Here is a 72089-nt window from a genome sequence, read left to right as displayed (position 1 = left end):
AAGAAGAGGACCTATAATAAGTAATATTATTGTATATGGGTATAGAACATATATAAGAGGAGGTCCTATGATAAGTAATATTATTGTATAGAGGTATAGAACATATATAAGAGGAGCTCCTATGATAAGTAATATTATTGTATAGGGGTATATAACATATATAAGAAGAGGTCCTATGATAAGTAATATTATTGTATAGAGGTATAGAACATATATAAGAGGAGGACCTATGATAAGTAATATTATTGTATAGAGGTATAGAACATATATAAATAAGAAGAGGTCCTATGATAAGTAATATTATTGTATAGGGGTATAGAACATATATAAGAGGAGGACTTATGATAAGTAATATTATTGTATACGGGTATAGAACATATATAAGAGGAGGACCTATGATGAGTAATATTATTGTATAGGGGTATAGAACATATATAAGAGGAGGTCCTATGATAAGTAATATTATTGTATAGGGGTATAGAACATATATAAGAGGAGGACCTATGATAAGTAATATTATTGTATAGAGGTATAGAACATATAAAAATAAGAAGAGGTCCTATGATAAGTAATATTATTGTATAGGGGTATAGAACATATATAAGAGGAGGTCCTATGATAAGTAATATTATTGTATAGGGGTATAGAACATATATAAGAGGAGGTCCTATGATAAGTAATATTATTGTATAGGGGTATAGAACATATATAAGAGGAGGTCCTATGATAAGTAATATTATTGTATAGGGGTATAGAACATATATAAGAGGAGGTCCTATGATAAGTAATATTATTGTATAGAGGTATAGAACATATATAAGAGCAGGTCCTATGATAAGTAATATGATTGTATAGGAGTATAGAACATATATAAGAGCAGGTCCTATGATAAGTAATATGATTGTATAGGAGTATAGAACATATATAAGAGGAGGTCCTATGATAAGTAATATTATTGTATAGAGGTATAGAACATATATAAGAGGAGGTCCTATGATAAGTAATATTATTATATAGGGGTATAGAACATATATAAGAAGAGGACCTATGATAAGTAATATTATTATATAGGGGTATAGAACATATATAAGAAGAGGACATATGATAAGTAATATTATTGTATAGGGGTATAGAACATATATAAGAGGAGGTCCTATGATAAGTAATATTATTGTATAGGGGTATAGAACATATATAAGAGGAGGTCCTATGATAAGTAATATTATTATATAGGGGTATAGAACATATATAAGAAGAGGTCCTATGATAAGTAATATTATTGTATAGAGGTATATAACATATATGAGGAGGTCCTATGATAAGTAATATTATTGTATAGGGGTATAGAACATATATAAGAAGAGGACATATGATAAGTAATATTATTGTATAGAGGTATAGAACATATATAAGAGGAGGTCCTATGATAAGTAATATTATTGTATAGGGGTATAGAACATATATAAATAAGAAGAGGTTCTATGATAAGTAATATTATTGTATAGAGGTATAGAACATATATAGGAGGTGGTCCTATGATAAGTAATATTATTGTATAGGGGTATAGAACATATATAAGAAGAGGACCTATGATAAGTAATATTATTGTATAGAGGTATAGAACATATATAAGAGGAGGTCCTATGATAAGTAATATTATTGTATAGGGGTATAGAACATATATAAATAAGAAGAGGTCCTATGATAAGTAATATTATTGTATAGGGGTATAGAACATATATAAGAGGAGGTCCTATGATAAGTAATATTATTGTATAGAGGTATATAACATATATGAGGAGGTCCTATGATAAGTAATATTATTGTATAGGGGTATAGAACATATATAAGAAGAGGACCTATGATAAGTAATATTATTGTATAGAGGTATAGAACATATATAAGAGGAGGTCCTATGATAAGTAATATTATTGTATAGGGGTATAGAACATATATAAATAAGAAGAGGTCCTATGATAAGTAATATTATTGTATAGGGGTATAGAACATATATAAGAGGAGGTCCTATGATAAGTAATATTATTGTATAGAGGTATATAACATATATGAGGAGGTCCTATGATAAGTAATATTATTATATAGGGGTATAGAACATATATAAGAAGAGGACCTATGATAAGTAATATTATTATATAGGGGTATAGAACATATATAAGAAGAGGACATATGATAAGTAATATTATTGTATAGGGGTATAGAACATATATAAGAGGAGGTCCTATGATAAGTAATATTATTGTATAGGGGTATAGAACATATATAAGAGGAGGTCCTATGATAAGTAATATTATTATATAGGGGTATAGAACATATATAAGAAGAGGTCCTATGATAAGTAATATTATTGTATAGAGGTATATAACATATATGAGGAGGTCCTATGATAAGTAATATTATTGTATAGGGGTATAGAACATATATAAGAAGAGGACATATGATAAGTAATATTATTGTATAGGGGTATAGAACATATATAAATAAGAAGAGGTCCTATGATAAGTAATATTATTGTATAGGGGTATAGAACATATATAAGAGGAGGTCCTATGATAAGTAATATTATTGTATAGAGGTATATAACATATATGAGGAGGTCCTATGATAAGTAATATTATTATATAGGGGTATAGAACATATATAAGAAGAGGACCTATGATAAGTAATATTATTATATAGGGGTATAGAACATATATAAGAAGAGGACATATGATAAGTAATATTATTGTATAGGGGTATAGAACATATATAAGAGGAGGTCCTATGATAAGTAATATTATTGTATAGGGGTATAGAACATATATAAGAGGAGGTCCTATGATAAGTAATATTATTATATAGGGGTATAGAACATATATAAGAAGAGGTCCTATGATAAGTAATATTATTGTATAGAGGTATATAACATATATGAGGAGGTCCTATGATAAGTAATATTATTGTATAGGGGTATAGAACATATATAAGAAGAGGACATATGATAAGTAATATTATTGTATAGAGGTATAGAACATATATAAGAGGAGGTCCTATGATAAGTAATATTATTGTATAGGGGTATAGAACATATATAAATAAGAAGAGGTTCTATGATAAGTAATATTATTGTATAGAGGTATAGAACATATATAGGAGGAGGTCCTATGATAAGTAATATTATTGTATAGGGGTATAGAACATATATAAGAAGAGGACCTATGATAAGTAATATTATTGTATAGAGGTATAGAACATATATAAGAGGAGGTCCTATGATAAGTAATATTATTGTATAGGGGTATAGAACATATATAAATAAGAAGAGGTCCTATGATAAGTAATATTATTGTATAGGGGTATAGAACATATATAAGAGGAGGTCCTATGATAAGTAATATTATTGTATAGAGGTATAGTACATATATAAGAGGAGGTCCTATGATAAGTAATATTATTATATAGGGGTATAGAACATATATAAGAAGAGGACCTATGATAAGTAATATTATTATATAGGGGTATAGAACATATATAAGAAGAGGACATATGATAAGTAATATTATTGTATAGGGGTATAGAACATATATAAGAGGAGGGCCTATGATAAGTAATATTATTGTATAGGGGTATAGAACATATATAAGAGCAGGTCCTATGATAAGTAATATTATTGTATAGAGGTATAGAACATATATAAGAGCAGGTCCTATGATAAGTAATATGATTGTATAGGAGTATAGAACATATATAAGAGGAGGTCCTATGATAAGTAATATTATTGTATAGGGGTATAGAACATATATAAATAAGAGGAGGTCCTATGATAAGTAATATTATTGTATAGAGGTATAGAACATATATAAGAGGAGGTCCTATGATAAGTAATATTATTGTATAGGGGTATAGAACATATATAAGAGGAGGTCCTATGATAAGTAATATTATTGTATAGAGGTATAGAACATATATAAGAGGAGGTCCTATGATAAGTAATATTATTGTATAGGGGTATAGAACATATATAAGAGGAGGTCCTATGATAAGTAATATTATTGTATATGGGTATATAACATATATAAATAAGAAGAGGTCCTATGATAAGTAATATTATTATATAGGGGTATAGAACATATATAAGAGGAGGTCCTATGATAAGTAATATTATTGTATAGAGGTATAGAACATATATAAGAGGAGGTCCTATGATAAGTAATATTATTGTATAGGGGTATAGAACATATATAAGAGGAGGTCCTATGATAAGTAATATTATTGTATAGAGGTATAGAACATATATAAGAGGAGGTCCTATGATAAGTAATATTATTGTATAGGGGTATAGAACATATATAAGAGGAGGTCCTATGATAAGTAATATTATTACATAGCGGTATAGAACATATATAAGAGGAGGTCCTATGATAAGTAATATTATTATATAGGGGTATAGAACATATATAAGAAGAGGACATATGATAAGTAATATTATTGTATAGAGGTATAGAACATATATAAGAGGAGGTCCTATGATAAGTAATATTATTGTATAGGGGTATAGAACATATATAAGAAGAGGACCTATGATAAGTAATATTATTGTATAGAGGTATAGAACATATATAAGAGGTCCTATGATAAGTAATATTATTGTATAGGGTTATAGAACATATATAAATAAGAAGAGGTCCTATGATAAGTAATATTATTGTATAGGGGTATAGAACATATATAAGAGGAGGTCCTATGATAAGTAATATTATTGTATAGAGGTATAGAACATATATAAGAGGAGGTCCTATGATAAGTAATATTATTATATAGGGGTATAGAACATATATAAGAAGAGGACCTATGATAAGTAATATTATTATATAGGGGTATAGAACATATATAAGAAGAGGACATATGATAAGTAATATTATTGTATAGAGGTATAGAACATATATAAGAGGAGGTCCTATGATAAGTAATATTATTGTATAGGGGTATAGAACATATATAAATAAGAAGAGGTTCTATGATAAGTAATATTATTGTATAGAGGTATAGAACATATATAGGAGGAGGTCCTATGATAAATAATATTATTGTATAGGGGTATAGAACATATATAAGAAGAGGACCTATGATAAGTAATATTATTGTATAGAGGTATAGAACATATATAGGAGGAGGTCCTATGATAAATAATATTATTGTATAGGGGTATAGAACATATATAAGAAGAGTTCCTATGATAAGTAATATTATTGTATAGGGGTATAGAACATATATAAGAGGAGGTCCTATGATAAGTAATATTATTGTATAGAGGTATATAACATATATAAGAGGAGGTCCTATGATAAGTAATATTATTATATAGGGGTATAGAACATATATAAGAAGAGGACCTATGATAAGTAATATTATTATATAGGGGTATAGAACATATATAAGAAGAGGACATATGATAAGTAATATTATTGTATAGAGGTATAGAACATATATAAGAGGAGGTCCTATGATAAGTAATATTATTGTATAGGGGTATAGAACATATATAAATAAGAAGAGGTTCTATGATAAGTAATATTATTGTATAGAGGTATAGAACATATATAGGAGGAGGTCCTATGATAAATAATATTATTGTATAGGGGTATAGAACATATATAAGAAGAGGACCTATGATAAGTAATATTATTGTATAGAGGTATAGAACATATATAAGAGGAGGTCCTATGATAAGTAATATTATTGTATAGAGGTATAGAACATATATAAGAGGAGGACCTATGATAAGTAATATTATTGTATAGGGGTATAGAACATATATAAGAGGAGGTCCTATGATAAGTAATATTATTGTATAGAGGTATAGAACATATATAAGAGGAGGTCCTATGATAAGTAATATTATTGTATAGGGGTATAGAACATATATAAGAAGAGGACCTATGATAAGTAATATTATTGTATAGAGGTATAGAACATATATAAGAGGAGGTCCTATGATAAGTAATATTATTGTATAGGGGTATAGAACATATATAAGAGGAGGTCCTATGATAAGTAATATTATTGTATAGGGGTATAGAACATATATAAGAAAAGGACCTATGATAAGTAATATTATTGTATAGAGGTATAGAACATATATAAGAGGAGGTCCTATGATAAGTAATATTATTGTATAGGGGTATAGAACATATATAAATAAGAAGAGGTTCTATGATAAGTAATATTATTGTATAGAGGTATAGAACATATATAAGAGGAGGACCTATGATAAGTAATATTATTGTATAGGGGTATAGAACATATATAAGAGGAGGTCCTATGATAAGTAATATTATTGTATAGGGGTATAGAACATATATAAGAGGAGGTCCTATGATAAGTAATATTATTGTATAGGGGTATATAACATATATAAGAGGAGGTCCTATGATAAGTAATATTATTGTATAGAGGTATAGAACATATATAAGAGGAGCTCCTATGATAAGTAATATTATTGTATAGAGGTATAGAACATATATAAGACGAGGTCCTATGATAAGTAATATTATTGTATACAGGTATAGAACATATATAAGAGGAGGTCCTATGATAAGTAATATTATTATATAGGGGTATATAACATATATAAGAGGAGGTCCTATGATAAGTAATATTATTATATAGGGGTATAGAACATATATAAGAAGAGGACCTATGAGAAGTAATATTATTGTATAGAGGTATAGAACATATATAAGAGGAGGACCTATGATAAGTTATATTATTATATAGGGGTATAGAACATATATAAGAGGAGGTCCTATGATAAGTAATATGATTGTATAGGGGTATAGAACATATATAAGAAGAGGACCTATGATAAGTAATATTATTGTATAGAGGTATAGAACATATATAAGAGGAGGTCCTATGATAAGTAATATTATTGTATAGGGGTATAGAACATATATAAGAGGAGGTCCTATGATAAGTAATATTATTGTATAGGGGTATAGAACATATATAAGAAGAGGACATATGATAAGTAATATTATTGTATAGAGGTATAGAACATATATAAGAGGAGGTCCTATGATAAGTAATATTATTGTATAGGGGTATAGAACATATATAAATAAGAAGAGGTTCTATGATAAGTAATATTATTGTATAGAGGTATAGAACATATATAGGAGGAGGTCCTATGATAAATAATATTATTGTATAGGGGTATAGAACATATATAAGAAGAGGACCTATGATAAGTAATATTATTGTATAGAGGTATAGAACATATATAAGAGGAGGTCCTATGATAAGTAATATTATTGTATAGAGGTATAGAACATATATAAGAGGAGGACCTATGATAAGTAATATTATTGTATAGGGGTATAGAACATATATAAGAGGAGGTCCTATGATAAGTAATATTATTGTATAGAGGTATAGAACATATATAAGAGGAGGTCCTATGATAAGTAATATTATTGTATAGGGGTATAGAACATATATAAGAAGAGGACCTATGATAAGTAATATTATTGTATAGAGGTATAGAACATATATAAGAGGAGGTCCTATGATAAGTAATATTATTGTATAGGGGTATAGAACATATATAAGAGGAGGTCCTATGATAAGTAATATTATTGTATAGGGGTATAGAACATATATAAGAAAAGGACCTATGATAAGTAATATTCTTGTATAGAGGTATAGAACATATATAAGAGGAGGTCCTATGATAAGTAATATTATTGTATAGGGGTATAGAACATATATAAATAAGAAGAGGTTCTATGATAAGTAATATTATTGTGTAGAGGTATAGAACATATATAAGAGGAGGACCTATGATAAGTAATATTATTGTATAGGGGTATAGAATATATATAAGAGGAGGTCCTATGATAAGTAATATTATTGTATAGGGGTATAGAACATATATAAGAGGAGGTCCTATGATAAGTAATATTATTGTATAGGGGTATATAACATATATAAGAGGAGGTCCTATGATAAGTAATATTATTGTATAGAGGTATAGAACATATATAAGAGGAGCTCCTATGATAAGTAATATTATTGTATAGAGGTATAGAACATATATAAGACGAGGTCCTATGATAAGTAATATTATTGTATACAGGTATAGAACATATATAAGAGGAGGTCCTATGATAAGTAATATTATTATATAGGGGTATATAACATATATAAGAGGAGGTCCTATGATAAGTAATATTATTATATAGGGGTATAGAACATATATAAGAAGAGGACCTATGAGAAGTAATATTATTGTATAGAGGTATAGAACATATATAAGAGGAGGACCTATGATAAGTAATATTATTATATAGGGGTATAGAACATATATAAGAGGAGGTCCTATGATAAGTAATATGATTGTATAGGGGTATAGAACATATATAAGAAGAGGACCTATGATAAGTAATATTATTGTATAGAGGTATAGAACATATATAAGAGGAGGTCCTATGATAAGTAATATTATTGTATAGGGGTATAGAACATATATAAATAAGAAGAGGTTCTATGATAAGTAATATTATTGTATAGAGGTATAGAACATATATAAGAGGAGGACCTATGATAAGTAATATTATTGTATAGGGGTATAGAACATATATAAGAGGAGGTCCTATGATAAGTAATATTATTGTATAGAGGTATAGAACATATATAAGAGGAGGTCCTATGATAAGTAATATTATTGTATAGGGGTATATAACATATATAAGAGGAGGTCCTATGATAAGTAATATTATTGTATAGAGGTATAGAACATATATAAGAGGAGGTCCTATGATAAGTAATATTATTGTATACAGGTATAGAACATATATAAGAGGAGGTCCTATGAGAAGTAATATTATTGTATAGAGGTATAGAACATATATAAGAGGAGGACCTATGATAAGTAATATTATTATATAGGGGTATAGAACATATATAAGAGTAGGTCCTATGATAAGTAATATTATTGTATAGAGGTATAGAACATATATAAGAGGAGGTCCTATGATAAGTAATATTATTGTATAGGGGTATATAACATATATAAGAGGAGGACCTATGATGAGTAATATTATTGTATAGGGGTATAGAACATATATAAGAGGAGGTCCTATGATAAGTAATATTATTGTGTAGGGGTATAGAACATATATAAGAAGAGGAACTATGATAAGTAATATTATTGTATAGAGGTATAGAACATATATAAGAGGAGGTCCTATGATAAGTAATATTATTGTATAGGGGTATAGAACATATATAAGAGGAGGTCCTATGATAAGTAATATTATTGTATAGAGGTATAGAACATATATAAGAGGAGGTCCTATGATAAGTAATATTATTATATAGGGGTATAGAACATATATAAGAAGAGGACCTATGATAAGTAATATTATTATATAGCGGTATAGAACATATATAAGAAGAGGACATATGATAAGTAATATTATTGTATAGAGGTATAGAACATATATAAGAGGAGGTCCTATGATAAGTAATATTATTGTATAGGGGTATAGAACATATATAAGAGGAGGTCCTATGATAAGTAATATTATTGTATAGGGGTATAGAACATATATAAGAGGAGGTCCTATGATAAGTAATATTATTGTATAGAGGTATAGAACATATATAAGAGGAGGTCCTATGATAAGTAATATTATTGTATAGGGGTATAGAACATATATAAGAGGAGGTCCTATGATAAGTAATATTATTGTATAGGGGTATAGAACATATATAAGAGGAGGTCCTATGATAAGTAATATTATTGTATAGGGGTATAGAACATATATAAGAGGAGGTCCTATGATAAGTAATATTATTGTATAGAGGTATAGAACATATATAAGAGGAGGTCCTATGATAAGTAATATTATTGTATAGAGGTATAGAACATATATAAGAGGAGGTCCTATGATAAGTAATATTATTGTATAGGGGTATAGAACATATATAAGAAGAGGACCTATAATAAGTAATATTATTGTATATGGGTATAGAACATATATAAGAGGAGGTCCTATGATAAGTAATATGATTGTATAGGGGTATAGAACATATATAAGAGGAGGTCCTATGATAAGTAATATTATTGTATAGGGGTATAGAACATATATAAGAAGAGGACCTATGATAAGTAATATTATTGTATAGAGGTATAGAACATATATAAGAGGAGGTCCTATGATAAGTAATATTATTGTATAGGGGTATATAACATATATAAATAAGAATAGGTCCTATGATAAGTAATATTATTGTATAGAGGTATAGAACATATATAAGAGGAGGTCCTATGATAAGTAATATGATTGTATAGAGGTATAGAACATATATAAGAGGAGGTCCTATGATAAGTAATATTATTGTATAGGGGTATAGAACATATATAAGAGGAGGTCCTATGATAAGTAATATTATTGTATAGGGGTATAGAACATATATAAAAAGAGGACATATGATAAGTAATATTATTATATAGAGGTATAGAACATATATAAGAGGAGGTCCTATGATGAGTAATATTATTGTATAGAGGTATATAACATATATAAATAAGAAGAGGTCCTATGATAAGTAATATTATTTTATAGGGGTATAGAACATATATAAGAAGAGGTCCTATGATAGGTAATATTATTGTATAGGGGTATAGAACATATATAAGAAGAGGTCCTATGATGAGTAATATTATTGTATAGAGGTATATAACATATATAAATAAGAAGAGGTCCTATGATAAGTAATATTATATAGAGGTATAGAACATACATAAGAGGAGGTCCTATGATAAGTAATATTATTGTATAGGGGTATATAACATATATAAGAGGAGGTCCTATGATAAGTAATATTATTGTATAGACGTATAGAACATATATAAGAAGAGGTCCTATGATAAGTAATATTATTGTATAGGGGTATAGAACATATATAAGAAGAGGACCTATGATAAGTAATATTATTGTATAGAGGTATAGAACATATATAAGAGGAGGTCCTATGATAATTAATATTATTGTATAGGGTATAGAACATATATAAGAGGAGGTCCTATGATAAGTAATATTATTGTATAGGGGTATAGAACATATATAAGAGGAGGACCTATGATAAGTAATATTATTATATAGGGGTATAGAACATATATAAGAGGAGGTCCTATGATAAGTAATATTATTGTATAGGGGTATAGAACATATATAAGAAGAGGACCTATGATAAGTAATATTATTGTATAGAGGTATAGAACATATATAAGAGGAGGTCCAATGATAAGTAATATTATTGTATAGAGGTATAGAACATATATAAGAGGAGGTCCTATGATAAGTAATATTATTGTATAGAGGTATAGAACATATATAAGAGGAGGTCCTATGATAAGTAATATTATTGTATAGGGGTATAGAACATATATAAGAGGAGGTCCTATGATAAGTAATATTATTGTATAGGGGTATATAACATATATAAGAAGAGGACCTATGATAAGTAATATTATTGTATAGAGGTATAGAACATATATAAGATGAGGTCCTATGATAAGTAATATTATTGTATACGGGTATAGAACATATATAAGAGGAGGTCCTATGATAAGTAATATTATTGTATAGGGGTATAGAACATATATAAGAGGAGGTCCTATGATAAGTAATATTATTGTATAGGGGTATAGAACATATATAAGAGGAGGTCCTATGATAAGTAATATTATTGTATAGGGGTATAGAACATATATAAGAGGAGGTCCTATGATAAGTAATATTATTGTATAGGGGTATAGAACATATATAAGAGGAGGTCCTATGATAAGTAATATTATTGTATAGGGGTATAGAACATATATAAATAAGAAGAGGTCCTATGATAAGTAATATTATTGTATAGGGGTATAGAACATATATAAGAGGAGGTCCTATGATAAGTAATATGATTGTATAGAGGTATAGAACATATATAACAGGAGGTCCTATGATAAGTAATATTATTGTATAGGGGTATAGAACATATATAAGAGGAGGTCCTATGATAAGTAATATTATTGTATAGGGGTATAGAACATATATAAATAAGAAGAGGTCCTATGATAAGTAATATTATTGCATAGGGGTATAGAACATATATAAGAGGAGGTCCTATGATAAGTAATATTATTGTATAGGGGTATATAACATATATAAGAGGAGGTCCTATGATAAGTAATATTATTGTATAGAGGTATAGAACATATATAAGAGGAGCTCCTATGATAAGTAATATTATTGTATAGAGGTATAGAACATATATAAGACGAGGTCCTATGATAAGTAATATTATTGTATACAGGTATAGAACATATATAAGAGGAGGTCCTATGATAAGTAATATTATTATATAGGGGTATATAACATATATAAGAGGAGGTCCTATGATAAGTAATATTATTATATAGGGGTATAGAACATATATAAGAAGAGGACCTATGAGAAGTAATATTATTGTATAGAGGTATAGAACATATATAAGAGGAGTACCTATGATAAGTAATATTATTATATAGGGGTATAGAACATATATAAGAGGAGGTCCTATGATAAGTAATATTATTGTATAGGGGTATAGAACATATATAAATAAGAAGAGGTTCTATGATAAGTAATATTATTGTATAGAGGTATAGAACATATATAAGAGGAGGACCTATTATAAGTAATATTATTGTATAGGGGTATAGAACATATATAAGAGGAGGTCCTATGATAAGTAATATTATTGTATAGAGGTATAGAACATATATAAGAGGAGGTCCTATGATAAGTAATATTATTGTATAGGGGTATAGAACATATATAAATAAGAAGAGGTTCTATGATAAGTAATATTATTGTATAGAGGTATAGAACATATATAAGAGGAGGACCTATGATAAGTAATATTATTGTATAGGGGTATAGAACATATATAAGAGGAGGTCCTATGATAAGTAATATTATTGTATAGGGGTATAGAACATATATAAGGAGGTCCTATGATAAGTAATATTATTGTATAGGGGTATATAACATATATAAGAGGAGGTCCTATGAGAAGTAATATTATTGTATAGAGGTATAGAACATATATAAGAGGAGGTCCTATGATAAGTAATATTATTGTATACAGGTATAGAACATATATAAGAGGAGGACCTATGATAAGTAATATTATTATATAGGGGTATAGAACATATATAAGAGGAGGTCCTATGATAAGTAATATTATTGTATAGGGGTATAGAACATATATAAGAGGAGGTCCTATGATAAGTAATATGTATGTATAGGGGTATAGAACATATATAAGAGGAGGACCTATGATAAGTAATATTATTGTATAGGGGTATATAACATATATAAGAGGAGGTCCTATGATAAGTAATATTATTGTATAGGAGTATAGAACATATATAAATAAGAAGAGTTCCTATGATAAGTAATATTATTGTATAGAGGTATAGAACATATATAAGAGGAGGTCCTATGATAAGTAATATTATTGTATAGAGGTATAGAACATATATGAGAGGAGGTCCTATGATAAGTAATATTATTGTATAGGGGTATAGAACATATATAAGAGGAGGTCCTATGATAAGTAATATTATTGTATAGAGGTATAGAACATATATAAGAGGAGGTCCTATGATAAGTAATATTATTGTATAGAGGTATAGAACATATATAAGAGGAGGTTCTATGATAAGTAATATTATTGTATAGGGGTATAGAACATATATAAGAGGAGGTCCTATGATAAGTAATATTATTGTATAGGGGTATAGAACATATATAAGAGGAGGTCCTATGATAAGTAATATTATTGTATAGAGGTATAGAACATATATAAGAGGAGGTCCTATGATAAGTAATATTATTGTATAGGGGTAAAGAACATATATAAGAGGAGGTCCTATGATAAGTAATATTATTGTATAGAGGTATAGAACATATATAAGAAGAGGTCCTATGATAAGTAATATTATTGTATAGGGGTATAGAACATATATAAGAGGAGGTCCTATGATAAGTAATATGATTGTATAGAGGTATAGAACATATATAAGAGGAGGTCCTATGATAAGTACTATTATTGTATAGGGGTATAGAACATATATAAATAAGAAGAGGTCCTATGATAAGTAATATTATTGTATAGGAGTATAGAACATATATAAGAGGAGGTCCTATGATAAGTAATATTATTGTATAGAGGTATATAACATATATAAGAGGAGGACCTATGATAAGTAATATTATTGTATAGGGGTATAGAACATATATAAGAGGAGGTCCTATGATAAGTAATATTATTGTATAGAGGTATAGAACATATATAAGAGGAGGTCCTATGATAAGTAATATTATTATATAGGGGTATAGAACATATATAAGAGGAGGACCTATGATAAGTAATATTATTGTATAGGGGTATAGAACATATATAAGAGGAGGTCCTATGATAAGTAATATTATATAGAGGTATAGAACATACATAAGAGGAGGTCCTATGATAAGTAATATTATTGTATAGGGGTATAGACCATATATAAGAGGAGGTCCTATGATAAGTAATATTATTATATAGGGGTATAGAACATATATAAGAGGAGGTCCTATGATAAGTAATATTATTGTATAGGGGTATATAACATATAGAAGAGGAGGTCCTATGATAAGTAATATTATTATATAGGGGTATAGAACATATATAAGAGGAGGTCCTATGATAAGTAATATTATTGTATAGGGGTATAGAACATATATAAGAGGAGGTCCTATGATAAGTAATATTATTGTATAGAGGTATAGAACATATATAAGAGGAGGTCCTATGATAAGTAATATGATTGTATAGGGGTATAGAACATATATAAGAGGAGGTCCTATGATAAGTAATATTATTGTATAGGCGTATATAAGATATATAAATAAGAGGAGGTCCTATGATAAGTAATATTATTGTATAGGGGTATAGAACATATATAAGAGGAGGTCCTATGATAAGTAATATGATTGTATAGGGGTATAGAACATATATAAGAGGAGGTCTTATGATAAGTAATATGATTGTATAGAGGTATAGAACATATATAAGAGGAGGTCCTATGATAAGTAATATTATTGTATAGGGGTATAGAACATATATAAGAGGAGGTCCTATGATAAGTAATATTATTGTATAGGGGTATATAACATACATAAATAAGAAGAGGTCCTATGATAAGTAATATTATTGTATAGGAGTATAGAACATATATAAGAGGAGGTCCTATGATAAGTAATATTATTGTATAGAGGTATATAACATATATAAGAGGAGGACCTATGATAAGTAATATTATTGTATAGGGGTATAGAACATATATAAGAGGAGGTCCTATGATAAGTAATATGTATGTATAGGGGTATAGAACATATATAAGAGGGGGTCCTATGATAAGTAATATTATTGTATAGGAGTATAGAACATATATAAGAGGAGGTCCTATGATAAGTAATATTATTGTATAGAGGTATAGAACATATATGAGAGGAGGTCCTATGATAAGTAATATTATTGTATAGGGGTATAGAACATATATAAGAGGAGGTCCTATGATAAGTAATATTATTGTATAGAGGTATAGAACATATATGAGAGGAGGTCCTATGATAAGTAATATTATTGTATAGGGGTATAGAACATATATAAGAGGAGGTCCTATGATAAGTAATATTATTGTATAGGGGTATAGAACATATATAAGAGGAGGTCCTATGATAAGTAATATTATTGTATAGGGGTATAGAACATATATAAGAGGAGGTCCTATGATAAGTAATATTATTGTATAGAGGTATAGAACATATATAAGAGGAGGTCCTATGATAAGTAATATTGTATAGAGGTATAGAACATATATAAGAAGAGGTCCTACGATAAGTAATATTATTGTATAGGGGTATAGAACATATATAAGAGGAGGTCCTATGATAAGTAATATTATTGTATAGAGGTATAGAACATATATAAGAGGAGGTCCTATGATAAGTAATATTATTGTATAGGGGTATAGAACATATATAAGAGGAGGTCCTATGATAAGTAATATTATTGTATAGGGGTATAGAACATATATAAGAGGAGGTCCTATGATAAGTAATATTATTGTATAGAGGTATAGAACATATATAAGAGGAGGTCCTATGATAAGTAATATTATTGTATAGAGGTATAGAACATATATAAGAGGAGGTCCTATGATAAGTAATATTATTGTATAGGGGTATATAACATATATAAGAGGAGGTCCTATGATAAGTAATATTATTGTATAGAGGTATAGAACATATATAAGAGGAGGTCCTATGATAAGTAATATTACATAGAGGTATAGAACATATATAAGAAAAGGTCCTATGATAAGTAATATTATTGTATAGAGGTATAGAACATATATAAGAAGATGTCCTATGATAAGTAATATGATTGTATAGATGTATAGAACATATATAAGAGGAGGTCCTATGATAAGTAATATTATTGTATAGGGGTATAGAACATATATAAGAGGAGGTCCTATTATAAGTAATATTATTGTATAGGGGTATAGAACATATATAAGAAGAGGTCCTATGATAAGTAATATTATTGTATAGGGGTATAGAACATATATAAGAGGAGGTCCTATGATAAGTAATATTATTGTATAGACGTATAGAACATATATAAGAGGAGGTCCTATGATAAGTAATATTATTATATAGAGGTATAGAACATATATAAGAGGAGGTCCTATGATAAGTAATATTATTGTATAGAGGTATAGAACATATATAAGAGGAGGTCCTATGATAAGTAATATTATTGTATAGGGGTATAGAACATATATAAGAGGAGGTCCTATGATAAGTAATAATATTGTATAGGGGTATAGAACATATATAAGAGGAGGTCCTTTTGGCCAAAATGATCACTAACACCCCAGGTATTTTTCATTATTACTTATATTCGCTTCTCTTGGACACAGCCGGGTCTTTGATGCTGGGAGAGCATGGTGTGTTGTTGTTTGGCATAGCAAGCAGGGTAGCCCGCTCTATGAATTATCAAGGCGTCACAAATAGGCTTCTACCTGGCTATACACGCTGCACCTCATGACGTACACACTATCTCTCCATGTTTCACTCACTTGCACCCCATTATCCATTTATTTCTATTGAGGCACTTCATTTATTACTGCCCCCTATATTTCACTTATAGTATTACACTTGCACATACACTATTCATTTATTATTTCTTACTACACATCCCATGCACCACACACCACTCCCCTCAAGACTAGTGGGAGTGGCTATTATTATTTACTACACATCCCATGCACCACACGCCCCTCCCCTCAAGACTAGTGGGAGTGGCTATTATTATTTACTACACATCCCATGCACCACACGCCACTCCCCTCAAGACTAGTGGGAGTGGCTATTATTATTTAAAGCACCTGCTCCCTCCTTCGTCAGCGTTTCTGGCCTGGCTGTGTCCATTTGTAAGTATGGCCTTTTTCGGTGTTTTTGTATATGTCCCTGTGTTTTTATCGGTTCTATATATAAGAGGAGGTCCTATGATAAGTAATATGATTGTATAGAGGTATAGAACATATATAAGAGGAGGTCCTATGATAAGTAATATTATTGTATAGAGGTATAGAACATATATAAGAGGAGGTCCTATGATAAGTAATATTATTGTATAGGGGTATAGAACATATATAAGAGGAGGTCCTATGATAAGTAATATTATTGTATAGGGGTATATAACATATATAAGAAGAGGTCCTATGATAAGTAATATTATTGTATAGGGGTATAGAACATATATAAGAGGAGGTCCTATGATAAGTAATATGATTGTATAGAGGTATAGAACATATATAAGAAGAGGTCCTATGATAAGTAATATTATTGTATAGAGGTATAGAACATATATAAGAGGAGGTCCTATGATAAGTAATATTATTGTATAGGGGTATAGAACATATATAAGAGGAGGTCCTATGATAAGTAATATTATTGTATAGAGGTATAGAACATATATAAGAGGAGGTCCTATGATAAGTAATAGAATATAGAGGTATATATAAATAAAAAGTATAAGTGACCAGTAGAGGAACAGAACTGATTGTACCTGCACCAGTCAAAGTGAAAAGAACCTCCTCCGATATACCGAACATCTGCCATAGTGAGATAATCGGGTCAGCAGAAAGCCAATGTTAATCGATGATCACAGTGTGTTATACATGACAACTGCCCACAACAGAAAACGTCTTCTCACACACAATCACTACAATGCAGGTGTGTAATCTGCTAATTCACTACAGGTGTGTAAACTGCTCATTCACTACAGGTGTGTAACCTGCTCATTCACTACAGCACAGGTGTGTAACCTGCTCATTCACTACAGTACTGGTATGTTACCTGCACATTTACTATAATACAGGTGTGTAACCTGCTCATTCACTACGGTACAGGTTTGTAACCTGCTCATTCACCAGGTGTTTAACCTGCTCATTCACTACAGCACATGTGTGTAACCTGCTCATTCACTACAGCACATGTGTGTAACCTGCTCATTCACTGCAGCACATGTGTGTAACCTGCTCATTCACTACACCACATGTGTGTAACCTGCTCATTCACTACAGTACAGGTGTGTAACCTGCTCATTCTCTTCAGGTGTGTAACCTGCTCATTCTCTTCAGGTGTGTAAACTGCTCATTCACTACAGCACAGGTGTGTAACCTGCTCATTCACTACAGCACAGGTGTGTAACCTGCTCATTCCCTACAGGTGTGTAACCTGCTTGTTCACTACAGTACAAGTGTGTAACCGGCTCATTCACTACAGGTGTGTAACCTGCTCATTCACTACAGTACAGGTGTGTAACCTGAACGTTCAGAACAGGTGTGTAACCTGCTCATTCACGCCAATACAGGTGTGTGACCTACTCATTCACTGCAATACAGGTGTGCAACCTGCTCATTCACTACAGTACAGATGTGTAACCTGCTTATTCACTACAGCACAGGTGTGTAACTTGCTCATTCACTGCAATGTAACCTGCTCATTCACTCCAGTACAAGTGCATAACCTGCTCATTCACCACAGTATAGGTGTGTGACCTGCTCATTCACTGCAGTACAGATGTGTGACCTGCTCATTCACTGCAGTACAGGGTGCGTAACCTGCTCATTCACTACAGTACAGATGTGTGACCTGCTCATTCACTGCAGTACAGGGTGCGTAACCTGCTCATTCACTACAGTACAGGTGTGTGACCTGCTCATTCACTGCAGTACAGGGTGCGTAACCTGCTCATTCACTGCAGTACAGATGTGTGACCCTTCTCATTCACTACAGTACAGGGTGCGTAACCTGCTCATTCACTACAGCACAGGTGTGTAACCTGCTCATTCACTACAGCACAGGTGTGTAACCGGCTCATTCACTACAGGTGTGTAACCTGCTCATTCACTACAGTACAGGTGTGTAACCTGAACGTTCAGAACAGGTGTGTAACCTACTCATTCACTGCAATACAGGTGTGCAACCTGCTCATTCACTACAGTACAGATGTGTAACCTGCTCATTCACTACAGTACAGGTGTGTAACCTGAACGTTCATAACAGGTGTGTAACCTACTCATTCACTGCAATACAGGTGTGCAACCTGCTCATTCACTACAGTACAGATGTGTAACCTGCTTATTCACTACAGCCCAGGTGTGTAACTTTCTCATTCACTGCAATGTAACCTGCTCATTCACTCCAGTACAAGTGCATAACCTGCTCATTCACCACAGTATAGGTGTGTGACCTGCTCATTCACTGCAGTACAGATGTGTGACCTGCTCATTCACTGCAGTACAGGGTGCGTAACCTGCTCATTCACTGCAGTACAGGTGTGTAACCTGCTCATTCACTACAGCACAGGTGTGTAACCAGCTCATTCACTACAGGTGTGTAACCTGCTCATTCACTACAGTACAGGTGTGTAACCTGAACGTTCAGAACAGGTGTGTAACCTACTCATTCACTGCAATACAGGTGTGCAACCTGCTCATTCACTACAGTACAGATGTGTAACCTGCTTATTCACTACAGCCCAGGTGTGTAACTTTCTCATTCACTGCAATGTAACCTGCTCATTCACTACAGTACAGGTGTGTAACCTGAACGTTCAGAACAGGTGTGTAACCTGCTCATTCACGGCAATACAGGTGTGTAACCTCATTCACTACAGTACAGATGTGTAACCTGCTTATTCACTACAGCACAGGTGTGTAACTTGCTCATTCACTGCAATGTAACCTGCTCATTCACTGCAGTACAAGTGCATAACCTGCTCATTCACCACAGTATAGGTGTGTGACCTGCTCATTCACTGCAGTACAGATGTGTGACCTGCTCATTCACTACAGCACAGGTGTGTAACCTGCTCATTCACTACAGTACAGGTGTGTAACCTGCTCATTCACTGCAGTACAGATGTGTGACCTGCTCATTCACTACAGCACAGGTGTGTAACCTGCTCATTCACTACAGTACAGGTGTGTAACCTGCTCATTCACTACTGTACAGGTGTGTGACCTGCTCATTCACTACTGTACAAGTGTGTAACCTGCTCATTCACTACAGTACAGGTGTGTGACCTGCTCATTCACTACTGTACAGGTGTGTGACCTGCTCATTCACTACAGTACAGGTGTGTGACCTGCTCATTCACTACTGTACAGGTGTGTGACCTGCTCATTCACTACTGTACAGGTGTGTAACCTGCTCATTCACTACAGTACAGGTGTGTGACCTTCTCATTCACTACAGTACAGGTGTGACCTGCTCATTCATTACAGTACAGGTGTGTGACCTGCTCATTCATTACAGTACAGGTGTGTGACCTGCTCATTCACTACAGTACAGGTGTGTGACCTACTCATTCACTACAGTACAGGTGTGTGACCTGCTCATTCACTGCAGTACAGGTGTGTGACCTTCTCATTCACTGCAGTACAGGTGTGTGACCTGCTCATTCACTGCAGTACAGGTGTGTGACCTGCTCATTCACTGCAGTACAGGTGTGTGACCTGCTCATTCACTGCAGTACAGGTGTGTGACCTGCTCATTCACTGCGGTACAGGTGTGTGACCTGCTCATTCACTGCGGTACAGGTGTGTGACCTGCTCATTCACTGCGGTACAGGTGTGTGACCTGCTCATTCACTGCGGTACAGGTGTGTGACCTGCTCATTCACTGCGGAACAGGTGTGTGACCTGCTCATTCACTGCGGTACAGGTGTGTGACCTGCTCATTCACTACGGTACAGGTTTGTGACCTGCTCATTCACTACGGTACAGGTGTGTGACCTTCTCATTCACGGCAGTACAGGTGTGTGACCTTCTCATTCACTGCAGTACAGGTGTGTGACCTGCTCATTCACTACAGTACAGGTGTGTGACCTGCTCATTCACTACAGTAAAGGTGTGTGACCTGCTCATTCACTACAGTACAGGTGTGTGACCTGCTTATTCACTACAGTACAGGTGTGTGACCTGCTCATTCACTACAGTACAGGTGTGTGACCTGCTCATTCATTACAGTATAGGTGTGTGACCTTCTCATTCACGGCAGTACAGGTGTGTGACCTGCTCATTCACTACAGTACAGGTGTGTGACCTGCTCATTCACTACAGTACAGGTGTGTGACCTGCTCATTCACTACAGTACAGGTGTGTGACCTGCTCATTCACTACAGTACAGGTGTGTGACCTGCTCATTCACTACAGTACAGGTGTGTGACCTGCTCATTCACTACAGTACAGGTGTGTGACCTGCTCATTCACTACAGTACAGGTGTGTGACCTGCTCATTCACTACAGTACAGGTGTGTGACCTGCTCATTCACTACAGTACAGGTGTGTGACCTGCTCATTCACTAGAGTACAGGTGTGACCTGCTCATTCATTACAGTACAGGTGTGTGACCTGCTCATTCATTACAGTACAGGTGTGTGACCTGCTCATTCACTACAGTACAGGTGTGTGACCTGCTCATTCACTACAGTACAGGTGTGTGACCTGCTCATTCACTGCAGTACAGGTGTGTGACCTCATTCACTGCAGTACAGGTGTGTGACCTGCTCATTCACTACAGTACAGGTGTGTGACCTTCTCATTCACTACAGTACAGGTGTGTGACCTGCTCATTCACTACAGTACAGGTGCGTGACCTGCTCATTCACTGCAGTACAGGTGTGTGACCTGCTCATTCACTACAGTACAGGTGTGTGACCTGCTCATTCATTACAGTACAGGTGTGTGACCTGCTCATTCACTACAGTACAGGTGTGTGACCTACTCATTCACTACAGTACAGGTGTGTGACCTGCTCATTCACTGCAGTACAGGTGTGTGACCTTCTCATTCACTGCAGTACAGGTGTGTGACCTGCTCATTCACTGCGGTACAGGTGTGTGACCTGCTCATTCACTGCGGTACAGGTGTGTGACCTGCTCATTCACTGCGGTACAGGTGTGTGACCTGCTCATTCACTACAGTACAGGTGTGTGACCTGCTCATTCACTGCGGTACAGGTGTGTGACCTGCTCAATCACTGTGGTACAGGTGTGTGACCTGCTCATTCACTGCGGTACAGGTGTGTGACCTTCTCATTCACTACGGTACAGGTGTGTGACCTGCTCATTCACTACGGTACAGGTGTGTGACCTTCTCATTCACGGCAGTACAGGTGTGTGACCTTCTCATTCACTGCAGTACAGGTGTGTGACCTGCTCATTCACTACAGTACAGGTGTGTGACCTGCTCATTCACTACAGTACAGGTGTGTGACCTGCTCATTCACTACAGTACAGGTGTGTGACCTGCTCATTCACTACAGTACAGGTGTGTGACCTGCTCATTCATTACAGTATAGGTGTGTGACCTTCTCATTCACGGCAGTACAGGTGTGTGACCTGCTCATTCACTACAGTACAGGTGTGTGACCTGCTCATTCACTACAGTACAGTTGTGTGACCTGCTCATTCACTACAGTACAGGTGTGTGACCTGCTCATTCACTACAGTACAGGTGTGTGACCTGCTCATTCACTACAGTACAGGTGTGTGACCTGCTCATTCACTACAGTACAGGTGTGTGACCTGCTCATTCACTACAGTACAGGTGTGTGACCTGCTCATTCATTACAGTATAGGTGTGTGACCTCATTCACGGCAGTACAGGTGTGACCTGCTCATTCACTACAGTACAGGTGTGTGACATGCTCATTCACTACAGTACAGGTGTGTGACCTGCTCATTCACTACAGTACAGGTGTGTGACCTTCTCATTCACGGCAGTACAGGTGTGTGACCTTCTCATTCACTACAGTACAGGTGTGTGACCTGCTCATTCACTACAGTACAGGTGTGTGACCTGCTTATTCACTACAGTACAGGTGTGTGACCTGCTCATTCACTACAGTACAGGTGTGTGACCTGCTCATTCACTACAGTACAGGTGTGTGACCTGCTCATTCACTACAGTACAGGTGTGTGACCTGCTCATTCACTACAGTACAGGTGTAACCTGCTCATTCATTACAGTACAGGTGTGTGACCTGCTCATTCATTACAGTACAGGTGTGTGACCTGCTCATTCATTACAGTACAGGTGTGTGACCTGCTCATTCATTACAGTACAGGTGTGTAACCTGCTCATTCACTACAGTACAGGTGTGTGACCTGCTCATTCGCTACAGTACAGGTGTGTGACCTGCTCATTCACTACAGTACAGGTGTGTGACCTGCTCATTCACTACAGTACAGGTGTGTGACCTGCTCATTCACTACAGTACAGGTGTGTGACCTGCTCATTCACTACAGTACAGGTGTGACCTGCTCATTCATTACAGTACAGGTGTGTGACCTGCTCATTCACTACAGTACAGGTGTGTGACCTACTCATTCACTACATTACAGGTGTGTGACCTGCTCATTCACTACTGTACAGGTGTGTAACCTGCTCATTCACTACAGTACAGGTGTGTGACCTTCTCATTCACTACAGTACAGGTGTGTGACCTGCTCATTCACTACAGTACAGGTGTGTGACCTGCTCATTCACTACAGTACAGGTGTGTGACCTGCTCATTCACTACAGTACAGGTGTGTGACCTGCTCATTCACTACAGTACAGGTGTGTGACCTGCTCATTCACTACAGTACAGGTGTGACCTGCTCATTCATTACAGTACAGGTGTGTGACCTGCTCATTCATTACAGTACAGGTGTGTGACCTGCTCATTCACTACAGTACAGGTGTGTGACCTACTCATTCACTACAGTACAGGTGTGTGACCTGCTCATTCACTGCAGTACAGGTGTGTGACCTTCTCATTCACTGCAGTACAGGTGTGTGACCTGCTCATTCACTGCAGTACAGGTGTGTGACCTGCTCATTCACTGCAGTACAGGTGTGTGACCTGCTCATTCACTGCAGTACAGGTGTGTGACCTGCTCATTCACTGCAGTACAGGTGTGTGACCTGCTCATTCACTGCGGTACAGGTGTGTGACCTGCTCATTCACTGCGGTACAGGTGTGTGACCTGCTCATTCACTGTGGAACAGGTGTGTGACCTGCTCATTCACTGCGGTACAGGTGTGTGACCTGCTCATTCACTACGGTACAGGTGTGTGACCTGCTCATTCACTACGGTACAGGTGTGTGACCTTCTCATTCACGGCAGTACAGGTGTGTGACCTTCTCATTCACTGCAGTACAGGTGTGTGACCTGCTCATTCACTACAGTACAGGTGTGTGACCTGCTCATTCACTACAGTACAGGTGTGTGACCTGCTCATTCACTACAGTACAGGTGTGTGACCTGCTCATTCACTACAGTACAGGTGTGTGACCTGCTCATTCACTACAGTACAGGTGTGTGACCTGCTCATTCATTACAGTATAGGTGTGTGACCTTCTCATTCACGGCAGTACAGGTGTGTGACCTGCTCATTCACTACAGTACAGGTGTGTGACCTGCTCATTCACTACAGTACAGGTGTGTGACCTGCTCATTCACTACAGTACAGGTGTGTGACCTGCTCATTCACTACAGTACAGGTGTGTGACCTGCACATTCACTACAGTACAGGTGTGTGACCTGCTCATTCACTACAGTACAGGTGTGTGACCTGCTCATTCACTACAGTACAGGTGTGTGACCTGCTCATTCACTACAGTACAGGTGTGTGACCTGCTCATTCACTACAGTACAGGTGTGTGACCTGCTCATTCACTAGAGTACAGGTGTGACCTGCTCATTCATTACAGTACAGGTGTGTGACCTGCTCATTCATTACAGTACAGGTGTGTGACCTGCTCATTCACTACAGTACAGGTGTGTGACCTGCTCATTCACTACAGTACAGGTGTGTGACCTGCTCATTCACTGCAGTACAGGTGTGTGACCTCATTCACTGCAGTACAGGTGTGTGACCTGCTCATTCAATACAGTACAGGTGTGTGACCTTCTCATTCACTACAGTACAGGTGTGTGACCTGCTCATTCACTACAGTACAGGTGCGTGACCTGCTCATTCACTGCAGTACAGGTGTGTGACCTGCTCATTCACTACAGTACAGGTGTGTGACCTGCTCATTCATTACAGTACAGGTGTGTGACCTGCTCATTCACTGCAGTACAGGTGTGTGACCTGCTCATTCACTACAGTACAGGTGTGTGACCTGCTCATTCATTACAGTACAGGTGTGTGACCTGCTCATTCATTACAGTACAGGTGTGTGACCTGCTCATTCACTACAGTACAGGTGTGACCTGCTCATTCATTACAGTACAGGTGTGTGACCTGCTCATTCATTTATTTATTTATTTATTTATTTATTTTTATTACATTATCACACAGTTCTGACACTTTCATACATACATATTTATTTTTTACCATCCATTCACACCCTAGCACTACACTGACACTCATTTATCGCACACCTTTGAGCACTTAGTCCGCCACTCCCCTCAAGACTAGTGGGAGGGGCTATCACTATTTAATGCACACTCCTTCTGCAGCATTCTTTGACCCGTCTGCGTCCTGATGGGAACGGGTTTTTACCCACCCACCTACCTAGTGAGTATGGCCTTTTTTGTGGTTTTGATGATCTTTATGTCCCATTTTTTCTGTTTCTGCTCATTCATTACAGTACAGGTGTGTGACCTGCTCATTCACTACAGTACAGGTGTGTGACCTGCTCATTCACTGCAGTACAGGTGTGTGACCTTCTCATTCACTGCAGTACAGGTGTGTGACCTGCTCATTCACTACGGTACAGGTGTGTGACCTTCTCATTCACGGCAGTACAGGTGTGTGACCTTCTCATTCACTGCAGTACAGGTGTGTGACCTGCTCATTCACTACAGTACAGGTGTGTGACCTGCTCATTCACTACAGTACAGGTGTGTGACCTGCTCATTCACTACAGTACAGGTGTGTGACCTGCTCATTCACTACAGTACAGGTGTGTGACCTGCTCATTCACTACAGTACAGGTGTGTGACCTGCTCATTCATTACAGTATAGGTGTGTGACCTTCTCATTCACGGCAGTACAGGTGTGTGACCTGCTCATTCACTACAGTACAGGTGTGTGACCTGCTCATTCACTACAGTACAGGTGTGTGACCTGCTCATTCACTACAGTACAGGTGTGTGACCTGCTCATTCACTACAGTACAGGTGTGTGACCTGCACATTCACTACAGTACAGGTGTGTGACCTGCTCATTCACTACAGTACAGGTGTGTGACCTGCTCATTCACTACAGTACAGGTGTGTGACCTGCTCATTCACTACAGTACAGGTGTGTGACCTGCTCATTCACTACAGTACAGGTGTGTGACCTGCTCATTCACTAGAGTACAGGTGTGACCTGCTCATTCATTACAGTACAGGTGTGTGACCTGCTCATTCATTACAGTACAGGTGTGTGACCTGCTCATTCACTACAGTACAGGTGTGTGACCTGCTCATTCACTACAGTACAGGTGTGTGACCTGCTCATTCACTGCAGTACAGGTGTGTGACCTCATTCACTGCAGTACAGGTGTGTGACCTGCTCATTCACTACAGTACAGGTGTGTGACCTTCTCATTCACTACAGTACAGGTGTGTGACCTGCTCATTCACTACAGTACAGGTGCGTGACCTGCTCATTCACTGCAGTACAGGTGTGTGACCTGCTCATTCACTACAGTACAGGTGTGTGACCTGCTCATTCATTACAGTACAGGTGTGTGACCTGCTCATTCACTGCAGTACAGGTGTGTGACCTGCTCATTCACTACAGTACAGGTGTGTGACCTGCTCATTCATTACAGTACAGGTGTGTGACCTGCTCATTCATTACAGTACAGGTGTGTGACCTGCTCATTCACTACAGTACAGGTGTGACCTGCTCATTCATTACAGTACAGGTGTGTGACCTGCTCATTCACTACAGTACAGGTGTGTGACCTGCTCATTCACTGCAGTACAGGTGTGTGACCTTCTCATTCACTGCAGTACAGGTGTGTGACCTGCTCATTCACTACAGTACAGGTGCGTGACCTTCTCATTCACTACAGTACAGGTGCGTGACCTTCTCATTCATTACAGTACAGGTGCGTGACCTGCTCATTCACTGCAGTACAGGTGTGTGACCTGCTCATTCACTACAGTACAGGTGTGTGACCTGCTCATTCACTGCAGTACAGGTGTGTGACCTGCTCATTCACTGCAGTACAGGTGTGTGACCTGCTAATTCACTACAGTACAGGTGTGTGACCTGCTCATTCACTACAGTACAGGTGCGTGACCTGCTCATTCACTACAGTACAGGTGCGTGACCTGCTCATTCACTACAGTACAGGTGCGTGACCTGCTCATTCACTACAGTACAGGTGCGTGACCTGCTCATTCACTACAGTACAGGTGCGTGACCTGCTCATTCACTACAGTACAGGTGCGTGACCTGCTCATTCACTACAGTACAGGTGCGTGACCTGCTCATTCACTACAGTACAGGTGCGTGACCTGCTCATTCACTACAGTACAGGTGCGTGACCTGCTCATTCACTACAGTACAGGTGTGTGACCTGCTCATTCACTACAGTACAGGTGCGTGACCTGCTCATTCACTACAGTACAGGTGTGTGACCTGCTCATTCACTACAGTACAGGTGTGTGACCTGCTCATTCACTATAGGTGTGTGACCTGCTCATTCACTACAGTACAGGTGTGTGACCTGCTCATTCAGTGCAGTACAGGTGTGACCTGCTCATTCACCGCAGTACAGGTGTGTGACCTGCTCATTCATTACAGTACAGGTGTGTGACCTGCTCATTCACTACAGTACAGGTGTGTGACCTGCTCATTCACTACAGTACAGGTGTGTGACCTGCTCATTCACTACAGTACAGGTGTGTGACCTGCTCATTCACTGCAGTACAGGTGCGTGACCTGCTCATTCACTACAGTACAGGTGTGACCTGCTCATTCATTACAGTACAGGTGTGTGACCTGCTCATTCACTACAGTACAGGTGTGTGACCTGCTCATTCACTACAGTACAGGTGTGTGACCTGCTCATTCACTGCAGTACAGGTGTGTGACCTTCTCATTCACTGCAGTACAGGTGTGTGACCTGCTCATTCACTACAGTACAGGTGTGTGACCTTCTCATTCACTACAGTACAGGTGTGTGACCTGCTCATTCACTACAGTACAGGTGCGTGACCTTCTCATTCATTACAGTACAGGTGCGTGACCTGCTCATTCACTGCAGTACAGGTGTGTGACCTGCTCATTCACTACAGTATAGGTGTGTGACCACATTCACGGCAGTACAGGTGTGTGACCTGCTCATTCACTACAGTACAGGTGTGTGACCTGCTCATTCACTACAGTACAGGTGTGTGACATGCTCATTCACTACAGTACAGGTGTGTGACCTGCTCATTCACTACAGTACAGGTGTGTGACCTGCTCATTCACTACAGTACAGATGTGTGACCTTCTCATTCACGGCAGTACAGGTGTGTGACCTTCTCATTCACTACAGTACAGGTGTGTGACCTGCTCATTCACTACAGTACAGGTGTGTGACCTGCTTATTCACTACAGTACAGGTGTGTGACCTGCTCATTCACTACAGTACAGGTGTGTGACCTGCTCATTCACTACAGTACAGGTGTGTGACCTGCTCATTCACTACAGTACAGGTGTGTGACCTGCTCATTCACTACAGTACAGGTGTGACCTGCTCATTCATTACAGTACAGGTGTGTGACCTGCTCATTCATTACAGTACAGGTGTGTGACCTGCTCATTCACTACAGTACAGGTGTGACCTGCTCATTCATTACAGTACAGGTGTGTGACCTGCTCATTCACTACAGTACAGGTGTGTGACCTGCTCATTCACTACAGTACAGGTGTGTGACCTGCTCATTCACTGCAGTACAGGTGTGTGACCTTCTCATTCACTGCAGTACAGGTGTGTGACCTGCTCATTCACTACAGTACAGGTGCGTGACCTTCTCATTCACTACAGTACAGGTGTGTGACCTGCTCATTCACTACAGTACAGGTGCGTGACCTTCTCATTCATTACAGTACAGGTGCGTGACCTGCTCATTCACTGCAGTACAGGTGTGTGACCTGCTCATTCACTACAGTACAGGTGTGTGACCTGCTCATTCACTGCAGTACAGGTGTGTGACCTGCTCATTCACTGCAGTACAGGTGTGTGAAATGCTAATTCACTACAGTACAGGTGCGTGACCTGCTCATTCACTACAGTACAGATGCGTGACCTGCTCATTCACTACAGTACAGGTGCGTGACCTGCTCATTCACTACAGTACAGGTGCGTGACCTGCTCATTCACTACAGTACAGGTGCGTGACCTGCTCATTCACTACAGTACAGGTGCGTGACCTGCTCATTCACTACAGTACAGGTGCGTGACCTGCTCATTCACTACAGTACAGGTGCGTGACCTGCTCATTCACTACAGTACAGGTGTGTGACCTGCTCATTCACTACAGTACAGGTGCGTGACCTGCTCATTCACTACAGTACAGGTGCGTGACCTGCTCATTCACTACAGTACAGGTGCGTGACCTGCTCATTCACTACAGTACAGGTGTGTGACCTGCTCATTCACTACAGGTGTGTGACCTGCTCATTCACTACAGTACAGGTGTGTGACCTGCTCATTCAGTGCAGTACAGGTGTGACCTGCTCATTCACCGCAGTACAGGTGTGTGACCTGCTCATTCATTACAGTACAGGTGTGTGACCTGCTCATTCACTACAGTACAGGTGTGTGACCTGCTCATTCACTACAGTACAGGTGTGTGACCTGCTCATTCACTACAGTACAGGTGTGTGACCTGCTCATTCACTACAGTACAGGTGTGTGACCTGCTCATTCACTGCAGTACAGGTGCGTGACCTGCTCATTCACTACAGTACAGGTGTGACCTGCTCATTCATTACAGTACAGGTGTGTGACCTGCTCATTCACTACAGTACAGGTGTGTGACCTGCTCATTCACTACAGTACAGGTGTGTGACCTGCTCATTCACTGCAGTACAGGTGTGTGACCTTCTCATTCACTGCAGTACAGGTGTGTGACCTGCTCATTCACTACAGGTGTGTGACCTTCTCATTCACTACAGTACAGGTGTGTGACCTGCTCATTCACTACAGTACAGGTGCGTGACCTTCTCATTCATTACAGTACAGGTGCGTGACCTGCTCATTCACTGCAGTACAGGTGTGTGACCTGCTCATTCACTACAGTACAGGTGTGTGACCTGCTCATTCACTGCAGTACAGGTGTGTGACCTGCTCATTCACTGCAGTACAGGTGTGTGACCTGCTAATTCACTACAGTACAGGTGCGTGACCTGCTCATTCACTACAGTACAGGTGCGTGACCTGCTCATTCACTACAGTACAGGTGCGTGACCTGCTCATTCACTACAGTACAGGTGCGTGACCTGCTCATTCACTACAGTACAGGTGCGTGACCTGCTCATTCACTACAGTACAGGTGCGTGACCTGCTCATTCACTACAGTACAGGTGCGTGACCTGCTCATTCACTACAGTACAGGTGCGTGACCTGCTCATTCACTACAGTACAGGTGCGTGACCTGCTCATTCACTACAGTACAGGTGCGTGACCTGCTCATTCACTACAGTACAGGTGCGTGACCTGCTCATTCACTACAGTACAGGTGTGTGACCTGCTCATTCACTACAGTACAGGTGTGTGACCTGCTCATTCACTACAGTACAGGTGTGTGACCTGCTCATTCACTACAGTACAGGTGTGACCTGCTCATTCATTACAGTACAGGTGTGTGACCTGCTCATTCATTACAGTACAGGTGTGTGACCTGCTCATTCATTACAGTACAGGTGTGTGACCTGCTCATTCATTACAGTACAGGTGTGTAACCTGCTCATTCACTACAGTACAGGTGTGTGACCTGCTCATTCGCTACAGTACAGGTGTGTGACCTGCTCATTCACTACAGTACAGGTGTGTGACCTGCTCATTCACTACAGTACAGGTGTGTGACCTGCTCATTCACTACAGTACAGGTGTGTGACCTGCTCATTCACTACAGTACAGGTGTGACCTGCTCATTCATTACAGTACAGGTGTGTGACCTGCTCATTCATTACAGTACAGGTGTGTGACCTGCTCATTCACTACAGTACAGGTGTGTGACCTACTCATTCACTACATTACAGGTGTGTGACCTGCTCATTCACTACTGTACAGGTGTGTAACCTGCTCATTCACTACAGTACAGGTGTGTGACCTTCTCATTCACTACAGTACAGGTGTGTGACCTGCTCATTCACTACAGTACAGGTGTGTGACCTGCTCATTCACTACAGTACAGGTGTGTGACCTGCTCATTCACTACAGTACAGGTGTGTGACCTGCTCATTCACTACAGTACAGGTGTGTGACCTGCTCATTCACTACAGTACAGGTGTGACCTGCTCATTCATTACAGTACAGGTGTGTGACCTGCTCATTCATTACAGTACAGGTGTGTGACCTGCTCATTCACTACAGTACAGGTGTGTGACCTACTCATTCACTACAGTACAGGTGTGTGACCTGCTCATTCACTGCAGTACAGGTGTGTGACCTTCTCATTCACTGCAGTACAGGTGTGTGACCTGCTCATTCACTGCAGTACAGGTGTGTGACCTGCTCATTCACTGCGGTACAGGTGTGTGACCTGCTCATTCACTGCGGTACAGGTGTGTGACCTTCTCATTCACTGCAGTACAGGTGTGTGACCTGCTCATTCACTACAGGTGTGTGACCTTCTCATTCACTACAGTACAGGTGTGTGACCTGCTCATTCACTACAGTACAGGTGCGTGACCTTCTCATTCATTACAGTACAGGTGCGTGACCTGCTCATTCACTGCAGTACAGGTGTGTGACCTGCTCATTCACTACAGTACAGGTGTGTGACCTGCTCATTCACTGCAGTACAGGTGTGTGACCTGCTCATTCACTGCAGTACAGGTGTGTGACCTGCTCATTCACTACAGTACAGGTGCGTGACCTGCTCATTCACTACAGTACAGGTGCGTGACCTGCTCATTCACTACAGTACAGGTGCGTGACCTGCTCATTCACTACAGTACAGGTGCGTGACCTGCTCATTCACTACAGTACAGGTGCGTGACCTGCTCATTCACTACAGTACAGGTGCGTGACCTGCTCATTCACTACAGTACAGGTGCGTGACCTGCTCATTCACTACAGTACAGGTGCGTGACCTGCTCATTCACTACAGTACAGGTGCGTGACCTGCTCATTCACTACAGTACAGGTGCGTGACCTGCTCATTCACTACAGTACAGGTGTGTGACCTGCTCATTCACTACAGTACAGGTGCGTGACCTGCTCATTCACTACAGTACAGGTGTGTGACCTGCTCATTCACTACAGTACAGGTGTGTGACCTGCTCATTCACTACAGTACAGGTGTGTGACCTGCTCATTCACTACAGTACAGGTGTGTGACCTGCTCATTCACTACAGTATAGGTGTGTGACCTGCTCATTCACTGCAGTACAGGTGTGTGACCTGCTCATTCACTGCAGTACAGGTGTGTGACCTGCTCATTCACTACAGTATAGGTGTGTGACCTGCTCATTCACTACAGTACAGGTGTGTGACCTGCTCATTCACTGCAGTACAGGTGTGTGACCTGCTCATTCACTACAGTACAGGTGTGTGACCTGCTCATTCACTGCAGTACAGGTGTGTGACCTGCTCATTCACTGCAGTACATGTGTGTGACCTGCTCATTCACTGCCGCTACCTGTAACTAATAACCTGCCGTTCACACAAGATCTTCCAGGATGTGCAATATAAAGACCTCAGTCCTGGGAAATGTGTCTAAACTGCTGTAATATTTTCATGTAATACAATATTTATACAATTCTGTAAGTAAATCAGTGAAAATAAACCTGTTAAATGTTACGCAAAAATTCTTATATAATAAAGACGTAACTCAAGTTCTGTTAACCCCTCGGTGACGCAGAAAATGTTATTTTTTTTCACTTTTCCATCGTTGCATTTCAAGGGCCACAATTTTTCCGTTGACATATCCGGATGTTTCTTGCGGGACGAGTTGTATTATAAACGCCATATAACGTACCGAGACCTTTATAAAAATGATTTTGTCACAATTTCGCCAGGATTTTTCCGGAGTTTTCTGTGCGTTAAATATCACGTTTACTTTACTCCGCCGCTCAATAGGATTAAGAAGAGAAAACGGATATTGTTTTTTGTTTGTTTTTTGTCTTTTACGACGTGGACTTCGTACCGACACTTTGCTGAAAAAAACCCAGGAATTTTTGATTTCTTACATTGTTCACTCGGCCGGTTAATAAACCCGCGATCTGTCACCATCACCGCCTCCTCACACGTCTGAACTAGGAATTACATTTACTTATTTTTTTTTGGGGGATTTTATAATTTTTTAATTAAAGTTTGTTGACTTTTTCTTGTAGTCCCCCATGGGGACGCCACCAGGCGATGGTTGGATCGCTCCTGCCGTCTTCATGTATTGCCTTTATCTGTGCTCTACTATTAAGCCTGATCTCTGGACCGGGTTATTAATAGGGCACGGATGGCAGACATGGAGTCTTCTATTAGGGCTTTGGCTGCCATGGCAACTGATTGGCAACCCACGTGGGAGGGCGATCAGAAGACAGAGGGAGCCCCCTCCCCCTTTCTAACCGTTCAGATGCCGCGGTTGGCATTGACCACGGCATCTGAGGGGGTTGAACGGCCGGGATTGGAGCATTGTTTCCTATAAGGGGAGCGGCTGCGCACCTTCCATGCTCTCCCCGCTCACTAAAGTTTAAAGCCCTCGCACGGTCATAGGTGGTGGGCAGGTGCAGCGGTGTCGCTAGCATCGGAGGGGGCCCCGGTGCTGGCGACAGCCACATTGACTCGTATCTTATTCCTCAGGACATGTTAGGTCTGCAGCTTATAAGGCGCTGGGAAGACCCCCTGCACAGATCGGCGAGATGACGTCACAGCACCACGCTGGTCTGCACACGCGTCCCGCCCGGTGGAGGTGTAATACTCCAGCTGTCGTGGGAGCGGGGCAAGGGAAGTGCAATATAATTTTTTTTTGGGGGGCTGTGTAGCTCTATATACAAGGGGGCTGTGTGCACGCTATCTACAGGGGGTGACGCTATCTACAGCGGTATGTGGTGCTCTCTACAGGGGGGTCTGTGTGTGGCGCTCTCTACAGGGGGTGTGTGTGGCGCTCTCTACAGGGGGTCTGTGTGTGGCGCTCTCTACAGGGGTCTGTGTGTGGCGCTCTCTACAGGGGTCTGTGTGTGGCGCTCTCTATAGGGGTCTGTGTGTGGCGCTCTCTACAGGGGGTCTGTGTGTGGCGCTCTCTACAGGGGGTCTGTGTGTGGCGCTCTCTACAGGGGGTCTGTGTGTGGCGCTCTCTACAGGGGGGGTCTGTGTGTGGCGCTCTATAGGGTTGTGTGTGGCGCTCTATAGGGGTCTGTGTGTGGCGCTCTCTACAGGGGGCTGTGTGTGGCAATATCTACAGGGGTCTGTGTGTGGCGCTCTCTACAGGGGGTCTGTGTGTGGCGCTCTCTACAGGGGGTCTGTGTGTGGCGCTCTCTACAGGGGGTCTGTGTGTGGCGCTCTCTACAGGGGGTCTGTGTGTGGCGCTCTCTACAGGGGGTCTGTGTGTGGCGCTCTCTACAGGGGGTCTGTGTGTGGCGCTCTCTACAGGGGCAGTGGTGTAATTCTTTCATTGATTCCTATAATTGGTGTCGTCTGTTTTTCTGCTGGACTTGTAATATTATATTTTGTAAAAAAAGTAATTAAAACAAATTTATAAATCAGTTTTCTGCTTCTCTTATGTAATCGATATATCAGCGTTTTCTGGGGGTGTTACTTTTGGTCCTCAGGTCGCCCCCCATTGATGGAGACTGGTCCTGGTCCCTGACTGTCCCGCTCAGGAGCTGCAGGATTCGAGGGAACGTTGGATCGGAGTTATTTCTGGTTGCGGCCGTGCCCGTTGTGAATATCGGAGACTCCTCTTCAGAGCCGGGGAATGAATTGTACGTTGGATGTCGTCAAGGGGTTAATTTATTAAAAAAAACAAGTTCTTTCAGATGGAAACATAAAATGTAAAAAGACAAATATTTTACTATAAAATACAAACCTGGTAAATATTCTCGGATAGATGGTGCGCCCCCCCCCCCCCCCTGTAAACACTCCGTTTGCTCCTTGGGGGAGGGGTCACTGAACTATTTATACAATACACAAAATAATAAGAGCGCGGCTTACAGGGCGCGCAGCACGACAAACAACATAAAAATCTCCCGGCACTGAGGAAAACGGGGGGGGGGGGGGTGACGCACCGGTGGAGTCACAGGTCCGGGCACTTTGTGAAGGTAAGAAAGTCTTCACCCCCTCCAGTAAGACTAGCGTAATGTCCAGCGCCCCGGGGGCAGTGTAGCCTGCGCTCCTTTAGTCGCGGGGCAGGGGGCGCTCTCGGGTGGTACAGCCCCGGCAAGGCGGTGAGAAACGGTCATACGTAATATAAGGCGCGACTTCACACGGCACGGACCGTGCGCTGAATTCACGGGAGTAGCACTGGAGTCTGGGGAGGGGGTCGAGGCCGTCAGACCAGAATCCTCAACAGGAACGACAATCCAGCTCCAAGCGCCAGACCCAGCGACAGGAAGAACGCCATTATAGCGCCGGCGGTTTCAGCATCATGTACATTCACCTGCCTGCGGGGACGAGCGAAGAACGTCAGAGAACCGCAAAACGGATGACAAGTCCCAACAAGTGCGCCGGGGGGGGGCGGACTACCCCGATCTGTGAGGGGACCCCCCCCCCCCCACCCCCACCCCTTACATCGGTATAAGGAAGACTTGGGGTGCCGGTTTGGAGCGAGATATTTGTATTTTGCCAGCGGCTGCGCGTGCGACGTTTCGGTGTTGATCGACCTTCATCAGGCTGTTTCGTTGTTTCTGGGAAGCGCTTTCTATGCGGCCGGCGACTCTCCTACTTGCGCCATTGTATTCCCAGAAATGACTGAGGCGCCTGGTGAGGGTCGATCAACACCGAAAAGTCGCACGCGCATCCGCTGGCAAAATAAAAATATCTCGCTCCAAACCGGCGCGCCGAGTCCTCCTTATACCGATCTACAAGAATGGACTCCAACTCGTGCACCCACCGACACCGAGCGCAGTCCGGACCACTACAGATCACACGCCCTTATACTAGGAGCGAAAGTGACCCCTCCCCCAACCACCCTCTCCTAATCATGAAGAGACCCGATCCCCCACCGCAAGACCCTCCACCCCCCCCACCGCGAGACCCTCCATCCCCCCCCCCCCACGGATCACACGCCCTTACACTAGGAGCGAAAGTGACCCCTCCCCCAACCACCCTCTCCTAATCATGGAGAGACCCGATCCCCCCACCGCGAGACCCTCCATCCCCCCCCCCACGGATCACACTAGGAGCGAAAGTGACCCCTCCCCCAACCACCCTCTCCTAATCATGGAGAGACCCGATCCCCCCCACCGCGAGACCCTCCATCCCCCCCCCCCCCCCCCACTGATCACACGCCCTTACACTAGGAGCGAAAGTGACCCCTCCCCCAACCACCCTCTCCTAATCATGGAGAGACCCGATCCCCCCACCGCGAGACCCTCCATCCCCCCCCCCCCCCACTGATCACACGCCCTTACACTAGGAGCGAAAGTGACCCCCTCCCCCAACCACCCTCTCCTAATCATGGAGAGACCCGATCCCCCCACCGCGAGACCCTCCACCCCCCCCACCGCGAGACCCTCCATCCCCCACCATCGCACTGACCCCCCCCCCTGTATCCTCCGCATTCCATGAGACGACCGGGGAGAACCTGACAGTGGAGCGGCCCCAGATGATGAGAATGTGGGGGAGGGGGACAGGTACTCACTTAGGCCCGAAGCACATACAGAGACTGGCCAGGTAGCCGTTAGAGAGGGCGAACAGCACCATGATACAGATGTACCAGGCGTCATGCGCCAGGTAGACGGGCAGGTAGTTGCGTGGCATCACATTACACAGCATGAAGAGCGGCAGGAACACCAGACGAGCTGCCACCAGGATGGGCAGAAGTTTACTGTCCTTCCCAGGCTGCAGAAGACACAACACAGCAGAGGTGACGTTACAATTACATCCAAGTGTAAACCACTCATCATATATGTGAACCCCAGTAACCTGCACCTACCAGAACATGGAAACTTCACACATTCACCAGCAGAGGGCAGCAGCCTCCCATACAGAACATACAGTCTTATCCACTAGAGGGCAGCAGCACCCACAATATCATCAGTCATCAGCAGAACATCGCTCCTCTACCTCCTGATACATAGTGATATCCTGCAGATTATTACACCACTGACCTCTCTACAGATCTGCAGAACATTGCTCCTCTACCTCCTGACAGATACATAGTGATATATCCTGCAGATTATTACACCACTGACCTCTCTACAGATCTGCAGAACATCGCTCCTCTACCTCCTGACAGATACATAGTGATATATCCTGCAGATTATTACACCACTGACCTCTCTACAGATCTGCAGAACATTGCTCCTCTACCTCCTGACAGATACATAGTGATATATCCTGCAGATTATTACACCACTGACCTCTCTACAGATCTGCAGAACATTGCTCCTCTACCTCCTGACAGATACATAGTGATATATCCTGCAGATTATTACACCACTGAGCGCTCTACAGATCTGCAGAACATTGCTCCTCTACCTCCTGACAGATACATAGTGATATATCCTGCAGATTATTACACCACTGACCTCTCTACAGATCTGCAGAACATCGCTCCTCTACCTCCTGACAGATACATAGTGATATATCCTGCAGATTATTACACCACTGACCTCTCTACAGATCTGCAGAACATCGCTCCTCCACCTCCTGACAGATACATAGTGATATATCCTGCAGATTATTACACCACTGACCTCTACAGATCTGCAGAACATTGCTCCTCTACCTCCTGACAGATACATAGTGATATATCCTGCAGATTATTACACCACTGACCTCCCTACAGATCTGCAGAACATCGCTCCTCTACCTCCTGACAGACACATAGTGATATATCCTGCAGATTATTACACCACTGACCTCTCTACAGATCTGCAGAACATCGCTCCTCTACCTCCTGACAGACACATAGTGATATATCCTGCAGATTATTACACCACTGTCCTCTCTACAGATCTGCAGAACATCGCTCCTCTACCTCCTGACAGACACATAGTGATATATCCTGCAGATTATTACACCACTGACCTCTCTACAGATCTGCAGAACATCGCTCCTCTACCTCCTGACAGATACATAGTGATATATCCTGCAGATTATTACACCACTGACCTCTCTACAGATCTGCAGAACATTGCTCCTCCACCTCCTGACAGATACATAGTGATATATCCTGCAGATTATTACACCACTGACCTCTCTACAGATCTGCAGAACATTGCTCCTCTACCTCCTGCTAGATACATTCTGCAGATTATTACACCACTGACCTCCCTACAGATCTGCAGAACATCGCTCCTCTACCTCCTGACAGATACATAGTGATATATCCTGCATATTATTACACCACTGACCTCTACAGATCTGCAGAACATCGCTCCTCTACCTCCTGACAGATACATAGTTATATATCCTGCAGATTATTACACCACTGACCTCTCTACAGATCTGCAGAACATTGCTCCTCTACCTCCTGACAGATACATAGTGATATATCCTGCAGATTATTACACCACTGACCTCTCTACAGATCTGCAGAGCATTGCTCCTCTACCTCATGACAGATACATAGTGATATATCCTGCAGATTATTACACCACTGACCTCTCTACAGATCTGCAGAACATTGCTCCTCCACCTCCTGACAGATACATAGTGATATATCCTGCAGACTATTACACCACTGACCTCTCTACAGATCTGCAGAACATCGCTCCTCTACCTCCTGACATACATAGTGATATATCCTGCAGATTATTACACCTCTGACCTCTCTACAGATCTGCAGAACATTGCTCCTCTACCTCCTGACAGATACATAGTGATATATCCTGCAGATTATTACACCACTGAGCGCTCTACAGATCTGCAGAACATTGCTCCTCTACCTCCTGACAGATACATAGTGATATATCCTGCAGATTATTACACCACTGACCTCTCTACAGATCTGCAGAACATCGCTCCTCTACCTCCTGACAGATACATAGTGATATATCCTGCAGATTATTACACCACTGACCTCTCTACAGATCTGCAGAACATCGCTCCTCCACCTCCTGACAGATACATAGTGATATATCCTGCAGATTATTACACCACTGACCTCTCTACAGATCTGCAGAACATTGCTCCTCTACCTCCTGACATACATAGTGATATATCCTGCAGATTATTACACCACTGACCTCTCTACAGATCTGCAGAACATCGCTCCTCTACCTCCTGACAGATACATAAGTGATATATCCTGCAGATTATTACACCACTGACCCCTCTACAGATCTGCAGAACATCGCTCCTCTACCTCCTGACAGATACATAGTGATATATCCTGCAGATTATTACACCACTGACCTCTCTAGAGATCTGCAGAACATTGCTCCTCCACCTCCTGACAGATACATAGTGATATATCCTGCAGATTATTACACCACTGACCTCTCTACAGATCTGCAGAACATTGCTCCTCTACCTCCTGACATACATAGTGATATATCCTGCAGATTATTACACCACTGACCTCTCTACAGATCTGCAGAACATTGCTCCTCTACCTCCTGACAGATACATAGTGATATATCCTGCAGATTATTACACCACTGACCTCTCTACAGATCTGCAGAACATTGCTCCTCTACCTCCTGACAGATACATAGTGACATATCCTGCAGATTATTACACCACTGACCTCTCTACTGATCTGCAGAGCATTGCTCCTCTACCTCCTGACAGATACATAGTGATATATCCTGCAGATTATTACACCACTGACCTCTCTACAGATCTGCAGAACATCGCTCCTCTACCTCCTGACATACATAGTGATATATCCTGCAGATTATTACACCACTGACCTCTCTACAGATCTGCAGAACATCGCTCCTCTACCTCCTGACAGATACATAGTGATATATCCTGCAGATTATTACACCACTGACCTCTCTACAGATCTGCAGAACATTGCTCCTCTACCTCCTGACAGATACATAGTGATATATCCTGCAGATTATTACACCACTGACCTCTCTACAGTTCTGCAGAACATTGCTCCTCTACCTCCTGACAGATACATAGTGATATATCCTGCAGATTATTACACCACTGACCTCTCTACAGATCTGCAGAACATTGCTCCTCTACCTCCTGACAGATACATAGTGATATATCCTGCAGATTATTACACCACTGACCTCTCTACAGATCTGCAGAACATTGCTCCTCTACCTCCTGACAGATACATAGTGATATATCCTGCAGATTATTACACCACTGACCTCTACAGATCTGCAGAACATTGCTCCTCTACCTCCTGACAGATACATAGTGATATATCCTGCAGATTATTACACCACTGACCTCTCTACAGATCTGCAGAACATTGCTCCTCTACCTCCTGACAGATACATAGTGATATATCCTGCAGATTATTACACCACTGACCTCTACAGATCTGCAGAACATTGCCCCTCTACCTCCTGACAGATACATAGTGATATATCCTGCAGATTATTACACCACTGACCTCTCTACAGATCTGCAGAACATCGCTCCTCCACCTCCTGACAGATACATAGTGATATATCCTGCAGATTATTACACCACTGACCTCTCTACAGATCTGCAGAACATTGCTCCTCTACCTCCTGACAGATACATAGTGATATATCCTGCAGATTATTACACCACTGACCCCTCTACAGATCTGCAGAACATTGCTCCTCTACCTCCTGACAGATACATAGTGATATATCCTGCAGATTATTACACCACTGACCCCTCTACAGATCTGCAGAACATTGCTCCTCTACCTCCTGACAGATACATAGTGATATATCCTGCAGATTATTACACCACCGTCCTCTACAGATCTGCAGAACATTGCTCCTCTACCTCCTGACAGGTACATAGTCATATATCCTGCAGATTATTACACCCCCTGACCTCTCTACAGATCTGCAGAACATTGCTCCTCCACCTCCTGACAGGTACATAGTCATATATCCTGCAGACTATTACACCACTGACCTCTCTACAGATCTGCAGAACATTGCTCCTCCACCTCCTGACAGATACATAGTGATATATCCTGCAGATTATTACACCACTGACCCCTCTACAGATCTGCAGAACATTGCTCCTCTACCTCCTGACAGATACATAGTGATATATTCTGCAGATTATTACACCACTGACCTCTCTACAGATCTGCAGAACATCGCTCCTCTACCTCCTGACAGATACATAGTGATATATCCTGCAGATTATTACACCACTGACCTCTCTACAGATCTGCAGAACATTGCTCCTCCACCTCCTGACAGATACATAGTGATATATCCTGCAGATTATTACACCACTGACCTCTCTACAGATCTGCAGAACATTGCTCCTCTACCTCCTGCTAGATACATTCTGCAGATTATTACACCACTGACCTCCCTACAGATCTGCAGAACATCGCTCCTCTACCTCCTGACAGATACATAGTGATATATCCTGCAGATTATTACACCACTGACCTCTCTACAGATCTGCAGAACATCGCTCCTCTACCTCCTGACAGATACATAGTTATATATCCTGCAGATTATTACACCACTGACCTCTCTACAGATCTGCAGAACATTGCTCCTCTACCTCCTGACAGATACATAGTGATATATCCTGCAGATTATTACACCACTGACCTCTCTACAGATCTGCAGAGCATTGCTCCTCTACCTCATGACAGATACATAGTGATATATCCTGCAGATTATTACACCACTGACCTCTCTACAGATCTGCAGAACATTGCTCCTCCACCTCCTGACAGATACATAGTGATATATCCTGCAGACTATTACACCACTGACCTCTCTACAGATCTGCAGAACATCGCTCCTCTACCTCCTGACATACATAGTGATATATCCTGCAGATTATTACACCTCTGACCTCTCTACAGATCTGCAGAACATTGCTCCTCTACCTCCTGACAGATACATAGTGATATATCCTGCAGATTATTACACCACTGAGCGCTCTACAGATCTGCAGAACATTGCTCCTCTACCTCCTGACAGATACATAGTGATATATCCTGCAGATTATTACACCACTGACCTCTCTACAGATCTGCAGAACATCGCTCCTCTACCTCCTGACAGATACATAGTGATATATCCTGCAGATTATTACACCACTGACCTCTCTACAGATCTGCAGAACATCGCTCCTCCACCTCCTGACAGATACATAGTGATATATCCTGCAGATTATTACACCACTGACCTCTCTACAGATCTGCAGAACATTGCTCCTCTACCTCCTGACAGATACATAGTGATATATCCTGCAGATTATTACACCACTGACCTCTCTACAGATCTGCAGAACATCGCTCCTCTACCTCCTGACAGATACATAAGTGATATATCCTGCAGATTATTACACCACTGACCCCTCTACAGATCTGCAGAACATCGCTCCTCTACCTCCTGACAGATACATAGTGATATATCCTGCAGATTATTACACCACTGACCTCTCTAGAGATCTGCAGAACATTGCTCCTCCACCTCCTGACAGATACATAGTGATATATCCTGCAGATTATTACACCACTGACCTCTCTACAGATCTGCAGAACATTGCTCCTCTACCTCCTGACATACATAGTGATATATCCTGCAGATTATTACACCACTGACCTCTCTACAGATCTGCAGAACATTGCTCCTCTACCTCCTGACAGATACATAGTGATATATCCTGCAGATTATTACACCACTGACCTCTCTACAGATCTGCAGAACATCGCTCCTCTACCTCCTGACAGATACATAGTGATATATCCTGCAGATTATTACACCACTGACCTCTCTACAGATCTGCAGAACATTGCTCCTCTACCTCCTGACAGATACATAGTGATATATCCTGCAGATTATTACACCACTGACCTCTCTACAGATCTGCAGAACATTGCTCCTCTACCTCCTGACAGATACATAGTGATATATCCTGCAGATTATTACACCACTGACCTCTCTACAGATCTGCAGAACATTGCTCCTCTACCTCCTGACAGATACATAGTGATATATCCTGCAGATTATTACACCACTGACCTCTACAGATCTGCAGAACATTGCTCCTCTACCTCCTGACAGATACATAGTGATATATCCTGCAGATTATTACACCACTGACCTCTCTACAGATCTGCAGAACATTGCTCCTCTACCTCCTGACAGATACATAGTGATATATCCTGCAGATTATTACACCACTGACCTCTCTACAGATCTGCAGAACATTGCTCCTCCTCCTGACAGATACATAGTGATATATCCTGCAGATTATTACACCACTGACCCCTCTACAGATCTGCAGAACATTGCTCCTCTACCTCCTGACAGATACATAGTGATAGATCCTGCAGATTATTACACCACTGACCTCTCTACAGATCTGCAGAACATCGCTCCTCTACCTCCTGACAGATCCATAGTGATATATCCTGCAGATTATTACACCACTGACCTCTCTACAGATCTGCAGAACATCGCTCCTCTACCTCCTGACAGATACATAGTGATATATCCTGCAGATTATTACACCACTGTCCTCTCTACAGATCTGCAGAACATTGCTCCTCTACCTCCTGACAGATACATAGTGATATATCCTGCAGATTATTACACCACTGACCTCTACAGATCTGCAGAACATTGCTCCTCTACCTCCTGACAGATACATAGTGATATATCCTGCAGATTATTACACCACTGACCTCTCTACAGATCTGCAGAACATCGCCCCTCTACCTCCTGACAGATACATAGTGATATATCCTGCAGATTATTACACCACTGACCTCTCTACAGATCTGCAGAACATCGCCCCTCTACCTCCTGACAGATACATAGTGATATATCCTGCAGATTATTACACCACTGACCTCTCTACAGATCTGCAGAACATTGCTCCTCTACCTCCTGACAGATACATAGTGATATATCCTGCAGATTATTACACCACTGACCTCTCTACAGATCTGCAGAACATTGCTCCTCTACCTCATGACAGATACATAGTGATATATCCTGCAGATTATTACACCACTGTCCTCTCTACAGATCTGCAGAACATCGCTCCTCCACCTCCTGACAGATACATAGTGATATATCCTGCAGATTATTACACCACTGACCTCTCTACAGATCTGCAGAACATCGCTCCTCCACCTCCTGACAGATACATAGTGATATATCCTGCAGATTATTACACCACTGACCTCTCTACAGATCTGCAGAACATTGCTCCTCTACCTCCTGACAGATACATAGTGATATATCCTGCAGATTATTACACCACTGACCTCTCTACAGATCTGCAGAACATTGCTCCTCTACCTCCTGACAGATACATAGTGATATATCCTGCAGATTATTACACCACTGACCTCTCTACAGATCTGCAGAACATTGCTCCTCCACCTCCTGACAGATACATAGTAATATATCCTGCAGATTATTACACCACTGACCTCTCTACAGATCTGCAGAACATCGCTCCTCTACCTCCTGACAGATACATAGTGATATATCCTGCAGATTATTACACCACTGACCTCTCTACAGATCTGCAGAACATCGCTCCTCTACCTCCTGACAGATACATAGTGATATATCCTGCAGATTATTACACCACTGACCTCTCTACAGATCTGCAGAACATTGCTCCTCTACCTCCTGACAGATACATAGTGATATATCCTGCAGACTATTACACCACTGTCCTCTCTACAGATCTGCAGAACATTGCTCCTCTATCTCCTGACAGATACATAGTGATATATCCTGCAGATTATTACACCACTGTCCTCTCTACAGATCTGCAGAACATTGCTCCTCTACCTCCTGACAGACACATAGTGATATATCCTGCAGATTATTACACCACTGACCTCTCTACAGATCTGCAGAACATCGCTCCTCTACCTCCTGACAGATACATAGTGATATATCCTGCAGATTATTACACCACTGACCTCTCTACAGATCTGCAGAACATTGCTCCTCTACCTCCTGACAGATACATAGTGATATATCCTGCAGATTATTACACCACTGACCTCTACAGATCTGCAGAACATTGCTCCTCTACCTCCTGACAGATACATAGTGATATATTCTGCAGATTATTACACCACTGACCTCTCTACAGATCTGCAGAACATCGCTCCTCTACCTCCTGACAGGTACATAGTGATATATCCTGCAGATTATTACACCACTGACCTCTCTACAGATCTGCAGAACATCGCTCCTCTACCTCCTGACAGATACATAGTGATATATCCTGCAGATTATTACACCACTGACCTCTCTAGTGATCTGCAGAACATTGCTCCTCCACCTCCTGACAGATACATAGTGATATATCCTGCAGATTATTACACCACTGACCTCTCTACAGATCTGCAGAACATTGCTCCTCCACCTCCTGACAGACACATAGTGATATATCCTGCAGATTATTACACCACTGTCCTCTCTACAGATCTGCAGAACATTGCTCCTCTACCTCCTGACAGATACATAGTGATATATCCTGCAGATTATTACACCACTGACCTCTCTAGAGATCTGCAGAACATCGCTCCTCTACCTCCTGACAGATACATAGTGATATATCCTGCAGATTATTACACCACTGACCTCTCTGCAGAACATCGCTCCTCCACCTCCTGACAGATACATAGTGATATATCCTGCAGATTATTACACCACTGACCTCTCTACAGATCTGCAGAACATCGCTCCTCCACCTCCTGACAGATACATAGTGATATATCCTGCAGATTATTACACCACTGACCTCTCTACATATCTGCAGAACATCGCTCCTCTACCTCCTGACAGATACATAGTGATATATCCTGCAGATTATTACACCACTGACCTCTCTACAGATCTGCAGAACATTGCTCCTCTACCTCCTGACAGATACATAGTGATATATCCTGCAGATTATTACACCACTGACCTCTCTACAGATCTGCAGAACATTGCTCCTCTACCTCCTGACAGATACATAGTGATATATCCTGCAGATTATTACACCACTGACCTCTCTACAGATCTGCAGAACATTGCTCCTCTACCTCCTGACAGATACATAGTGATATATCCTGCAGATTATTACACCACTGACCTCTCTACAGATCTGCAGAACATTGCTCCTCTACCTCCTGACAGATACATAGTGATATATCCTGCAGATTATTACACCACTGACCTCTCTACAGATCTGCAGAACATCGCTCCTCTACCTCCTGACAGATACATAGTGATATATCCTGCAGATTATTACACCACTGACCTCTCTAGAGATCTGCAGAACATCGCTCCTCCACCTCCTGACAGATACATAGTGATATATCCTGCAGATTATTACACCACTGACCTCTCTACAGATCTGCAGAACATTGCTCCTCTACCTCCTGACAGATACATAGTGATATATCCTGCAGATTATTACACCACTGACCACTCTACAGATCTGCAGAACATTGCTCCTCCACCTCCTGACAGATACATAGTGATATATCCTGCAGATTATTACACCACTGACCCCTCTACAGATCTGCAGAACATTGCTCCTCTACCTCCTGACAGATACATAGTGATATATACTACAGATTATTACACCACTGACCTCTCTACATCTGCAGAACATTGCACCTCTACCTCCTGACAGATACATAGTGATATATCCTGCAGATTATTACACCACTGACCTCTCTACAGATCTGCAGAACATCGCTCCTCCACCTCCTGATACATAGTGATATATCCTGCAGATTATTACACCACTGACCTCTCTACAGATCTGCAGAACATTGCTCCTCTACCTCCTGACAGATACATAGTGATATATCCTGCAGATTATTACACCACTGACCTCTCTACAGATCTGCAGAACATTGCTCCTCCACCTCCTGACAGATACATAGTGATATATCCTGCAGATTATTACACCACTGACCTCTCTACAGATCTGCAGAACATTGCTCCTCTACCTCCTGACAGATACATAGTGATATATCCTGCAGATTATTACACCACTGACCTCTCTACATCTGCAGAACATTGCACCTCTACCTCCTGACAGATACATAGTGATATATCCTGCAGATTATTACACCACTGACCTCTCTACAGATCTGCAGAACATTGCTCCTCCACCTCCCGACAGGTACATAGTGATATATCCTGCAGATTATTACACCACTGACCTCTCTGCAGACTATTGCGCCTCCTTCATACTCACCCACATGACCAGGGAGGTGACGCTGCGTCCGGCCCAGTCCAACAGGTTGAAAAGCAGAAAACACGACACTGGGATGAAATACTTTGCTGTAGAGGAGAGAGGACGGCACACAGTGATGCGGAGGGCGGAGCGAGGGTCCCGGGGCAATGTCGGGGGTCGTCACTACCACAGACTGCGCTGGAGGTGATAACAGATTGCAGTAGCGCAGCCCGTCTGTTCTCCCGGGAGGTGGAGTTGTGGGGTAACTTTGTTACTTACCCCACTGGGAGTCGCCGGCCACGGTTGACTTGACATCGGCGGTGACAGACGGGAATATCCCAATGGTGACGGTGAAGACGAGGCAGACGGACAGCGCCAGCACCCAGATCTGGAGGCGACAATCACCGGAGGGTTTCACGTTTTTCGTATTTTGAGGCGTTTTTCAGTATTTTAGGCCGGATGTAGAATAGGCGGCCGCCGGGCGAGCAGTGGGGAGGGGCTTGCGGGAAGGGGCGTGGCCAGCAGCAATTACCTTCTTCAGGATGTGGATGATTGATGGTTTCTCGGTCGTCCGGACTCCGGACTCCTCAACGCGGTCACCTGGGGGGGGCAGGAATTATATACAGGCCGACCCCTCCCCTGTATGACGGCAGAACCTCCCCCGCCCCCGCTCACCCTTCTGCAGCAGGTCTTTCCGCAGCTCCACGTGGTCCGGGACGTTCTTCGCCGCTTCGTCTTTCAGATTCTCCACGGTGTAAAACTGGTAAAATTCCTGCAATGAACGCGACATGAATATCGGAGCGGGCGACCCCTCCCCCGCACCCGCTGCTGCAAATCAAGCTGAAGAGATCGGCAGCTTTCTAACAGACTCCCTGATCTCTGCTTGCTGCCAGTGAATGGAAATATTCAGAGAAGCTGAGAACTGGTCCTGGCCTCGTTGGAGATAGTACAGGGGAGCAGCGGCAGTACGGGGGAGGGGGCTGCACGGACCACGTATTTATAACACGGAGCTGCTCATATTCTTGTTACACACTGAGGGAGAGATCCTGCAGTGTAAAGCATCATCACCCACAGAAGAGTTTACTGCACCCCACAGACTGATACATTGTAACGACAGGAGAGAGAAAATGAGGCCCAGACTCTGAACCAGCTGCAGCTCCTCCTTTTAACACCGGGACATTATAACGATCTCGCCTGATCCAGGATCGGCTCATCCTCCACCTCCAATTTCCAGACTCACCAGTTTATTAAGAGCCAAGTAAGAGATGAGGGCGAGGAGGACGACCGCACAGGCGGCGACGAAATAGCCAAACGCACTGTCCTCCAGCGCGGAGCCGCCTGCAAAACACGGAGACCGGCAGGTTATAATACAACACCCGCGGGAGGGGGAGGGGCATCCGGATCATCAACAACACCCGCGGGAGGGGGAGGGGCAGCCAGATCATCAATAACACCCGCGGGAGGGGGAGGGGCAGCCGGATCATCAATAACACCCGCGGGAGGGGGAGGGGCAGCCGGATTATATGGGGGAGGGGCAGCCGGATTATATGGGGGAGGGGCAGCCGGATTATATGGGGGAGGGGCAGCCGGATTATATGGGGGAGGGGCAGCCGGATTATATGGGGGAGGGGCTATCACAGTCTTTATGTTACTTACTGGCCAAAGCGCAAATCATAGCGAAAGCTGCAAATGTCCCGGCCAAACCCTGACCGCTCATTATCGGAGCCGTGTAACTTGCTGGGAAGAGCGCGGCCAATCCAAAGAGACTGCCCTGGAGGAGAGCGCCAAATGCTGAGGAGCAGAAAACACGAGAGCGACGTCAGAGAGAGAGAGAGAGAGAGAGACAGCGCGAGAGAGAGAGAGAGCGAGAGAGAGAGACAGTGCGAGAGAGAGAGAGAGAGAGAGAGACAGCGCGAGAGAGAGAGAGAGAGAGAGAGACAGCGCGAGAGAGAGAGAGAGAGAGAGAGAGACAGTGCGAGAGAGAGAGAGAGAGAGACAGCACGAGTGGGAGAGAGAGACAGCGCGAGAGAGAGAGAGAGAGAGACAGCGCGAGAGAGAGAGAGAGAGACAGCGCGAGAGAGAGAGAGAGACAGCGCGAGAGAGAGAGAGACAGTGCGAGAGAGAGAGAGACAGTGCGAGAGAGAGACAGCACGAGTGGGAGAGAGAGACAGCGCGAGAGAGAGACAGCACGAGTGGGAGAGAGAGACAGCACGAGAGAGAGAGAGAGACAGCGCGAGAGGGAGAGAGAGAGAGACAGCGCGAGAGGGGGAGAGAGACAGCGCGAGAGGGGGAGAGAGAGAGACAGCGGGAGAGGGAGAGAGAGAGAGAGACAGCGCGAGAGGGAGAGAGAGACAGCGCGAGAGGGGGAGAGAGACAGCGCGAGAGGGGGAGAGAGACAGCGCGAGAGGGGGAGAGAGACAGCGCGAGAGGGGGAGAGAGACAGCGCGAGAGGGGGAGAGAGACAGCGCGAGAGGGGGAGAGAGACAGCGCGAGAGGGGGAGAGAGACAGCGCGAGAGGGGGAGAGAGACAGCGCGAGAGGGGGAGAGAGAGAGACAGCGCGAGAGGGAGAGAGACAGCGCGAGAGGGGGAGAGAGAGACAGTGCGAGAGGGGGAGAGAGACAGCGCGAGAGGGGGAGAGAGACAGCGCGAGAGGGGGAGAGAGACAGCGCGAGAGGGGGAGAGAGACAGCGCGAGAGGGGGAGAGAGACAGCGCGAGAGGGGGAGAGAGAGAGACAGCGCGAGAGGGAGAGAGACAGCGCGAGAGAGAGAGAGACAGCGCGAGAGAGAGAGAGAGACAGCGCGAGAGAGAGAGAGAGACAGTGCGAGAGAGAGACAGCACGAGTGGGAGAGAGAGACAGCGCAGGGAGGGAGGGAGAGGCAGCGCAGGGAGGGAGAGGCAGGGCAGCGCAGGGAGGGAGGGAGAGGCAGCGCAGGGAGGGAGGGAGAGGCAGCGCAGGGAGGGAGGGAGAGGCAGCGCAGGGAGGGAGGGAGAGGCAGCGCAGGGAGGGAGGGAGGGAGAGGCAGCGCAGGGAGGGAGGGGCGATTATTACTCACAGTTGATGAAAACGATTTTAATCATTGTTAAGGTGAAGAAAGTGACCGGGGAAAACTCGATCTTCACAAATATGGCGGTCAGCAGGAACACCAGGAAGATGGCGGCCAGGCTGCCGACAATGCGAATGTTTTGAGAGATTCTGGACAGAAAGAAAAAAAAAAAAAAAAAAGGAGAATCAGGAAGGAGACGTCGCAGACCCCACACGATATATCTATACGTAGCTCCATATAACCCCCCCCCCCCCCCCCGGATCATTATATACGCCACCTGTATAATCTCACTCACCGACTGTGCAGGACGGAGTTCAGGCAGGTGAAGATGAGGAGGGGCAACATGGCGCAAAGTGTCATCACATTGTTAAACTTGCTCTGCAGCTGATTCCGCGCCGGCTCCAAAGATCTAAGTCCCGAGTCATGAACTTCTAACACAGACGAAACATTGAGGGGTGCGGAGTCATCGCCGTCACTGGGGGCCTGTCTGTCACTCGACGGCTCAGCCAGGCGGCTAGTGAAATACTGAGGAGAAGAAGAAGACAAACACTCGAGGAGACGGAGAGCGCTGCCATCAACCCACCCAACCCTTATGTATAACCCCCAAGATCTCCATGTCATAGCGCTCCAGAGCTGCACTCACTATTCTGCTGGTGGAGTCACTGTGTACATACATTACATTACTTATCCTGTACTGATCCTGAGTTATATCCTGTATTATACTCCAGAGCTGCACTCACTATTCTGCTGGTGGAGTCACTGTGTACATACATTACATTACTTATCCTGTACTGATCCTGAGTTATATCCTGTATTATACTCCAGAGCTGCACTCACTATTCTGCTGGTGGAGTCACTGTGTACATACATTACATTACTTATCCTGTACTGATCCTGAGTTATATCCTGTATTATACTCCAGAACTGCACTCACTATTCTGCTGGTGGAGTCACTGTGTACATACATTACTTATCCTGTACTGATCCTGAGTTATATCCTGTATTATACTCCAGAGCTGCACTCACTATTCTGTTGGTGGAGTCACTGTGTACATACATTACATTACTTATCCTGTACTGATCCTGAGTTACATCCTGTATTATACTCCAGAGCTGCACTCACTATTCTGCTGGTGGAATCACTGTGTACATACATTACATTACTTATCCTGTACTGATCCTGAGTTACATCCTGTATTATACTCCAGAGCTGCACTCACTATTCTGCTGGTGGAGTCACTGTGTACATACATTACATTACTTATCCTGTACTGATCCTGAGTTATATCCTGTATTATACACCAGAGCTGCACTCACTATTCTGCTGGTGGAGTCACTGTGTATATACATTACATTACTTATCCTGTACTGATCCTGAGTTATATCCTGTATTATACTCCAGAGCTGCACTCACTATTCTGCTGGTGGAGTCACTGTGTGCATACATTACATTACTTATCCTGTACTGATCCGGAGTTATATCCTGTATTATACTCCAGAGCTGCACTCACTATTCTGCTGGTGGAGTCACTGTGTGCATACATTACATTACTTATCCTGTACTGATCCTGAGTTACATCCTGTATTATACTCCAGAGCTGCACTCACTATTCTGCTGGTGGAGTCACTGTGTATACATTACATTACTTATCCTGTACTGATCCTGAGTTACATCCTGTATAATACTCCAGAGCTGCACTCACTATTCTGCTGGTGGAGTCACTGTGTACATACATTACTTATCCTGTACTGATCCTGTGTTATATCCTGTATTATACTCCAGAGCTGCAGTCACTATTCTGCTGGTGGAGTCACTGTGTACATACATTACATTACTTATCCTGTACTGATCCTGAGTTATATCCTGTATTATACTCCAGAGCTGCACTCACTATTCTGCTGGTGGAGTCACTGTGTACATACATTACATTACTTATCCTGTACTGATCCTGAGTTACATCCTGTATTATACTCCAGAGCTGCACTCACTATTCTGCTGGTGGAGTCACTGTGTACATACATTACATTACTTATCCTGTACTGATCCTGAGTTACATCCTGTATTATACTCCAGAGCTGCACTCACTATTCTGATGGTGGAGTCACTGTGTACATACATTACATTACTTATCCTGTACTGATCCTGAGTTACATCCTGTATCTCTTTATTTTATATAAATTTACAAAACATAAACTGAAAAACAAATACATAACTAATTCCATATAACCAAAATGTCACAACCCAATTCTTATAAACAAATTTTCTTATATACATCTCTGTATATGAGAAGAGAAAACGATACCAGACCCGGCCACATACACCCCACTCTTATATACTTACATCTACACTTCATCCGAAACTAAACAATAACTAGAATATATATACATCATATAAACGTAATCAAAAGTACCAACAGAAAATCCCCCGACCCGCGTCACCCAAGGGCCTAAAGAAACAACATAATAATGATGATAATAATAAAACAACAACATAATAATAATAAAATAATAATAATAATAACCCCAAAAATCCAAAATATAATAATACTAATCCCAATTTTTTTTTTTTTTTATATATATATATTTTTTAAACACACTATACACATCCTGACTTTCCCTAACCTTACCCTTCTTACCTAAACTCCACCACCCCAGCCAGCATCTCGCCTCATGTCCTCTCACGTCCGCATAGTCCAGATGCTGGCCCCCACCACCACACCCAACACCCCAGCCCAGCCCCCCGCCCCATGTCCTCCCATGTCCGCATAGTCCGGGGCTGGGTCAGGCAAACCCCCCCGACCCCCTCCCAACCTATCTATTAACCCCCTTAAGTCTATCCCTATTCTAACAACATTTCTACATTATAATACAATACACGTCACCAACCTGTCCAAATACCAAACCATATACAAAATACACCGTACCCGAAAGCACCAAGTTCGGTCGCTTGTAAACCTTTTTCCTGCCATTTCAATCCTAAACAAAACAAAAATCTTCCAGTGCTTACCTAGCCCATCACCAGATAGAGAGAAGGGAAAGCCCCCCCCAGCTCCCCCCAGAGGCCAAGGTACCACGTCCACCGCTGCACCCTCCCTATCGCTTGCCCTATCTCCTTACCCTATTACTAACCCTTTCTTGACCCTATTGAAAGCTGACCCTATGCTGACCCTCACCTTTCCCTTATTCCGAGTCCTATCGCTATATTTTTTATTGGTGCCTCAGCGGAACGCAGACCCCCACCTCCAGTTGAGCACCGGTGACGACTCCCCCTCCCTCATGAAGGCAGACACATTAAGGCACCCAAAAGGAAAAGCCCCTCCAAAGACGAGAGGCTTTGGATGCTCCCAATCTGCCAACCTCCAAAGAATGCACCTTCACCAGGTCACCCATGATATTGCTAACAACCTCATCCACTAGGAGGATTTTCTTCTGGGTAGAAACTAGACATCGTGCATTCCACATAAAGTGCCTGACCACTATACTGACTAGAAACAAGGTGCAATGGTCCCTACCACCGAGGTCTCCGAACACTCCATAGGCCCACCCAGCATAGGAGAGGCTGGTTAGGCCTGGCCAACCAATGGAGGCTCCCACCCTTTTGTATACCTCTGTATTGGAAGGGCAATGAAGCAGGAAATGCTCCATGCTTTCCAGCACTCCGCCACACTCCTCCCGGGGGCAATCCCGATCATCAGAGCTTCTGCACTTTAGATTGTCCCTCACATACAGTCTCCCATGGAAGCAACGCCAAGCCAGATCCCAAAACTTCTGGGGAATCCTCGCTGAATTTAAAAGTTTTAATCCCACCCCGAGGTCACTACTTGGGCAGTCTTTGAGCGCCAGGGGCTTCTGGAAGTGGGTCATCAGGACCCTCCTGTCAAGAAATTTTCTCGACATGGTCCTGATCTCCCACACCTCCAGACCCCACCGGCGAACAATCTTCAGCGCCAGGGTGGCATAAGCCGGGAGATGTCCGTGAGGTGTACGCAGGTCTTTCACTTGCCCTCCTCTCTCCCATTCCTGGAAGAAAGGCCGAAACCACCCCCTGCAGGAGGATATCCACCAAGGAGCCCTCTCTTGCCAGAGGTTTGCCAGGTTGATCTTAACAAAGGTGTTCACTAGGAACACCACCGGGTTAACCATACCTAACCCGCCTAGTGTCCTTGGTAGGTAAGTAACCTCCCTCTTGATTAGGTTGAGCCTGTTCCCCCATAACAGCTGGAAGAACAGGCTATAGACCCGAGTCCAGAGAGGTTCTGGCAAGATGCACACACTGCCCAGGTAAAGCAACATGGGCACCAGGTAGGCCTTGGCCAAGTGAACCCTTTCCCTCAGGGTTAAGGACCAACCCTTCCATTGGTCGACCTTCTGGGCAACTAGATTCAGCCTATCCTCCCAGTTCTTCTTGGGGTAATCACCCGGGCCAAATTCGACTCCTAAGATCTTAGCAGACCCCTGAGGCTCTGGAAGGGTGTCCGGGAGATCAAAACCAGGATCTCCTCCTCCCAGCCAGAGACTTTTGCACTTATCCCGGTTGATCTTGGACCCAGATGCCAATGAGTAACGCTCCACTTCCGACATCACCCACTCTGCCTCCCCTCTCGAGGAGACAAAAATGGAGACGTCGTCTGCGTACGCAACCACCCTCTGAGTGGCCTCCGGCCCCTCCAGGCCGGCCCCGACTCCCGCCAATGGCCCACGATCGATCCTTTTAAGAAAAGGATCAATTGCGAACGCATATAGCAAAGGGCTCAAGGGACAACCCTGGCGGACACCAGACCCAACCTCAAAGGGGGTTCCAACCCAACCGTTCACCAGCGCAAAAGTCTCAGCCCCAGTGTATAAGGTCTGTAGCCAATTGACAAACCCCCCCGGTAGGCCGTACCTCAGAAGGACCGACCAGAGGTACTCGTGGTCCACCCGGTCAAAAGCCTTGGCCTGGTCCAAGGACAGGATGTACCCCTCCCACCGACCAGAATTTCCCTGCTCCACTGCCTCTCTGACACTGAGGACAGCACTAAATGTGCTGCGGCCTGGAACAGAGCAATGCTGGACCGGCGAAAGGAGCCGGGATGCAAACTTCACCAGCCGATTAAACAGCACCTTTGCGAGAACCTTTCTGTCCGTATTGAGCAGCGCTATGGGACGCCAATTCTCAATACGGGTCGAGTCTTTACCCTTCGATAAAACGATCAAGGCCGACCTCCTCATTGACATTGGCAAAGTACCCGAGGAAAGGCACTCATTAAACACCTCAGTCAAGAGGGGAACTAGGGTTCCTTTAAAAGTCTTATAAAACTCGGATGTTAAGCCATCCGGCCCTGGCGATTTTTTGAGGGCAAGCCCATCAATCGCCAATCCCACTTCCTCTTCCTTGATCGAATCTATCAAAACACCGAGAGAGGGGTCTACCCCTGGCTCAGGGATGGTTTCAGCCAGGAAAGCCGACATCTCGTCTCGGTTTGGATCTTGCTTCCCCAAGAGGTGCGAGTAGAAGGATCTGACGACCTCCAAGATCCCTGATTTGGATCTCTTCAGAGATCCTGTACTATCAATCAGTCCTGTCACAACCTTACGACTCACTGACATCTTACAGTTCCTGTAGGGGTCGGGCGAGCGGTACCTCCCGAAATCCCTCTCAAGAACTAAAGATGTGTGCCTATCATACTGACACCTCCTGAGCAAAGCTTTCACCACGGAGATCTCCTCCCCACTACCCCCGGTTGAGACCAGATGTTCGAGTTTCCTCCTCAGTTCCTGATATAGGCGGTACCTACTCATGGACCTGAGGCTCGAGAGCCTGCGGAAAAATCCTGCCACCCGGACTTTAAACAACTCCCACCACTCAGACTTAGTACCACTGAGATCCAACAAAGGTACCTGGCTCTGAAGAAAATCCTCAAAGGCCTGTCTTATCCCCGCTTCTTCCAAGAGAGTAGAATTCAGCCTCCATATACCTCTTCCCATCTGGAGGGACTCTGCAATGTTCAAAGAGAAAATAATCATACAGTGATCGGAGAACTCCACCTCAACAACGGACACTGGTGAAGAGATGGCTTCCTCCTTCAAAAAAAACCTGTCTATCCTAGACCTACAACTACCTCTACGATAGGTGAAACCCGAGTGGCCTGGGGTATGCCTGATGTGGATATCCACCAGGCGAGCATCGCTAACTATATTTTTTAATGCTACACTATCGTAGGTCAATTTTTTATCTCCGGAACCTCCTCTATCTCGGGGTCTCATGACAGTATTGAAGTCCCCTCCAAAGATAACTTGTCGACCTGAAAAAAGGAAAGGCTTAATCCTCATGAAGAGACTTTTACGGTCCCATTTGCTCTGGGGTCCGTATATATTGATTAGTCTTAATTCCTGTCCCCTCATGAGGACATCTAAGATCAAGCACCTCCCCATTTCTAACTCAATCATCCGTCGGCATGTTACCGGTGCGGTGAAAAGGACCGCCACTCCGCTATAGGGCTCAGCCGCAAGAGACCAGTAGGAGGGCCCGCGTCGCCACTCCCTCCTAGATTTAACGACGTCTGCCAAAAGTGACAGCCTGGTCTCCTGCAAAAACAAAATGTCGGCTTCAACTCGGCCAAGAAAATCAAAGGCTGCAAATCTCGCCCTATCTGACTTAATGCTGGCAACGTTAATTGATGCCAGCGTCAACGGAGTGGGTGCCGCCATCATGGATGTTTGAGTTAGACGGCTTTCTTCTTCCCACCCCCCCCTCTATCTGATGAGGACCCCCCTTCTTTGCCTCGCTTCTTGCAAACTGAGGAGTCCATATTCACCACCCTATTCCCATCTTCATCCCCAAGTACCGGGTCAACCTCCCCCTCTGGGGGCAACGGCCCCTGCAGCAGGGGAGGCTCAACGACTCTAGGGTGCCCTACCATGCCCTCCCTCTTAGTATGAGAGGCTGGAATGTCCACGAGAGCATGGTATCGATCAGTAGAGCGCACCAGGGGGGTACAGGATTTACCTTCCTGGGCCAGGGCGGGGCCAGATGTATTTGGCCCTTGGGTTTTGCCCGGTGTCCCTTTTGCTGTAGGCTGAGTCCTCTCTTCCTCTCCCACACTTTCATAGTGGGAGGACTGAGAGTCCTCAGCCCTCTGCTCCCTTTGGATCCTCCTCATCTCCCCATTCAATTCGGCCTCCCCAGGGGCATCAGATTCAGGGGGGGCATCCAGATCCGAATCAGAGGTTGTCCCAGTTTCCTGGAGCGCCCTCCAAATCCTCTCCTTCCTTCGCTTCTCCGCCCTTCTCTGGCGAGAAGGGGGACCCTTCTTTGCATTCTTCCCTTGCCCCTGTGCCCCATCGTCCCTGCCCGCACCCTCACCCACGGAGGCCTCCCTCCTTTCATCCTCCGCAGGTTTGGAACAAGCATTGACAACAGAGCGAGGACACCGACTGAACGGGTGACCTAAGTCACCACACAGGTTGCACCGAATACGGTCACACGATGCGGCTAGATGACCAATCCCCCCACAATGAGCACACTTCTGCACCTTGCAGCCTGCACTCAAATGTGAGGGGTCGCCACACCGGTGACACAACTTCGGCTGCCCCTGGTAGAAGACAAGGATCCGATCTCTTCCCAGGAAAGCAGACGATGGTATGTGGGACACCGTCTGTCCCAGACGCTTTAATTTAACCATGAACGTCCAGGCCCCTGACCAGATGCCAAACTCATCCATGTTCTTCCGTGGCATCTCTACTACCTCTCCGTACCTTCCCAACCAGGTCATGATATCAATACAAGAGAGTGACTCATTACGGGTAAGAACGGTCACTCTCTTGGGACCACTTTGGCGAGAAATTGCTTGTGCAGCAAAGTCTCGCCAGCCAGGCTCGTCCTTCATCAGCTCGTAGTTCCCCCAGAAGACCTCAAGGCCCCCTAGGTGAACAAAGCTGATGTCAAACTCGACCGAGCCATGAGGATGTATCAAGGCAAAGATGTCACTCGCCTTGAAGCCCATCCCCAGCAGCAGCTCCACCACCCTCTTTCTGGGAGGGCACGCATCATTGCCATGCCACCGGAGACGGACCACATTCCTCCTGGCTACAGCCTGCCCGGCTGTTGGGAGCGACCACTGATCTCCTCGTTGCTCTCGGAAGGCATTTAGACCATATCTGTCTATCCAGAAAGACAGGTCCTTCTGCACTCCCCCTATGGTTAGGGTTTGCTTTCCCTCTCTTAAAGCGTCCAAGAGACGTTGTTGCAAGTTACCGTCCCCGGACCTTGAGGATGAAGATGGGTGGGCCCGCTGTCCCCCCGCTGCCACACCAGCATAAGACCTGCCGGATGTCACAGCAAGAGGAGCGCCAGGCCCATTGCCCCTGGTTGATACCCCATCCCCACCACCCACCACCTCACCACCTACAGACACAGCACTCAACACCCCATTACCAGCAGACACTCCAGCAACTTTATTTACAGACACCTGCATACCCCCAGCAGTTCCCACATCCACAGCCGCAACTTTTTTATTTAACCCACCAGGTCCCCCTGCAGTCATCCTTCTGGCCAGGCCTGGTTCTATGTTATGTATTTTTCCTGTACATTTTGTGTGGGTAGACACTGCTTCAGTCTCCGCATCATCAGGCACCTTTGCAGGGACGCCACCAGATGTTATAAGCGGTGTCCCCGCTGTGCCCTCCGCCTCATTAACCTCCATCTTTTCTATGTGCGGAACATTTTTGGGAAAGGGGCCACCGCCGCCCCCGACGCCAGCAGCCCCCTTCTCGCCTACACCACTTTTCAGTGATGCGGACGAAGGAGCCACTGATGTCACTGGAGCCGCCTCCGGCGCCGGACCACTCCCCCCTCCCACAGAGGAGTGGCCAACAGAGCCGGAGCCCCCTCTGTGACCGCCCTTGTCCGGAACGTCTGACGGCTTGACACCGACAGACTTCCGGCTTTCAGACACCACATCCGGTTTCTGGTTTACCCGTTCTCCAGACCGCTGACTCGCATCAGAGACCAGTTTCCCGGGCTCGCCATTAACCGGACACGGGGACACACCCCCTGGCGTCACCAGGCCACCAGTACCGCCCCCTTTGCAGGGGTTGGCGTCCGGCGCCATTTTGACCACCACGTGTTCTAATGCCGGACCCGTAACACTCTCCCCGCATTCCCGCTCCAGCCCCACTGCAGAGGCTTGAGCTGGGGGTCTTGCGGGACCTGCGCCCTGATCCTGACTTGCATCTGGCTCAGAGCACAGGAAGGATCTTGCTGTATACACCATTTTAAATGAACCTTCAGCAGATTTTTTTTCCTTTGTCTTTTTTTTCTTCTTAAATTTTTTTTTCTTTTGCTTTTCCTCCTCTGCGGGTAACTCTGCACCGAAACAAAATCCCTGGAAGGATACCGGCGACTCCACGTTACGGATCTGTGTAAGTAATCCTGGAGGCCGCTCACTGTCAGTATCAAAACTCTCCTGATTTCTCCCAGCTGTGAGTCCACCCTCCTCCTCCTCACTGCTCCTGGGTGCCTCAGAATCTGAGCCTTCTCTGGACTTTGCATTCTCATGCTCCATTTTCTCCCCCACAATTTCCTTTGCTGTGTCTGGGGCTCTGCTGTCTTCCTCCACACTTTCTATTTTTATAGGTTCTGCCATCTCGGCAAACCTCTCTTCATTTTTTAATTTTTCACCAAACACCCCTCCGCCTGCCAAAATCTCCTCACGTCTCTCTTCCACTTCTTTTATTTCCTCCAACAAGGATTTCACATTTAAAAGGTATCGGGACCTCTTACCTCCTGAGGCTTTTGCAGCTCTTCCTCTGGCGACCGCCAAGTCCGCACGGAGCCGTTGCAGCGACTTCCTGAGGTCCCGATACTCCTCCAACCGCATAGCCAGACGGGAGCTGAAGTTCTCCACCGTCTCTCCGGTCCTCAGCTGTCCCCATTCCTCCACACGACCGTCATCCAAATGTCCGGACGGCGCTGGTCCTTCTCCAGATGACAACACCTCGATCACCCTGCCGGACCGCGTCTCCATACCCTTATCCAGGGTTCCAGCGTCAGGGGGAGCCAGGACAGCCTTGCCCCGAGATGATCTCCTCACCCCCGCGACTGTTTGCATATTCCCAGCCAGCTGGGATGACCCTCTACCCCCCGCTGGCATGCTCCGGGAGGTAGAGGTCTGAGGCTCCATCCTAGGATGGAACCCCCCTCAGGGTACTTTCCAAGCCCAGGCAGATGGTATGAGGCCTGGGCAGATAGAATAAGGAAAGTCCCTGGATCCAAGGCCTGCACGGTAGTCTCAGCAGCTCTCTCCACACCTCCTACTCCACCCACTCCAGAGCTGCACTGACTATTCTGCTGGTGGAGTCACTGTGTACATACATTACATTACTTATCCTGTACTGATCCTGAGTTACATCCTGTATTATACTCCAGAGCTGCACTCACTATTCTGCTGGTGGAGTCACTGTGTACATACATTACATTACTTATCCTGTACTGATCCTGAGTTACATCCTGTATTATACTCCAGAGCTGTACTCACTATTCTGCTGGTGGAGTCACTGTGTACATACATTACATATCCTGTACGGATCCTGAGTTACATCCTGTATTATACTCCAGAGCTGCACTCGCTATTCTGCTGGTGGAGTCACTGTGTACATACATTACATTACTTATCCTGTACTGATCCTGTCTGTAGGTGGAGATAACCTTTAAGCACCGCCCTCTATATGATGATGTCACTGGCGCTCGGATGTGGTTATTAGGTGACAATGAGGTAAGAGACTGACCATAATTGGATTACGGGCTCAACAACAAACATTGTGGCCCTAAAGCTGTCTGGGGCCCCAATCAATGATCCTCCAGCTTCTCACTCACCATAGTCGCAGTCATGAAGAAATTCCACGGTAACAAAGTGCCGAGTCCAAGCATGAAGAATATCCACCAGACGCCATTGTACCTGCGGGGGAGGGGAGAGGGGTTAACAACGCCACCTCAAGACACAGGAAGACCCCCTCTCCCTCCACCAAAAGGACCCATAGAAGAGATCTTGAGTCTATACAATGGGAATCCCGAATGTGGTGCGACTGCCCACCAGTCCTCACGTGTCCGCAACCAACATGAGAATACTCACCGGTCCCTAGGGGGCGCACTCATAGTCAGTCAGGATGTTGTTCTCTGAAAACTGAAAGCCTGCAAAGAAAAAAAAAAAAAGTAAATATGAGGACTGGAGGTAGTCACAGCCCCGCCCCTAACCAGGGCTTACAAGTATTTAAAGGGGAATTCCACCAATCACATATCCCTAAGATTAGAATTATTTGCCCAATTTAACTTGAAAGGCTGGAGGCCTCCTCAGCGCCCCGGGTCAACCCCAGACATCGGCTTGGTCTTTGTGTTGATCGCTCAGTGTTAGTCAGTGACTACGAGTGACGTCTCCTGCACATTTATACTTAACAAACCTCCAGCAAAAAAACAGCCATTGAGCGTTGTCGAGGGATCGTTGTCGAGGGATGAGGGATCGTTGTCGAGGGATGAGGGATCGTTGTCGAGGGATCAGGGATCGTTGTCGAGGGATGAGGGATCGTTGTCGAGGGATGAGGGATCGTTGTCGAGGGATGAGGGATCGTTGTCGAGGGATCAGGGATCGTTGTCGAGGGATCAGGGATCGTTGTCGAGGGATCAGGGATCGTTGTCGAGGGATGAGGGATCGTTGTCGAGGGATCAGGGATCGTTGTCGAGGGATGAGGGATCGTTGTCGAGGGATCAGGGATCGTTGTCGAGGGATCAGGGATCGTTGTCGAGGGATCAGGGATCGTTGTCGAGGGATGAGGGATCGTTGTCGAGGGATGAGGGATCGTTGTCGAGGGATCGTTGTCGAGGGATCGTTGTCGAGGGATCGTTGTCGAGGGATCGTTGTCGAGGGATCGTTGTCGAGGGATCGTTGTCGAGGGATGAGGGATCGTTGTCGAGGGATGAGGGATCGTTGTCGAGGGATGAGGGATCGTTGTCGAGGGATCAGGGATCGTTGTCGAGGGATCAGGGATCGTTGTCGAGGGATCAGGGATCGTTGCCGAGGGATCAGGGATCGTTGCCGAGGGATCAGGGATCGTTGTCGAGGGATCAGGGATCGTTGTCGAGGGATCGTTGTCGAGGGATCAGGGATCGTTGTCGAGGGATCAGGGATCGTTGTCGAGGGATGAGGGATCGTTGTCCAGGGATCAAGGATCATTGTCGAGGGATCGTGTCGGGGGTTCGGCGGAATGTTTTAGAATTTGCCAGTAAAATGAGAAAATATCGTCAACGAAGGGTTAAAGTTCCACAGACCCAAATATAATAATGAATATAATGTAAAGAGGAAAACATTATAACAGTCACCAGATTACAGTGTAACCCCCCACCATCAAATCATCACCCCAATCCCCCCACCATCAAATCATCACCCCAATCCCCCCACCATCAAATTATCGCCCCAATCCCCCCACCATCAAATCATCACCCCAATCCCCCCACCATCAAATCATCACCCCAATCCCCCCACCATCAAATTATCGCCCCAATCCCCCCACCATCAAATTATCGCCCCAATCCCCCCACCATCAAATCATCGCCCCAATCCCCCCACCATCAAATCATCGCCCCAATCCCCCCACCATCAAATCATCGCCCCAATCCCCCCACCATCAAATTATCGCCCCAATCCCCCCACCATCAAATCATCGCCCCAATCCCCCCACCATCAAATCATCGCCCCAATCCCCCCACCATCAAATCATCACCCCAATCCCCCCACCATCAAATTATCGCCCCAATCCCCCCACCATCAAATTATCGCCCCAATCCCCCCACCATCAAATCATCGCCCCAATCCCCCCACCATCAAATCATCGCCCCAATCCCCCCACCATCAAATTATCGCCCCAATCCCCCCACCATCAAATCATCGCCCCAATCCCCCCACCATCAAATCATCGCCCCAATCCCCCCACCATCAAATCATCGCCCCAATCCCCCCACCATCAAATCATCGCCCCAATCCCCCCACCATCAAATCATCGCCCCAATCCCCCACCATCAAATCATCGCCCCAATCCCCCCACCATCAAATCATCGCCCCAATCCCCCCACCATCAAATCATCGCCCCAATCCCCCCACCATCAAATTATCGCCCCAATCCCCCCACCATCAAATCATCGCCCCAATCCCCCCACCATCAAATCATCGCCCCAATCCCCCCACCATCAAATCATCGCCCCAATCCCCCCACCATCAAATCATCGCCCCAATCCCCCCACCATCAAATTATCGCCCCAATCCCCCCACCATCAAATCATCGCCCCAATCCCCCCACCATCAAATCATCGCCCCAATCCCCCCACCATCTCACCTATACATCACCCCAACTCCCGTCATCTATACATCACCCCATCTCATCTATACATCACCCCATCTCCCCCATCTCATCTATACATCACCCCCAGCTCCCCCTCCCCTTCTCCATGGGGTGATGGTCTCATTTGTCAGCTGTACAAAGCCAATAAGGTGAGAACCGCTGCTCCGGAGGAACCTGAAAGTGGAAACAGTTCTATATTAAAGGAGCCCCGGCACGCATCGGGTTGTGGGGCGCCGGCACGCATCGGGTTGTGGGGCCCCGGCTCGCATCGGGTTGTGGGGCGCCGGCACGCATCGGGTTGTGGGGCGCCGGCACGCATCGGGTTGTGGGGCGCCGGAACGCATCGGGTTGTGGGGCGAGGGCACGCATCGGGTTGTGGGGCGCCGGCTCGCATCGGGCTGTGGGGCGAGGGCACGCATCGGGTTGTGGGGCGAGGGCACGCATCGGGTTGTGGGGCGCCGGCTCGCATCGGGTTGTGGGGCGCCGGCACGCATCGGGTTGTGGGGCCCCGGCTCGCATCGGGTTGTGGGGCGCCGGCACGCATCGGGTTGTGGGGCCCCGGCTCGCATCGGGTTGTGGGGCCCCGGCTCGCATCGGGTTGTGGTGCGCCGGCACGCATCGAGTTGTGGGGTGAGGGCACGCATCGGGCTGTGGGGCGAGGGCACGCATCGGGTTGTGGGGCGCCGGCTCGCATCGGGTTGTGGGGCGCCGGCACGCATCGGGTTGTGGGGCGCCGGCACGCATCGGGTTGTGGGGCGCCGGCACGCATCGGGTTGTGGGGCGAGGGCACGCATCGGGTTGTGGGGCCCCGGCTCGCATCGGGTTGTGGGGCCCCGGCTCGCATCGGGTTGTGGGGCGAGGGCACGCATCGGGTTGTGGGGCGAGGGCACGCATCGGGTTGTGGGGCCCCAGCTCGCATCGGGTTGTGGGGCCCCGGCTCGCATCGGGTTGTGGGGCCCCGGCTCGCATCGGGTTGTGGGGCGCAGGCACGCATCGGGTTGTGGCCCCCGATTTCCCGTAGTGCTGGTTGTAGGACAAGATCTTCTGGTTTCCGTGTCGCACGCCATTGAGCCGACACTAGGAGAAGGGAAGGCCGCACAATCTCGTCTCCGCCATATTTGTTTCGCCGTGGGGTAAATTGTCACCAGAAGATTCCTCTCTGCAGCGGAGAACATCTCAACCCGATCAACTAGAGCAGCCAATCACAGAGCAGATTTTATGGTCCCCGAGATGTTGTAGAGATGAAAGCTGCGCTGTGATTGGTTGTTCATCTGTAGCGGATTACATAGGCCACGTGACTAGGCTGACATGAGGGGGGGGGGGGGTGTATGAAGGATGATGGGAGTCATTACCCAGGACCGGGGGGGGGGGTCACTACTATAGAAGCAGCGAGACGTCCCCTGTGGGAGGCCCCGACACCAGAGGTCTCAGAGATCGAGTCCTGATCCTCCCAGAATACCCGCACGTCCCCGGGGGCCACAGTAACTTTCCACTCTCTGCCGCCCAGTAGTGAGAGCCGGGGCCCCGCAACCACAGCACAGGGGCCCTTCTTATGGGTGTGTGGAGATAGATGAGGGGCCCCACACCGGCAGCTGCGCCCTCCTGGAGTCCATCCATTCACTGAATAGTAAGGACTTGCGAGTCCCGGTCACCGCTGCACGTGTAATAGGGGGGACTGGTCTGCGCGCGGTCGGCTGACAGGGGAGAGGGACCGGATTTTTCGGTTCAGTGTCTGGGAGATCGCTAGGGGCGCGGTTACTACCAGAGGGAGCGCAGATATCGGCAGACAAGGGGTTAACCCCGCTGCGTCATAGAACTGATGTATAAATAGGGAAGACCGCGGCCAAAAACCGCTGCCGAGACCATGTGACCCGCGCCGTACAGGGAGCGCTAATACAACACGAGAGGGGTCCGATACAGGGGACTCCACCCAGAACGGGAGAAGTGGTACTGTGCAACATCAAGGTCCGAGACAGAGGACTCCACCCAGAACGGGAGAAGTGGTACTGTGCAACATCAAGGTCCGACACAGAGGACTCCACCCAGAACAGGAGAAGTGGTACTGTGCAACATCAAGGTCCGAGACAGAGGACTCTACCCAGAACGGGAGAAGTGGTACTGTGCAACATCAAGGTCCGACACAGGGGACTCCACCCAGAACGGGAGAAGTGGTACTGTGCAACATCAAGGTCCGAGACAGAGGACTCCACCCAGAACGGGAGAAGTGGTACTGTGCAACATCAAGGTCCGATACAGAGGACTCCACCCAGAACGGGAGAAGTGGTACTGTGCAACATCAAGGTCCGAGACAGAGGACTCTACCCAGAACGGGAGAAGTGGTACTGTGCAACATCAAGGTCCGAGACAGAGGACTCCACCCAGAACGGGAGAAGTGGTACTGTGCGACATCAAGGTCCGAGACAGAGGACTCTACCCAGAACGGGAGAAGTGGTACTGTGCAACATCAAGGTCCGAGACAGAGGACTCCACCCAGAACGGGAGAAGTGGTACTGTGCAACATCAAGGTCCGAGACAGAGGACTCCACCCAGAACAGGAGAAGGTCCGACACAGAGGACTCCACCCAGAACAGGAGAAGTGGTACTGTGCGACATCAAGGTCCGAGACAGGGGACTCCACCCAGAACGGGAGAAGTGGTACTGTGCAACATCAAGGTCCGAGACAGAGGACTCCACCCAGAACGGGAGAAGTGGTACTGTGCAACATCAAGGTCCGAGACAGAGGACTCCACCCAGAACAGGAGAAGTGGTACTGTGCAACATCAAGGTCCGATACAGAGGACTCCACCCAGAACAGGAGAAGTGGTACTGTGCGACATCAAGGTCCGAGACAGAGGACTCCACCCAGAACAGGAGAAGTGGTACTGTGCAACATCAAGGTCCGAGACAGGGGACTCCACCCAGAATGGGAGAAGTGGTACTGTGCAACATCAAGGTCCGAGACAGAGGACTCCACCAAGAACGGGAGAAGTGGTACTGTGCAACATCAAGGTCCGATACAGAGCACTCCACTCAGAACGGGAGAAGTGGTACTGTGCAACATCAAAATCTGACACAGGGGACACCACCAAGAACAGGAGAAGTGGTACTGTGCAACATCAAGGTCCGAGACAGAGGACTCCACCAAGAACGGGAGAAGTGGTACTGTGCAACATCAAGGTCCGAGACAGAGGACTCCACCAAGAACGGGAGAAGTGGTACTGTGCAACATCAAGGTCCGACACAGGGGACACCACCAAGAACAGGAGAAGTGGTACTGTGCAACATCAAGGTCCGAGACAGAGGACTCCACCCAGAACAGGAGAAGTGGTACTGTGCAACATCAAGGTCCGACACAGGGGACACCACCAAGAACGGGAGAAGTGGTACTGTGCAACATCAAGGTCCGAGACAGAGGACTCCACCCAGAACAGGAGAAGTGGTACTGTGCAACATCAAGGTCCGACACAGGGGACACCACCAAGAACGGGAGAAGTGGTACTGTGCAACATCAAGGTCCGAGACAGAGGACTCCACCCAGTACAGGAGAAGTGGTACTGTGCAACATCAAGGTCCGAGACCGGGAACTTCACCCAGAACGGGAGAAGTGGTACTGTGCAGCATCAAGGTCCGACACAAGGGACTCCACCCAGAACGGGAGAAGTGGTACTGTGCAACATCAAGGTCCGATACAGAGGACTCCACCCAGAACGAGAGAAGTAGTACTGTGCAACATCAAGGTCCGATACAGGGGACCCCACCCAGAACAGGAGAAGTGGTACTGTGCGACATCAAGGTCCGACACAAGGGACTCCATCCAGAACGGGAGAAGTGGTACTGTGCAACATCAAGGTCCGACACAAGGGACTCCACCCAGAACGGGAGAAGTGGTACTGTACAACATCAAGGTCCGACACAGGGGACTCCACCCAGAACGGGAGAAGTGGTACTGTGCAACATCAAGGTCCGATACAGGGGACTCCACCCAGAACGGGAGAAGTGGTACTCTGCAACATCAAGGTCAGACACAGGGGACTCCACCCAAAACGGGAGAAGTGGTACTGTGCAACATCAAGGTCCGACACAGGGGACTCCACCCAGAACGGGAGAAGTGGTACTGTGCAACATCAAGGTCCGATACAGGGGACTCCACCCAGAACAGGAGAAGTGGTACTGTGCAGTGTATATATACAGAATAATACAGATACTGAGAATTACACCCAGTATACAGGACAGGAGAAGTGGTACTGTGCAGTGTCCATATATACAGAATAATACAGATACTGAGAATTACACCCAGTATACAGGACAGGAGAAGTAGTACTGTGCAGTGTATATATATACAGAATAATACAGATACTGAGAATTACACCCAGTATACAGGACAGGAGAAGTGGTACTGTGCAGTGTATATATATACAGAATAATACAGATACTGAGAATTACACCCAGTATACAGGACAGGAGAAGTGGTACTGTGCAGTGTATATATATATATATATATATACAGAATAATACAGATACTGAGAATTACACCCAGTATACAGGACAGGAGAAGTGGTACTGTGCAGTGTATATATATATATACAGAATAATACAGATACTGATAATTACACCCAGTATACAGGACAGGAGAAGTGGTACTGTGCAGTGTATATATATATACAGAATAATACAGATACTGAGAATTACACCCAGTATACAGGACAGGAGAAGTGGTACTGTGCAGTGTCCATATATACAGAATAATACAGATACTGAGAATTACACCCAGTATACAGGACAGGAGAAGTGGTACTGTGCAGTGTATATATATACAGAATAATACAGATACTGAGAATTACACCCAGTATACAGGACAGGAGAAGTGGTACTGTGCAGTGTATATATATACAGAATAATACAGATACTGAGAATTACACCCAGTATACAGGACAGGAGAAGTGGTACTGTGCAGTGTATATATATACAGAATAATACAGATACTGAGAATTACACCCAGTATACAGGACAGGAGAAGTCGTACTGTGCAGTGTATATATATACAGAATAATACAGATACTGAGAATTACACCCAGTATACAGGACAGGAGAAGTGGTACTGTGCAGTGTATATATATATACAGAATAATACAGATACTGAGAATTACACCCAGTATACAGGACAGGAGAAGTGGTACTGTGCAGTGTATATATATACAGAATAATACAGATACTGAGAATTACACCCAGTATACAGGACAGGAGAAGTTGTGCTGTGCAGTGTCCATATTTTGACCTGAGACGTCGCCACTTTCCCACATGAGAACCCGGATAGTATTTAGCGACCGCTGCTTTGTGAACGGCCCCCACGCACTGCGCTGATATCCAGGTTTTTACAGTTTATAAGGAAATCAAATTTCCAGTTTGACATATTTTGAGCCCTTCATGATAGAAAGTTGAGAAACGCAGAAGAGAAGCGTGCGCCGGTGGAATGTGCCTTGTGAACCGCTGCTCTTTAGTCCTTAGAATTCCGCAGCTTTTCAGAAATTCCAGAAGTCAAATATACAGAGTGTGTGATTCAGGGGTCCCGGTAATGTATAGACCAGTGTGCGGTGTGATTCAGGGGTCCCGGTAATGTATAGATCATTGTGCGGTGTGATTCAGGGGTCCAGGTAATGTATAGACCAGTGTGCGGTGTGATTCAGGGGTCCCGGTAATGTATAGATCATTGTGCGGTGTGATTCAGGGGTCCCGGTAATGTATAGACCAGTGTGCGGTGTGATTCAGGGGTCCCGGTAATGTATAGACCAGTGTGCGGTGTGATTCAGGGGTCCCGGTAATGTATAGATCAGTGTGCGGTGTGATTCAGGGGTCCCGGTAATGTATAGATCAGTGTGCGGTGTGATTCAGGGGTCCCGGTAATGTATAGATCATTGTGCGGTGTGATTCAGGGGTCCCGGTAATGTATAGATCAGTGTGCGGTGTGATTCAGGGGTCCTGGTAATGTCTAGATGAGGGTGCGGTGTGATTCAGGGGTCCCGGTAATGTATAGATCATTGTGCGGTGTGATTCAGGGGTCCCGGTAATGTATAGATCATTGTGCGGTGTGATTCAGGGGTCCTGGTAATGTATAGATCAGTGTGCGGTGTGATTCAGGGGTCCAGGTAATGTATAGATGAGTGTGCGGTGTGATTCAGGGGTCCCGGTAATGTATAGACCAGTGTGCGGTGTGATTCAGGGGTCCCGGTAATGTATAGATCATTGTGCGGTGTGATTCAGGGGTCCAGGTAATGTATAGATCAGTGTGCGGTGTGATTCAGGGGTCCCGGTAATGTATAGATCATTGTGCGGTGTGATTCAGGGGTCCAGGTAATGTATAGATCAGTGTGCGGTGTGATTCAGGGGTCCTGGTAATGTATAGATGAGTGTGCGGTGTGATTCAGGGGTCCTCGTAATGTCTAGATGAGGGTGCGGTGTGATTCAGGGGTCCCGGTAATGTATAGATCATTGTGCGGTGTGATTCAGGGGTCCCGGTAATGTATAGATCAGTGTGCGGTGTGATTCAGGGGTCCCGGTAATGTATAGATGAGGGTGCGGTGTGATTCAGGGGTCCCGGTAATGTATAGATCATTGTGCGGTGTGATTCAGGGGTCCGGTAATGTATAGATCAGTGTGCGGTGTGATTCAGGGGTCCCGGTAATGTCTAGATCATTGTGCGGTGTGATTCAGGGTCCCGGTAATGTATAGATCAGTGTGCGGTGTGATTCAGGGGTCCCGGTAATGTATAGATCATTGTGCGGTGTGATTCAGGGGTCCCGGTAATGTATAGATCATTGTGCGGTGTGATTCAGGGGTCCCGGTAATGTATAGATCAGTGTGCGGTGTGATTCAGGGGTCCCGGTAATGTCCTAGATGAGGGTGCGGTGTGATTCAGGGTCCCGGTAATGTATATATGGGGTATGTATATGGCTCAGTGCCCCCTCTTTACTAATAATGTCCCCGACTGCTCCCCATTTGCTTCAAAAGGCCCCAGGAAAGGGTTAACGTGACATGCCTGCGGGGGTTAATATTGGATGTTATAGCGGAGAAATGACCCAGGAAGGAGTTAATAACCAACTAATAACTAGAGCGGAGCCCCCCCCCCCCCCCCGAAGAGGTGGACAGGGATGGGGGGGGGGGGGGGCAAGGACGGACATGAACGGGTTAACATAGGGAAGAGAGGGTGAGAAGGATTGAGGGCTGCAATGGTTCAGGCAGAGACCGTGAGGGGTACAGGTGGTATGAGATGTGGGGGTGCAGGTGGTACCAGACGTGAGGGGGTGCAGGTGGCACCAGACGTGGGGGGGGGGGTGCAGGTG

At 44.4% G+C, this 72089-nt stretch overlaps 1 protein-coding gene across 1 annotated transcript; it reads right to left on the bottom strand.

Moving 5' to 3' along the window:
• Window positions 1-35804: 35804 nt before the first annotated feature.
• Window positions 35805-62578, bottom strand: SLC29A1 (solute carrier family 29 member 1 (Augustine blood group)). Its single transcript, XM_075848280.1, has 12 exons — window positions 62496-62578; window positions 62240-62321; window positions 51680-51909; window positions 51394-51533; window positions 49995-50129; window positions 49579-49676; window positions 49014-49110; window positions 48871-48938; window positions 48618-48726; window positions 48360-48445; window positions 37672-37871; window positions 35805-36472 (listed from the first exon to the last, which is right to left on the bottom strand). Exons 1-12 carry the CDS (start codon window positions 62516-62518, stop codon window positions 36361-36363), a joined length of 1380 nt encoding a protein of 459 aa, XP_075704395.1. The 5' UTR covers window positions 62519-62578; the 3' UTR covers window positions 35805-36360.
• Window positions 62579-72089: the final 9511 nt, after the last annotated feature.

This window comes from Rhinoderma darwinii, unplaced genomic scaffold (assembly GCF_050947455.1).
Source record: "Rhinoderma darwinii isolate aRhiDar2 unplaced genomic scaffold, aRhiDar2.hap1 Scaffold_3325, whole genome shotgun sequence".
NCBI lineage: Eukaryota > Metazoa > Chordata > Amphibia > Anura > Rhinodermatidae > Rhinoderma > Rhinoderma darwinii.
The sequence above is the reverse complement of the archived record's forward strand: the minus strand, read 5'-3'. Positions and strand labels throughout refer to the sequence as shown.

Bases quoted from the DNA above. Each gene is read 5' to 3' on its own strand.
- SLC29A1 (XM_075848280.1), bottom strand. From the start codon at position 62,518: ATGAGTGCGCCCCCTAGGGACCG. The intron at 48,727-48,870 runs GTAATTGCTGCT...TGTCGCCTCCAG, and splicing joins TCATCCACATCCTGAAGAAG to ATCTGGGTGCTGGCGCTGTC. The intron at 48,446-48,617 runs GTAAGTAACAAA...TCTCCTCTACAG, and splicing joins GGCCGGCGACTCCCAGTGGG to CAAAGTATTTCATCCCAGTG.